Source organism: Taurulus bubalis, assembly GCF_910589615.1.
Source record: "Taurulus bubalis genome assembly, chromosome: 3".
NCBI classification, from domain to species: domain Eukaryota; kingdom Metazoa; phylum Chordata; class Actinopteri; order Perciformes; family Cottidae; genus Taurulus; species Taurulus bubalis.
The window spans coordinates 6,696,074-6,768,162 of NC_136591.1; the positions used below are offsets into that span (position 1 = coordinate 6,696,074).

Sequence of the window (72,089 nt, forward strand, 5' to 3'; positions counted from 1 at the left end):
GACTTATACATGTTGTATTACCATCACAAATCCTTAATCTATACATTATCTGACTAATAAGTGTTAGCAAAATATAATGTATGAACATTCAGTGTTTGCCAGAGGAGCATTTTGAGTCTCAAAGATGCATGCGATGGGAATTGTGGTCAATCAAATCAGTGAGATATTTTTCGACTGCCTTCTAACTACAACACAGCCTGAGAATCAAACAAAATGAAAGCTACATATTCATTCAGAATGTGTCAGTAATTCCTATAAGGCTATTTGCATGTCTTGCAGCAGGAACATTATATACACTGTGAGTATTATGTTATCATGACCTTTGACACTCATTTGAATTCCTGCAGGTTGCGTATAATTTAGATGCTTCATCTGTTCAGGCTCTTCAACCAGCGGATTGTGGAGCAGGGATGTGTGCAGACGAGGGAGAAAAGGAAATTAAACACACACACACACACAACATCATCTATCACCCCCATATGGTTAGCCGTGAGTTGAATTCATATTATCTGGTTGCCTCTTACAGCCATGTCATAATAAATCAAGTTGCTCTCTTCCACCATAATCATGTATCAAAAGAAATAAGCACTATTGTGCAGATTAGATTAGAATTTATTTTGTAAACATATAAAACAATAATTCAAAGCTATCTACCACTGTTCTCAACAAGTTTATTTGTTTTGTAAGTTGATTTATCTCATTTAGCCCATTTTATTTAACCTTAATTCACAAGTGAAGACTCAGACCCGAAAAAAGGAACACGCTTCAACTATACGCTTTTGTAGTTTAACTAAAAGACAGAAAGAGAACAAGAAAAACTGCAGATCCGTTTCAACCCCCCTGCTTTTTTCTTCTGTTTGGTGAAATACTACGGCCACCTGTACACGCATATAAAGCACACACAAAGAGTAATTGCAAGTGGGGCGGAGGGGCTGAGAAGCTCTGAAACGGATGAATGTTGAAGGCTTCCGTTGGCACATCCGTCACGCTAACAGGACAAACACATGGCGGAGATGCTGCAGATGTGCATCCCCAGATGTCTTTGATATGCCGTGCGTCGCAGTTTAAACACCTCACTTTCTTTCAACGACAACAAGTACAAAGATTCAGGAGAGACTTTGTTCTTTGGAGCACGAGCAATAATGGCCGTTTGAACTGGAAATCACATTTAATGACACTATCAGATGCTACATGCACCCAGAGGAAGTGTCCATAAAGAGCAGGATGGGGGGCTCGGATGGTGATGCAACCCATTTTAAAGCTGAACTAAAAATAGTCCTTTAAACCAACAACGGATTAAACTACAGTGTGTAATATGAAAGGGGTTTCCTGTAGCAACAAACCAGCAGAGAATTAACACATGTTTGGTTTTATGCCGCAAAATAAAAAATTTAACTATTTTGGTTTATGTTGTGTAGATAATCAATAGGAATTTCACTTTGTGTTGACCAGTAAATATTTCCGCTACATTGTGGCATTCCTGATGCTAAAGTTGTTTTTGATACTTTATGTCACAGTCAAAAAAGGTCGACCGGGAGACAGACTTTTCTTTCTAAAGTCATACTTCCAGCAGTTGACATGACTGATTATCACCAGACGGAGGGTCATATTTCCTGTCCTGACATCGTATTAATCCCACGGGACAAGAAAGGAGAATTAGTAGGCTACCTATCATCTTTAGATTAATGGGACAATAGGTTAGAGCCATGCTGCTGCCATAGTTCTGCTCTGTGTGGTATCCAGTCAACTGAATTAAGCCCGACCAAGGGCTGCAGACTGAATTATGATTCCCATAGTTCCTCCTCTCAAGTCCGACAAACTGTTTTCTCCGTCGGTGTTTTTGTCAGCAGGATGGCGGGAACATCAGGGGATCCGTTTCCACAAGATTAATTCTCTGAAATTATGAGCCATGTGACAGGAATGTGCTGAGTGAACATAACAGAAAAGTGTACAAGATACGGATCCTTCTATATTATGGATGATTTGTCTTTCCCCGTTTGAATTGTCACTTTCCATCTGTCCCTTTCTCTTTGTATAATTTAATCCCGGATCTAAATTACGCGTCCTTCTTTGGCAACGTCCTTTCATGCCTCTCGATCCTAAGGCCGGTTTGCAATGCATTGCTAGTGACTACATTTTCAGAAGCAAATACATGCAAGTCATAGCCCTTATTGAATATGACATGTTAAAGCAGCCTGCTGCTATTCAGCACATAATTCATGCAACATACAACAAACGTATTTTCACTTAGCTCTTGAGGGCTGCTTAAGAGGATGATGTGACAGGAAAGATGCAATTGCATACATACATTTCTATAGGTGGACAACAACGAAGCAAATACTGCTGCAAAGCGGGTTAATAAAAGGCAGAGCAGAGAGCTTTATTTTATTTTTATGCACTAGCAGATACGTGGCCATTACAGCCATCCCGACCCTTGGCAGCCTGACAGTTTAAATTGTGGAAAGAGAAACCGCTACGACGTTATACATTATTTATGCTACATTTCCTGGTAGTTGCCTCACACACTCTGATGCAGTGTTTAAGTCAGTTTGCCACTTCCTCGCTGGTTTTTGAACAAGAGCAGACACACAAACACACACCTGAGCTTTGTCAGACTGGCCGCGGGCCTGCGAAGCAGAAGAAGGGACGGCAGCCTGTCCACTCTGGGTAAAATCTTGGTAAAGTTTGATCTAATGAGGAAACAGAGTCGGAGCCGGCCTCCTCGTCTCTCCGTCTCTGTCACACTCTCGCAAACAAACAGCCTCAATCAACTCACTGGCTGTACAACCGAGAAGAAGAGAACCAGGCCCCAATTATTTCTGTTGTCATGGATCCCATGCAGTTTAAGCTCCGATGTAACGTCAACACTTTCTTCACTTCACTATGGCACACAAAGCCTCAATGCTGAAATATGCATCGCTCGAATGCCAAGTACTTGGTCTGTATCTGCACTGCAAGGCCGAGAGTGGTTGTCAGCGCCAAGGCCATCTCAGCAACATGCTTACGTTTCATCTTTATGTGCGTCTCTGAACACTGCAATTTTTTATCCTTCCATTTTCCGAAACACAAGTCCATTTACCAGCCTTGGGGATTGCAGTCATATACTTTGAAAAGAGAAAGTTTCCTTGACATGTGAGCACCAATTGCAGCAGTTACTGCACAACAGCGTACACTGTTTTAATTGGAAACACAGGATAGTACAGAGTGTACTGGTGCAAAGTCTTGGGAAAGATTTTTCAGAATAAAGACGGTATATTCATTCATTATATAATATAATATATATGTATTTCCCCCCCTTGTTGACTATGCCTCTAGTGAAAGACATCTCCAAATCTCATTTTTAAATGCATTTTACAAGTACATGCACATCTGCCATTACGTGTACTATCTTTCAGGGGCTTCAAGTTCGCACACATCAGCAACAGTGTTATCCAGATCAGGACTACTATGATATCAGCATGTTGAGTGGAAGTGGACCTTTGGCGATCAAATCATCCCACTTGTGAGTTGAGAGTTAACTGCAAAACGTGTTCCAGGAAGGTGACTTCAATTGTATTTTGAACCAACAAGCGTCAACTAAATTTGAAGTGTTGACTTTTATATGAATTGTCCACAGAGGTAAAAAAAACAAACATTAAATCGCCCACTTTACTCACTGTGGGTGTTCTCGTTTGTCCACATCCACCCACACACACGTCCACTCTTCCCATTTGTGTGTATTTGATGTGTGTGTGAGTGGATGTGTGCACACCGCCTGTGTGCGTGTGCTTGTTGTGCATGCGTACATGCACTACAAGCACACGCATGCTGGCCTGTGTGTTAGCGTGGCTAAGTCTGTATCGCAATCACTACGCACATCACTTTTCACCCGCTTGAAGAAGAAAAAAAACGAAACATGGATTCAAATCAATTACGCGCTAAAGGTCACAGCGGGACCACAAACACAACCGATTATTGGTGAGCGGTGAAAAGAGCGATGGGTGACGTGGCCATATATAGCTGCTGTCCTCACCTCGGCTTTGGTTTTGGCACAAAAGGAAATGCACAGATAGCTGCAATGCATTTCACACTGTGACAAAATATAACTGTGACTTGGCTGATGCTCGTTTTGGTGCCGGATTCACACTCTGAAGGGAAGTTAGCAAGAGGAGTAGGAGGAGATTTGTACATGTTGTGTACAAAGTCTGTTTGAATCTGGCCGGAATTCTGGAATTTTCCATATTTTGCGTTCAAAATTTTTGGCCGATAATCCTGTCAGAGTGACTTCAGATGAGTAAGTGTTAATGCGTACTAATTATTGGATGCCTAGTGTAGCTCCCAGGAGAATTCAGTTCAACAACTTCTCTCGTTCTCTAAATTTATTTATTAAGTGATCACAAGTGAAGCAATAGGCGCTGCAGTTGCAAAAGCAGTGAGTGGTACAGCCAACACGCAGGTTGGGCACAGAACTGCCCCACAGACGGAAGTGGGGCCTTTCATACACAGGTTACCGTCACAGGTTCGTCTCGCCTCGTCCTAACATCTGATTGGCTCTATCCTGTCAAGAGGAGGAGAATCCCGTGTTCTCATCTTTTCTCACAAGACTAGAACGTGCAACGATGCTTCCATAATGTCAATATACTGATGAACAGTTGTGGGTGTTGTGTCATAGACACAACCAACTCCAGCTGCATAGCTGTGTTATACTGACCTCGCTAAGCTGAACTTTTCTTATTTGACATAAGAATAATGAAATGAAGAGTATCTACAGAATATAAGGATTTATATTATCATTGTCTTTGTCAAGAGTGCATCAACGGCATACATTGAGACTCACTGTGTTTCAGTTGACAACCTTCAGAAGTCATGATTGATGTTTGTGACCCGGCCCGCCATGTTGAGAACAGTCGAGCAAACGCCTCCCATCGGCCAGAGCAAACTTTCTTATTTTACAACGAAAACAGCACTTGAAAATTGCTTTGAGGCTAGAAAATAGACAATGCAGATTCATATTTTATCAGCGCTGCCTAGTTTGACAGTATAAACAGAATTCTTGTGCTTCGCGAGCAGTGATGGACATCTGCGCTCGAGACTCCTCGGCTCTTATTGGTTGTTTTTCTTCGAGCGCAGGGAAATGTTGCAAATGTCACCACTAAAAGGGGGCAAAAAAAACATGTCCATGTATGTACGTTGCTTTATAACCAAGCACCTGCACAACTAATGACACGTTAGCATTCTGACATTAGCATTCTGACATTAGCATTCTGACGTCAGCATTCAGCTCAGAGCACTGCTGTTCCTGAGGACAAGCTCACGGAGGCTTATTTTGCAATGGATGAACACAAACGTACCCAAAAATAGAATTGTGAAACTATGTCCACACATATGCAATGTAAGTGATACTTTCCATACTGTCAGCTGACTGAATCAATATAATGAATTGCACTGTTATTTCTTTTCTCCACAAATATCGAGACATGGCGGTCCACTTGCTGGTGACTTCATGTTGTCGCTGACACCTGTTTTTAAAACCAGGTTTGTGTTTTCACTGATGCCGAATGGGAGATATGCCATGTTTTGAGAGAGAGAGAGAGAGAGAGAGAGAGAGAGAGAGAGAGAGAGAGAGAGAGTGGGAGAGGGACACTGTTGCTGTGGCGCTCTGATTGGAATCCTGTCTTGGCTAATAGCAGGATTATGTTTGAGTCCTCCTAAGCCTGCCTCGGCTGGGTTTTTATTCAGTTATAGCCGAGGTATCTCCTGGGTTTTGCGATGAGAGAAGAGCTACTGGATGTGTGAACGTAAACATTGTCTGGAAGGAAATGTGGAGGAGGACTAAGGCGTTCACGGGAAAATACCTAACGCTAAAAGTGACCGGATCCTTTTTTTTTCACACAACACAATCAAAGCGTTCTCGTTAATCGGTGTGTAGACTTTTCACTCATGAATAAACCCGGTGATTTGCAAGGTGCCAAAGTTAATCTGCTTTGCATAAATAAATTGGTAAGCAGCATCTGTTCCATATACTAAGCTCGAAGTGGAAGTCGGGAAATCAGAAATGTAGCTAAGTACTCATACACTACTGACAAACCAGAACATGTGAATGAAGTTAATAAAACAAAAAGGGCCCTTTTTTTAAAGCAAATAAGATGAGGATGTGAAGCGATAGTTGAGAGGGAAACTGTGGTTGCAGAGGCCAGCAGTGATGCTATCTCCAATACAAAAGAACCCAGTGCGATATGGAAATGAACACTGGAGGAAAGAAATGAAGTGGGGTCAGAGTGTACGGTCACACTCGAGCGATGTCCCTGGAGCGGGATGGGACTCAAGGATGTGCTGAAGAAAGATCAAAGGATCAAAGATATCTGTAATATAAGAGTTCTCTAAAATAATGATGTTTAAGCTATCTATTTTGAAGCACATTTAAGATGAAATGATATTTTGATAAGATTACATTCGCGCCTGAAAAGAATCCAGATCATTTCATGAGGAAACTCACTTCGGAATCAGTTCATTAAAGATATTAATTGGAGTAAAACTTAATTGAGTCACTCAAATATAATTCTGTACACCTGATATGGGAGCAGAACATATGCTGCATCTACCCTGCTGATGTTTGGATGTCTGTCCACCACTTTGGACTGAAATATCTCAACAACTATTGGATGGATTGCCATGATTCCTGGTCCCCAGAGGATGCAACCTAGTCATGTTGGCGATCCAGTGACTTTTGCTGTAGCGCCACCATCAGCTCAAACTTTCAAGTTGGCCATTAGTTTGGCCTCAGCTGTACTTTCTATTTAACAAAAACATGAATCACATTATTTGGACATTGCCCAAGTTTCCGATCAACATTTCCGACCAATGAAAAACGTAAAACTCATCACCCCGTGCCCTTGATCTCTGAGTCGGCTAACTAAACATATCCAGTTGAGAGTTGTCATATCGATTCAGGAGGTAATGTTGTGGTACCAATGGGTAGACATTCCCAACACGTCTCCCCTGACTCCCGGTCCCTGCATTCCTTTCCCAGCTGTTTGGCAGAAAAGAAACAAAAAACATCCGTCCCCAGCCATTTATGAAGTCGGTGCCTTTGCGTGCATACAATGTGTGCATGTGAACGCCCGCCAAGTAGACAAGCCCGTGTCTGTCCTTTGTGCCAGCGCGTCTCCCAGGTGACACATTGCATCTTGTCACCGCGGTGACTCACGCTCGCTTGGAGTGGTCCAGGGTTCGGGGCGACAGGAAAATGAGCACATGAAGCACGCCGATATTCCCAACGACTTTCAATCGCTACAATCGTCAACATACTCAAATGCACACACACACACACACACACACACACACACATGCTCAGACACTCACCCAAAGGTGTTTACTCACACCTTGGTGCACCAAACTGGAGAGAGAGATGCTAAATGATTTAAGGACCCCCCCTGGAACATGCCAGAGCTGATACACTTTTACTGTTTTAAGGGCCCCCTGAACACACACTTTTTTCGCCTGCCACGTCACATGATGCCAACAAGCTGTGCAAAGTGCATCCTTTGGTACGGCCGCGGTGCATTAATCCAGCGCAGGTGCACTCATGATTAACTGACTGGGGATTATGGGAGGGAGCGGAACAATCAAGGAAGGAAAGGTCACAACTCTGTTGGGAGCGAGGTCTGCTCGCTCTACTTGAGGTTTTCCGGAGTCTTGCATTTTGTTCTGGTGCGAGCGGTGGCCCTGCCGGCTGCCTTAAATGGGTCGGTATGAGCCCGCATGCAGAGCCCTAGAATCGTCCTCGAGACCTGCAGCACAACAGTAAGTCGTCTAGCACCTAATTACATGTTTTTTTGTTTTACGTAAATACTTTGCTAAATTTGGCATTTACAGTCATGGCAATGTTTCCTCCAGGTTAAAATATGCCAGGAATAATTCAGAAATTGTATATTTGCATGTTATTGCACATTAAGGTGCACTGTAGCTGCCCAAATGGTTCTGGATGTAATGTGAAATGGCAGCAAGAGCGATAGCTTCTTGCAATACTCGGTGGCCTTCATGGTGTTAATAGATTTAGGGCGATGAGAGGAAGTGTTGCTTACTTGCTCCCATTATTTTCTATCATTATTCATTCCATTGTATATAAAAAATGCTTTGGTTTTTAAAATAGAAGTTTGTCTTTAAATGTGTTCATTGTTTAAGATCATGTGGCTGTAGAAATAAAAAGTGATGAAGTGAAAGTGATGTCACAAAAGGTTCCATCATATTGCATGCTCAAAGTCTAGTGTGAAATGCAAACCAAGGACCTTTTTCTGTCTTTAGGCTCCGATCATAACTTAAGATCATTAGTGCAGAGGCTAAACTTCAGGTTCAGGCGACAGACTCACTCTTCATCAGTCAGAGAAATGCCTGCTGCTGCGCTCAATGCTGAGATGGAGAGGTGGGAGGGGGGGAATATATGGTTCAGCGTTTCCCCCTCACAAGAACAGCACAGTAATCAATTCCGTTTAGTACAAATCCAATGCACTTAAACTTCCAGCGCGAATAACTAGAGGCTGCAGAGCAGAGGTACATTTATCGATAAAGCAATTAATTTAAACTCCTCCCCCCACCTAATATAGCCCCGCCCCCTCCGGAATGCTGCCTCTCCCCCACCCGCGGTAAAAAGAAAAAGAAAAAAGGGCACTCAGGTAAACGCCAAACAGGAACAATAACATTAAGATAACAATGTATCATTTTTAGTCAGCTCAAGCTATCATGAGAGGAAAATGATAGTTTGGATAATGTTTGTTTGAGTGGAAAATAAACCCCAAAAGACGTACTATTTCACTTTCATGTGGATAACTTAGCTAAACTTTATTCGCGGGGATGGGGGGGCAACACCACGACGTCTTTGTACCGGTAACGTTTCCTTTTTGTAAAGTAACGTGCTGCAACGTCATTTATTGACGACACCACACTGACGCTGACTCCGCGGTCCGGTGCAAGATGTTAACAGGGGTGAGCACCAGTCTGTCCGCCACAGAGGAGAGAGACAGGGAGGAAGATACGAGGAGCATCCAGAGCTCCTCCGTCACCTCCGTCAAGTGCCACCGAAACAGGTACAGCACGACCGGAATTACATGGTCAGCCTTCAACGTAAAAGGGCGAATTCCGGGGATATAAAGCGAGGTGAGTATACGGAGCTATGAGCACTGTCATTGTTTTATGTTCAAAATAAGGCAAATAACGACAAGAATTTGTCGCTGTCGCTGTAATGCCGCAGGAGCATTTATAGTGAGGGGCGTGTAGCAAGCTGTGTGCTGGAAGCTGGGGTTTTATTTTGAAAATGCCAGTCGGCGGCCGCGCTTTTATTTTCTCTGGCTTCACGCGCTTTCTCCGGCTGTCAGAGCTCGGTCGGGCTCGTAGAGACAGCAGGATGCCAAGGGGAGCACTCCGACCCACGGCGTCCCTTTTACCGTCTCCCGGCGTCGTCTCTCGGCCACAGAAACTCTAATGGGCGTTTTTATCCTCCCTTTACCGTCCTCGACGCTTGGATATTTTCGGAAGCCGCGAAATGAAGCGAATGAATGTGAGCAACAAGAAGTGTCCTGTTGTTGTGCCTCCTCTCTCCCTCTCTCTGTGGATGCGGTGCCTCTGTGGTTTTTTTAGTTGTCTGTTTGCAGAGGATTTAATGTAGTGTTCTGTAGTGGAGTACCCAACTTTCCCCCCGCTTTTTGTTGTCTTTTTTCGAGGTTTCCCCGTCTTTGAAACACAGATTTCAGGATAGACCAACTCTGGGAAAACCAGCGACTTGACATCTGTTCCTGGCGGAATAACCAATCGTTGCGGTTATTCGCCTTTACAAGCATCTTATCTGGGGTGGGAATACGACTGATGCTTGCCTTGCTCGTCTATCCGAGTTGTGTGTCGTGTGGTGTCGTACTGTTTATCTGTTTGTCCCACAGTGGCATGAATATCCATGAATGCGTCCAAGGACATGTATACAAATTACGCATGCACCGTGACGGTAGTAGGCTGTGCGTAACATCCTAGTATTGTATCCCCGTCACACGAAGACAAGAAGAACCACGTTCAATGTCATGTCTTTGTTTTAGAGAAGAGGCATAGCCACCCAAACTTACTTGTGTGTGTGTGTGTGTGTGAGTGCGCGTGTGTGTCATGGGCGTTATGAGTATGGCAAGGTTTTGTCACGCTGAAACATGGAGTAAAATATTCAAAAAAAATGCTTGTACATTTCATGTGAGAGAAAAGATCAAACTGACACTTCTTACAAAGTGCACTATTAAACAAAATGACCAGTGGAGCATTTTTTTTTAACCAAATAACGAAATGCGTTTTTGAAAGTCTTAGAGGCGCATTTGTGCGCGCGGGAATTAAGTCAATGTCAGTAAATGTGTCCAAAGTTAGCAGCAAATTAAAAAGCTATTATATGCAGGGCCCACGCCTCTGCCATAATTAACGCGCCCCGTGCGTGCGTGTGCGTGTGTGTGTGTGGATTGTGCGCGTGAAGCATGCACGTCTGGTCTGGCCATGTGCGCCCCTGGCCGCCGCGCTAACGTGCCCCTTTCTGTGCGTGTGCGTGTTTGTGTTTGTGTGCGTGCGTGCAGCCACGCTGGAAGTCGCCCACCATGTGGCCGTCGGGAGTGGGGAGCAGGCAGCCCTGCCCGCGGGAGTCGGCGCTGCGCAAGGCGGCCATCAGCGGCAACATCAACGCCCTGCCGTACCACGTCCCCACCGGCCGCAGCGTCCGGGTCTTCATCTGTGCCAACCCCGACGGTAAGTCAGTGCTCCACCCCCACACACTCACACACACACACACACACACACACACACACACACACACACACACACACACACACACACACACACACACACACACCATCATACACGCTCTTCTTCAAGCCGGCAGACCCTCACATTCCACAAGACACCGTTTTTTTGTGTGGTGACTCATTTTAGAAATATGAAGAAAATAAGATTACCCATTGGGCTTTTTAGGATGTGTTTAATTCTTTGCAGTATATGTTCATATTTTTTAAGTATAGCGGTTTAGTAGCACACAGATCGTCTTACTTGTTTTGACAGATTTTGAGAAATAGTCCGAAAACAAATTGCAGCTATCGCCTATTAGGGCACAACATTACAAAAAAAAATAACTCAAGCAAGGAAAAGGTCAATGCATCAGGATATGAAACATTTTCCAAGCATGTGATCTTGTGAGCCGGTATTGATTCAGGCCCATTTTGATGGAAAAACCAGGGCTCTCCGATTAAGGTCTGACATACGATCCACTTAACCTTATGGAACAACTGGAAAATATCTAAAATTAGGTTACACTTGGCCATGTGACAACCTGACAAAAAAAATACATTGGCGCATGATTTATTCCAATATGCCAACAAAACAACATATTGCTCTCGACATAGAGTGCATGGTGTGAGCAGAGTGCAAGACAGTTGGGTCGTGAGGGAGACACCCAGTTGCAGCTCTGTATTTGAATATGCCCTGTGGGCAAGGGGGTAAAAATAGGCTCAGTAAAACTGGAGTAAACAAGGCAAGGGAAGTAGAGTAGGCTATGAGAAGGAAAGGGAGAGAGAAGGAGGGCACGTCAGAATCAAAAAGAGAGGTCGCTTTTGTCGATAGATCACCGCCATTGGCTTGCCCTCACCGAGCAAATACCTGTGAACCCAAAAAAGACTGAATTGGCCCCGGATCATTGCGCTGTTACGGCGAGACGTCTGGCACTGTTTATCCACCTGTAGCTGACTCAGTCTTTCAGACCTTCCCGCCGCAGCACAAATTTAACGCTCCATTCAACGCGTGGATGGAAAAAAGGATGAGGGAGGGGGGGGGGCTATTACAAGTAGTTCTTTTCACACCGGCGGCACAAGCGGAAAGACACACACCTCAGCCTGAGCTGTGAAAAGAGCTAATTTGGATGTGCTGTTTCCAGTGAAGCGAGTTGCTGGTATCCAGTGCCATATTTTGCTTCAGCAAAGGCGCAGATCATCGCTGATTCCCTTTGCTTTGATAAAATCACATTTGCATTAAGGTATTCTTTGCATCTATTTGTTTTATCTAGCTCTCGGGTGATTTTACTCCATTGCAGTATTCCAGTTTCAGCTGTAATCGGTTACTGAACACATTTAAATGGTTTCCTATAACGTTTGTTCGGCGCTACGAAGCTTACCTTAAAAGTAAGCGCTCATGAGGAAATACCGTTACTCACAGCTGTGACCCAGGTCTGCCCTCAGTCCTGCTGCAAAACCACGTTTCTCCATGTTCACTAGAGGGGGCTGTCCATGCACTTATTTAAGCATTCACCTTACTGTACATGCAGAATGTGGTCAAATCAGACAAGCGACCAATCACATGGCCGCAATGGATACAGTTCCAGTTCTGATGGCATCCAGTAACAACAAGAGAGCACCTCTCTGCTTCAGCGTCACCCTTTCAGTCCAACATTTGGATTTAGATTTCCCCAAAAGCATCCTACTAAGGCAACACACTCTCACTCCCAACTCGTCAAACACCGACGCTGTGATGTCACTTTCTATCAACCCCTCTAGCGTCAGTTTTGGAAGTGCAGGGATGGCAGTTTCATTTAAAATCATTCTATTTTTAAATAAACTTCCGTCTTCTCAGGAAGTTAGGTTTAGGCAAAACAAAATAAACACTCAACATGGTTGATGTGAACTTGACGGACCAACGACTCGCGTCACGTAACACGAACAGTAGCCTCCTTGATGAAAGTCCTGTTTTTGTTCGACTCGTTCTCAGGCGATCCTGCTACTCTGTGTCTGGGAGGGTTGGCAGTCAAAATTGGCCAAACATGAAATGCAAAACAAAGCTGCCGCTTTGAACTGAACTTTAGTCGGACACTCTGTTTGTATTTATTCTCTTCCATCATTATGGTTATTATTAAATGGGCTTGGAGGAAAAAAATAGACCAGACAGACGCCGGAACCGTCCGGTGCCCACGGAGCTCTGCAAAGGCAAGATGGCTAGGCCTGATGTGTGTGTGTGTGTGTGTGTGTGTGTGTGTGTGTGTGTGTGTGTGTGTGTGTGTGTCCAGCTGTGTTGCTCTCAGAACACACAAATGAATATTGAAAAAGTTTCAATTCGTCTGCGCCATCGGATCCGCTCTTCTGATCCGCCTTTTACAGAGACCTCAATTTAAACAATAATTTAGAAAAGCACATTGTCTTCCCCAGAAGGAAGTTGACAGAAGAGAGTAGTTTGAGTTATCAGCACCGCATGCAGATGCTGTACATTAGGAGGCTCACTCCACAATGCCGTGACATGGAATGCATAAGTATTCCAGAGTGTTTGCCAAAATGTAAGCTAAACAACTCATTTGAGTGGATTTACATCCTCCTTCCATAATGTTAATGAAACACTCAAGTTCTTGGCTCAGGTGGGTGAATCTGTGCATGTGTGTGTTTGTGCGTGTGTGTGTGTGTGTGTGTGTGTGTGTGAGCGTGGCCACAGATATCTGCTCTTGCCAGTAGCCAGACGGCAGCAACAAACCAGAGAAAAGCTTAACATGATTTATTTTTGTGTTTGTGTATACTGCACTCAGTGCATTATGCAGTCTCCTCTGTCAATATTGTGTGTGTGTGTGTGTGTGTGTGTGTTTAGTCGTAGAGATCCATATAAGCATATCTGGACTCCATTACCGTGCTGTAGTCACCTCAGGGGCTCTGGCATCGGTTGTGTGCAATAGGCCGCTACCTGTATGCAAGCTATCACTTAAGCTGTTTAAAGTTGATAAAAGCTCGAGGCCTTAGGGAAAATCCATCCGCCCGTCCAAAGCGCCATCATCAAGGCGAAAGCATGTCACCACGGATACCACTAATTATATCACAAATCACCCCGCAATTATTCCCACTCTTTCAATTGACTCTATTTATCTTTTTTAAGCTTGTGTTGTATAGGTTTGTAGCTCAGATTTCCGTAATTCAATGGTCTTTTTTACTTTAGGAACACCTCCCTTTCTCTCCGTAATCATCCACTTTTTTGAATTGAGTCTGGTGGAAGGAACAATGGAGAGAGTGGGATAGGTGGAAAGGCGGACAGAGGGAGAGCGGACGGGTGGAAAATACTGTGTCAAGGGTGGCTTTTGTTTAATAAATTGCTTTTCAGGGGCGAGTGAGTTCCCGATTTTTTTTTTGGGGTGAGCCCGGCCCCGTTCTGCGCAATGTGAAGTTTATGACGTGTTTGTTAGCTTATTTCGTCTCCCCTTGTGTCGTCCTGGCCTCCTGGCCCCCTCTCTTCTCCTGAAGGGAGGGAGAAATTTCACTCTGACTAGTTTGGCAGCAGTTTTTCGTGACCTCTCAGAGTGCTGGGGAACAATTCTGCACCCCCAGGACATCGTTTTGACAATTTCAGCAGTTGCCCTCACACTCGTCCAACTCCCTGGGTGTTTGGACCATTTCGTGGAACATACTGTAAAAAAATATCTCATCAGGGAATGATTGCAGCTGGTAGCAAGCAGCCCGCTGGATACACCTGAATAAAATTACACCGTGCTTATCCACTTATAACCAACACAATTAACCTCGAGAAAGCTAGCGTGGTCTGCAAGTGGTTTATAACTAATGGGGATTTTATGTGCACATCAAGGGCTCTGCTGGGGAGAGTTTGGAGACTTAATGCTGATCATTGAGATTGAAAATGAACAAAATCGTACCAGTAACTTATAATATATGTTTCGTTCAATGTCCTCCTGGAGGATATATTCATTTTTGTAATCTCTCACTATTTTTAACTACTTTTATAGTCTTGCCAAACCAAGTTTTCTTTAGTTTTGCGCATTAAAATGTTGCTCCATCGAAGGTGTTATCCAGATCACCATATGTTCTACTTCTAATTGTGCATATTCATGGGTTTCCAAACTCTAATTCCCAGATTTCTTTTTATGTAACAACTTCACACAATGAATATTTAACACATCTCTCACACTTTAATTCTGCTTGGAATATATTCTCCTCACTTCTCGAGATCCCGCCCTATCAAGGACACTGACAGAAAAGACTTAGTGCATGGAAAGATTTATCATCCCTAAAAAACACAGTTTTTCGAGATTAAAAAGTAATAATGAGGATTGGAAAATAAAATGTGATGATCTGTCTGCGAGGTTCCTAGTGAGGTAGTATACAATAAATGGGATAAACACTATACCCAAGCTCCTCATGTTCACCTTCATAAGCTTACCACCTACTACTAAACGCTTGATATATTTGCTTATGCTAATTTGCTGGAAACAGGGCTGGTATTATGTTGATCGCTGTAAAGCAATATTGAACGTTTAATTTTATTACTGTATATTTGACACGTGAATTAGTATGTAAAAAATAAATATACCGAGTTTCAGCTTATAACCAACAGAAACCTCAGCCGGATATAAGACCATGTCTGCCATATTTCTTTCAGTCTTCATTAAAACACATTTGGCAGGAAACAAACAGACCTGGCAACCCTGCATTGACCTCGTCGGTCAATGATTTGTCTGAGATTGTTGAACATATCTGTATTTATGCCCTGACATTGGTAAGAACATGTCAGTTCTAACGTCCATCCCCAAATATATGTATTTAGCCCTGATCCAAATGGTGACTAAAGATGCAGCAGATTTATAAAGTATATGTATAAGCGTGGCATCACACCTTGGCATCATTGTTCAACTACAAGAATAGAACCGGCACGATATTGTATTTTTGCCAATATGCAATACGTTGATATTTCCAAACCCATTTTGTCCGATGCCAATGCACTTGTATTCATTTCCACTGAACTGCAGAGACAATCAAATCTCTCCTGTAGAGCAATTAGCATTGTGGTATTGTTATGCCCCTGTTATCCTGATGGATGCAGACATGAAACACAATGTTTTCACAATGTACACAAATCACTGTGCAGAATAAGAAAACTACTTCCAGCTCATGTAAAACATGTCGTATTCATTCTGATGTAACGCGTCCTGAGCACACACAGAAATGTTTACAGCAGCAAAGGCCCCCATGTACACTCACTGGCAACACATCTCAAATGTCAAAAAAATAAAGGATAATACTGAGTGAAGTTTAGAGAGAATGAAGAAGACATCAGTCAATATCAGTCCTTCTTCCCGTCCTCTGTCCTTCCGCTGATGTGATTCACGGCCTGGAGGTACCGCTGGTACAGGGACGAGGGGCTGTTTTCTCTCAGCCAGCAGTTAAATGGATGGTTAACGGGCCTGTACTTGTATAGCGCCTTTCTACTCTTCCCACCACTCAAAGCGCTTTAACACTCCATGTCATCCGTCATCTGTTCCAACAATTCACTGCGAGCCAAGGCCAGCGCGCTGCGCTTGTTGCATGCACAGGTGCCACCTGCCCGTGAGGACTCACTCAGCGCCGGAAATACACAAGGGCAAAAGGGCAAAACTGACCCTAAGAAATATACGTTTGCCCCTGATATCACTAGGAGAGGGGAAAAAACATTTCCTCTAATAATTATGATAATTTAATGAACTCGTCAAAAACATCGTAGCCTATAAGACCCGGTCCAGTTGCCATAGAATGTTTTAGATTTTCGCCTTGACTGTTGCGTGTGCGGAGTTCGGCCTTTGGCAAAAAGCCAAGATTCAGCGATTCGCGCATGCGCAGGCAGCAGGCTCATTTTTGGGTACAAGACACAAGCACTTTGGCTCGTTTCTATTGAACCCGGAGCAGGAGAGCTACTCCGGTGCTCCTCGCAGGAGAGCGAGCGCTATAGGCTTCACCCTGGGAGCGTTTCAAAGACGCTTTGCTTTTCACGCCACACATTCTTCGACTCTCTCTGTCCGCTGGTGTGTGGGGCTCAGCGCTCACCTGTGCGCGCACACGCACGTGTCTGTGCGCATCGGGGCGGAACTCCGCCGTGCGCGATACCGAGAGCAGTGAAGAGTTGTAAACGTGCGACCAGAGAGAGACAGAAATGACAAGCCGTCGTGTAGATAAGATCAATAACATAAGGCCGTTTAGTTTGTTTAATAACAGAAAAAGGTTATTTGGGAAAGAGAACCTATAGATAATAATAATACGTATATTTATTATTTTGAACGAAGGTTAAATGTTATTTCACAACTTTCAAAAATGCCCCCATTTAAAAAAAAAAAAATGCCCCTGGATTTCAGACAGTGGGGGCAAAAATTGCCCCCTACAAAATATGTAAATTTCCTACCCTGGACTCACTAACGCATTCACACAGACATTCACACACAAGAGTCTTCCCCAAGGACACGTCCACACGGACTGGAGGGAGCCGGGGGATCGAACCGCCGATCCTCTGATTGGAGGACGACCCGCTGTGTGTGTGTGTGTGTCTGTGTGTGAGTTTGTCGAGGAGCTCAGAGAGCAGAGGAGATGCTGCAGCAAGATAATAAATTACACAATTTGTTTTTAGTACTGATAACTGCTAACGTTGTAGCTTATCAATAGCCTTCTACGAACTTTATAATTTAGCCCGAGTCGGATCTATAATAGCGGGTTTCGGTTCCTGTCTTTACAAGCCATTGAAAAGGAAATATTAATTTCTTGCCCATGCCGATATTTCATTTTAAAGCCCTTATCTGTCGATACCGATGACGAGCTGATATCATTGCGCATCCCGAGAATAAATTTGACATAAAATCTGCCGTGTTTGATATAATCATGGCTGATTGGACCATCTGAGATTATGTCAGGAGGCAAGAGATTTTAATCTTAAATCTACAAGATAACCCGAGGTGTCCATGGTTACAGACTCTTGACAATCAGTCATCGTGGCGGGCTGTAATTGGGCTGTAAAACGTGTAGTGTGTTCCCAGCAAAAAGACTGTTCCCAAGGCAACAGCTGCTAGCACAGATGTTACCCAATGAACTTGTTACAGTACATCTTTGTGTTGGGTAGAGTAACACCGGTTCTCCCTACAACCACTCTATGGTTATTTAATCATGCACAATTGAGGTTACTGGCGGAGAAACAGGGAAGTCCCCATCACGGTTGCATCAAGTCATCACCATGATTTACTGTGAAGGTTGTTTTTTCTTCCCCTCGATGCTTAACATCAAGTGTGGACGGTGGCGCAACAACCTCCAGTGGATTTCCCTCCCCATGATTCAGTGGTATTCTGCTCCAACACGAGGGTCTCCCTGTGCTCAGGAAATGCAGGAACATCTGGCCTTTACGGATGGCTGATTTACACAGCAACAATTTGCCTTTAGCATCTTCCAGGTCATTCGGTATCGATTTGCTCACTGACTGTGCGTTTGCATAATTGCGGTTCAGCCTCAGTTCTGCACATGAGAGAGTTCGTGAGCTGCACGGAGCGACACGAACTTCAAGTTATGGAGCAACGGCGCTGAATAAACTGAAATATGCAGCGATGAGATGCTGCGTTCGGCAAGACAAGTGAGAGGGAGAATGGCATGAATCTGAACTAAGGCTGCAACAAAAGATGAAAATTGATTGATCTGTTTTTACATTAATTGTTCAGTCTATAACATGTGTTGTAAAACCATAATGTGTCTATATGTGTGCATTTGACCAGTAAAATAATTGAATATACGAGACCAGCCTGTTTCAACATGGGGCCGATCTGAACTAATAACATCACTGATGCGTGAAAATATACTCTAGAGACCTTAAAATTATGATTGCCAATATCTTTCAAAAGGATGTTGCAGATATCCGTAATGAATATCCAGTCTAGCTAACAGGCTAAACGGTTTATCCAACGGTTTATCCAACAGGGACACCGTTTCTGGAGGCAGAAATTTCAGAGTAGCATATCTCTGAATCTGATGAACCCTTTAAGCACCTCTCTCACACACACACACACACAGTCACACACACTGTAGCATCCATGTCAATGTGGATGACCACCGTGTTACAGCTTCGGTCTATTTGCTGAGACACTTGTCTTGTTGACTTCTCCCTCTCTTTTAATCAGAGATCTCTAAGCTGCCGTGCATACCGAGAGCCTCTGGAGTGTCGTATCTCGAGGAGAGCAGAGTGATTGCTTTGTCAGAGGCTTGTTGATGAGATGATGACCGCTATCTAGAGGAATGAAGCACCAGCTGAAGCAATGTCAGCGTTTGGTTTAGCTGTTTGGCTTTGTTAACAATAGCTTCCGTAGTAATTAGGAGGAGTACTGAGGATTAAATCATGCAACAAATGCCAAACAATCTCTGGTTTCAGTTTTTCAAATGTGAGGATTTGAGGATTCATTGCACTGGGAATTGGATATATTTGGGTTTGGAATGTAGGTTAGAAGAAGCAGGCATTATGAAGATGTAATTCTAATAGGCATGTCTCACTTGAATCACCTTTTAAAGACTAAACAAACGATTGGAAAATGAAAAGGATTGATGGTAATTGGCCTTGTATTGAGTATAAAGGAAAGAAGGAAGCGTCGTGAACAAACATTTCACTTTATTTCGATTTATTTATTTACAGTCTGTGTTCTTTAGAGGAGGAGGACAGGAAAGAAAGGGAAGTGTGAAAGACAAAACAAAGGACTGACAGGATGAATCTGAAAGGAGAGATAGATCGGTCGGCACTATTGAAATATACAGATTGGAAAATTGGAGGGAGGGACACACACAGCGAGAAAGAGGGCGAATGCAACATCCAGTCTTTGTTCCTTTGCATGTGGGTGTGTACACAACAGACACACACGCACATACGTCAGGCTGCCATAACTCATCATCGTCCCACCAAAAGAGAGAGAGAGAAAGAGAGAGGGGGGAGGCGTCTTGCCGTTATCAGCACAACACAAACAACAACACAGTTTAGTCTGTCAGGTGGAGACACCGAGCAGCAGCATGCACGTTTGCGTCGCACGACCTTTCTGCGCCTCGCGTGCAAATAACATAAACTACAAGCTGCATCCCTGTTAGATGTAACGAGTTTACTGTAACGCATCAGATGGAATTAGATGAGCGCTCCACTGATGCCATTTATTCCATTTGCATACTATTACAGCCGTTGAGCTTTTGATTTGACATTTCGCTCGGGTGGCCGTGGGCGGATGTGTGTACGGTCAGGGCCTAAAACCGTGCTAAAGATAGACGAGGGGAAGATTCGTCAGACTAAATTTGTGGGCTCTTCTGCTCACGCTGCGTATGACACGGTTAGCGGCGGAGGGGAGCGTTTTTGCGCGGCGTCCACCATGTGTGCTTCTTGGTCACACAGGGCTCTCTCTCTCTCTCTCTCTCTCTCTCTCTCTATCTGTCGGGCATGTTCTGTTTTTAACTATACGTCCACACCCTTCAGAAAAAGAGAGGGAGGAAGAGACTGCGCCTGTCCAAATACATTACAGTAACCATTTGGAAGACAGTGAAAAAGAGACGACGGGAGGAAAGAAAGTGGGACACAACAAGAAGCCGTGGGCACTCACTCTGCGACTGTCCAATATGATCACTGCCTTTGTGATGCTGCATAATCCCACATTCTTCAACAGTGTGTGCCGGGCCTGCTGCTGTCTGCAGCTCTTCTAGTATTTGTTATGGGTGTAAAAAAAAAAGGATCGACATAAATGCTGTTGTGCTGCTGACGTTAATAGTGTTGTATTGGAGGTGAATAGTTGATAAGTCTATTTATTGATCAAAAAATGACTCTTTTTTTTTTTTTTGTCACCTGTTGTCCCAGCTGTCCTATTAAGATGCCTGTTGAATGTCAATCTGGAGTATTTTATTTCTGCTTTCAACCCAGACAAAGACCTACAAAGATCAGATCTGGTCTGAGGAGATTTTAACATTATATTCTGAGCAGAAATATAGCAGCATGTAAAGATTGAGTGGAGTAATGTCTACTTGAGCAGAGAATGACATCGCTCTCCCCCATGTGTTTTATTCCAAGCTTTGTTTACATGGTCGCGCCAGCCGTTTAAGGTTAACCATCAATTCAATTCAGTTTATTTTATACAGCCCAACATCACAAATACAAGTTTGCCTCGGAGGGCTTTACAATCTGTACATATGACATCCCTGTCCCGGGACCTCACATCGGATCAGGAAAAACTCCCCCAATAAAAGATAGAAAGATCAGGACGTTGGCATTGCATTGCTTTTTCTATTCCTCGATCTCCGATAATGTTAAATTGAAGCAACCAATCCATGTTGTAAAATTGACATGAGGAGCACAAAGGTTCTGTTCAGTTACATTATGATGCGTTCAGGCTCTGTCCAGTGAAAATGAGATAAATTATCGCGTTATCATAATGTATTTCAGTATAATCTCCTAAAATGTAGTTTTGGCGATTAACTTGAATAAACATAGCTGTTTGAAGATGTTTATCACCGTTAGCTGCGACCCGCCGGCTCGGCCGCTGCCATGTTGAGAGCCGTGTGGAGACAATAGATATGCTCTGAATTACGAATTCAGCACCTTTTAAGAGAGAGTCAAACAAGCTCTGCTTCTCGTCTCTATGTTATGCTTGTTTTTTCTGGTGCTTGTTTGTTAAACATGTCCTATTTCTTTGGTCTCCAGACACAGAGGCGGAGAGGAACGCACTGAAAGAGCACGTCTACCCCAAACTACGAGACTTCTGCAGGGAGAACTATGGAATTGAATTCCAGGTAACTGACTGCATTTCCCTTTTCCCACTGAGATTCCTTCCTTCGATTTATTTTCTCTTTTTCTCTAGTTTTCCAATACTGACTGTTAAGTGCCTCCAAATCTACTCCATGGCTTACAACAGTGCCTGGAGGGGCCCCAAAGCAGCGTGCCGAGATCTCTGTCCCTTCAAGCGGACAGAAGGCCAGCGAAGATAAGGCTTCCATCAGCGAAGGCTGGCACAAATCTAGCAGTGGATAAGGCGGCATGATGCGAGGGCCTTCCCTTTGTTGTTGCAGCATTCCCTCCCTGTGGTGTCCACTGATCAAGATCATTTGCATTGCAAATCAGCATCACTGTACACGGAGAGATTGCTATCAGAGGTTTGTTTGTTCAACAAATGCAGGGGAGCCCTCGAGTCAGGGAGAGATTTCTGCCATAGATTGTTCCTCGAAGGATTCGAGGAGATTTCCGTGCGATGAAGGGACCTCAGTGACCCCCTGAATTGTTTTGCGAAGCTGAAGTCAGCAGGGCGTCTGCGGCTAATTTTCATTTCATGCCAAGACTGTTTGGATTGTAAACAGCTGAAAGCACAAACCAAATCAAAAAGGTGTTGTAACAAGACTTCATACAATAGTGCTTAGATCACCTCCCACGCTTTGGCAGAGTTCTGGGTCTTTGCAATGGCAAAAACACAAATTGTACACACAAACAGTACCGGTTGTACAGGAAATAGCCATGTGCAAATATGTACTTATGTTTGAACACTAGGTCCTAATGGCAGTCAGACTGAATCAGTTTTTGAATATATTACTCTGTAGACCGAGAGGTCTTATAATGGCGGCCTGATTGGAAGACTTGAGATGAGAGGGAGTAGTGAAGGGTCCTGTGTGATGAGGTTTGTTTTATGTCTAAAGGTTAAATTAAGAAATTCATAAATATACCCTGGCTTGCTGCGCACAAGTTGAAAGCTCACTGTATTAGTCCGGTTTTTACTTGAGTTGGATGCACTATAGCAGTAGCAATAGGACTTCAACAGGAATTGCTTTGTCATGTTACACTTGAAATTGTTGTCTTGTTTTAAGCTTATCCATGATGGTTTGAATACAATTCAAACGCTCTTTTCTATTCCTAAATGGTTTGTCGAGGAGACCAGCCAGTCAGTGAATGGGTCATGAGTCATTTACCATTCAACGAATCGCTCCAACTGTATAAGGTCAAAGGATCAAAGACGCGGTAACCAGGCAGGACGATCTCACAACCAATGCCGAATCTCTCAAATGTCTGCGTGTGGCAGGGAAGTGCCAGATAATGCAAGAGGAGCCAGGAGGAGACGTTTTTGGCTCCGGTATCTGTGGCCACGTGTCTGTCTGGTGATTCAGCTCGCTGTGACGAAGCGTGAGCTGAAATGATTATGCAGAGGGCCTGGGAGTTTATACTATGACTCACTTACTCTCCCTCCTCCTCATCTTCCTCTATCCGACCCCCCCCCATCACACTCCTCATCACCACCCACGCTAAGTGAGTGAGTGAGAGTTGGCACCTTGGCTAAAACCACAGATTACTTTGGCTTGATAATATTTTATATATTTCCAAGTACGTGTGAGTTGACGTTTTGGTTACGTGTCACGTTACGCGCGAAGTCCCGCGTGTCGTTTATGTACGTTGCGTTGTAGCCCGAGTAGATCATTTTGCATTCATCTTTTGCTTTGATTTGTAATTTATGTGCGATTCCCGCCTCCCTTTTCACACACACACACTTCGTCTTTCACACACACATCCGCTGGCACACACTGACACACATATGCCAAGCTGATAAAAAACCCAATTCTCCCCGGTCCCTCATCACTTGGCTCAGTTTCCATCCAGAACGCTCCCTTAAGAGGATGGAGCGGGATCGCAGGAGAAGGAGTGAGGGATGGAAGAGGGCGCGGAAATCCAGCCCAGGGGCAGACGGCTGCGTCCTCATTCAGTCAGCGCACAGCAGCTGGGATCAGGCGAGATCCCCTTTTTAACATTTGTGTCTGCTAACTTTTTTTTATAACACAGTAAGCAAAACAGACACACATACAGATCCGGGTGAGACACAGAACACTGCTGGTGTGTGGACACTTGCTCTAATACAGCTTCATTCGGGGGAAACTCTCCGACCTTATAGTGATCTTTAAGACAGTCAGTCTCAGAACATTAGTCTGAAATTGGACCCAGCTAAGGGGTCCAGGTTGTATTTAATTGAATGAGGTATGTTGTATTGGCACTCATATGGGGTGTAACACCTGGACTGGACACGATAGAGAGACGCATGCTGCATTATAATCATTTTAAGAGAAAACTGTGTTTTTTTTTACACGAGGCAGAGTGCAATGATGAAATGAATTACTGCTCCGTCGACCATGGCTGCTTGCTAATTGGACTTCTCTTTTTTGGACCACATTTTGCATCGGATCTAATTATTCTCCGGTTTTCTTTGGATTGGTTTGGAATTCTTGCTTTGAATATTAATTGATTTGTTTACATCCAGGTTGAGATTGATTTTTCACTGTGTGTTTGTATGATAAATACATTGTATTATGTCTTTTTCTTTATTTGGTGGCTTGGAAGGCTCCTGAGCAACATTGGAATATGCATTTTGTCTTTCATATGTGGTCTGCTGCCACCTGTACGACGTATGTCTCTTTTGTTGTTGTTTCACTGTGTGCTGGAAACCAAACTAGTGTCCAATTTGTCAGATTGATAAAGTTATTCATCCATTCTCTAGTTTTTTTAACTGTGAAGAGAGTTTTCTTCTCGACGTAACGTGTTGTTTCCTTTCCAAATGTATTGGTAGAGTACCTGATATCGGCACAGCTCATTAAAGCTGGTTTTGGTGACGTGGAGCTAAAAATACATCCAAGTATTTAAACTTGTATATGTTGTAAAGTTACATTTCGTCTAAGTCACACATGGCCGAGGCGATATGTTCAAATCTTGCAACCCAACACCGTCAGTCCAACAACTGTTGATTGCCGATATCTCGGGTGATGTGTGTGTCCAAAAGCTCTCTTTACTTTACAAACACAACCCTACACCTTCTGAACTCAAGTTTATTTTGCATTCCACTTCCACAGAAACAAAATAAAACTCACAAAAAAACGTGTAGTTAGTTTTTTCCACTTTACTTCCACCGACGGCCCGGTTTATAGACTCAATCCCCAGTCCAGTTATTATTGCTGTGCACACGCTTGACTGTCACTTTCTCATCTCGCTTTTAAATCCCAGTTCCCCTTATCTTAACCCATCTTCCACTTCTTCATCAATCATCTTGTTACAGCGCAATCACCTCCGCCCACATGCAGGAGTTAAACCGAATCTCGGGGTTACTGGAAGCATCGCCGTAAATAATGTGGTCGGACCGCTGTTGCCAAACTCTCTGTCCGTCACACGCAGTGAGACAGTGCAATTATAATAAAAGTTTCCCAGCCACGGCTGTGAGATTCTGTTCATCGGCTGTCACTCCGACGTCTTTTACAAAAAGCAAGATGGGAGGAGAAATGAGGGGTGAGATGACATTTCACGACCATTTTTTGTAGCCCATAATGCTTGAACTTTTAAAAAGCGGGAACACGTCTGTCAATTTAGCTTCGTCAAAAAAAGACACAATGCTCTTAGAATATGTCACCCACTTAAAAAGGTAATAGCTCATACTTATATATATATATAAATATATAAATATATATATATATATATATATATATATATATATATATATATATATATATATATACTGAAAATATAAAGTAGAATGTGAATATACCTTTTACCGTATCGCTTTTTTTTTATTGAAGGGAAAGCTCAAGTCTATATATTTGTATCGTGTCTTCAGATGGATATTTCCAAGATGTACAGTAAAATGTCAGGAGAAACCGATCAAAGCATGACGTATTCAATGCCCTTTCATCGGTTCACCTGCTCAATGTGTCTCTCGTTCTTCTCTCAGTCTGCTCCCTTCACTCCTTGGCAGTCGGCCATCATCTCCATTCACTTTCCACCTCCGAGACTGCTGTTTTCTCCATTCAGTCTACGGAAAAACACGTCAACATGCCAACTGCCTCCGCAGCAAAGATAATCAAAAATCAAACATGAAATGCCTCAAAGGCTTCAGTTACACTTTATACTAGTAAAACCCATGGGAGAGATACTCATTCTTATTACTGTCACCATGATGATTACATTTTCACCCCTGCCAGTTTATCCATTGTCAGCAGGACCTCTCAGAAAATAGGAGCATGGTTAGTTATGTGACATTTGATGGGCAGATAGGCCTGGGAAGAATGTGTTTTTATCAAAAACATGGCGACTTCTTCATAATATTGTTAGTATATTGAGAGATGAGTGATCGTAAAATGCCGAATAGTTCTCATTTATTTCAAGTGGCCTCTAGCAACACCTCAACGTTTTCACCCACACTTCTCCATGAAGAGGAGCGTTCTTTATGAATGTTTTCAAGTTGCAACCCAAAAATAAGCTGATTCATGCATACCCGCATTGGTCAACAGTGCTGTGATTAGTTTGTCCTTGCCGGTGTAGTTATTGGTTTGTGGAGCTTCCAAGTCGTTTCTGCTCCCATTTAACTCTGAAGCATCTCCATCTGGCGTGGAGATCTCAGCTAACATTAAGGGCAACACCACCTAAATCTGGAGCTGCTCCATAGACAATGAATGGGAAGGAGTTTGTGGACCCACAGAATGTTGGCTTTCCTTTTATATCCAAATGAGCTTTATTCTACTGTAGTGTTCTCAGTCCTGAAACAGAAAAGACATCCATACGGACCTTTTTGGTGCCGACGTTATGATTACATCACAGTGTTAGCTGGAGGCAAAACAAAGGAAAGACTGGAGGCAAACCTCAGAGTAGTGGGCTAGAGTTAATTACACACAGAACATTTCCTCTTGCTGTGTTGTTGGGGGGGACAAAATCGTAGGAGTATGGCTCCAACAGACCTTTTGAGATGGCAAACTATGATTTGAGACTCTAGCGAGCTACAATATTGGCGAAGCGCTTCACAGATGGAGACAAAATGTTGCTAATAGTTTAGCTTAGGCTTTTGCTCACCTGCTTCAGCGTGGAGCTCACCTGCTCACGCAGAAAGCTAAACTATGAGAGAGATGGAAAGAAAATGTATTAAAAAAAGCTAGACACTATTAGCTTTAACGATTAGCACAGTTCCCCTTTAAGAATGCTGGTTTCTAAAGCTCCTTTCGTTGAAAAGGGCACTGTCAGCAGAAGAGTTAGGAATCTTCTGCCTTGGCAAATGCATCTCCCTGAGTAGTTTTATTAAAAAGGTCTGCTCCCTCCTCCGCTGGTGCCTCATTATAGCCACCTCAAGCCACGTGATCATATTAGTGTAGGCTACCTCGTGTCTTTGACCGGCTCTTAACCTTAACTTGCTGTGGTTGAGCTGCAATGCCTGAAACACCGCACTGTAATTACCACAGTGTGTCACACAGCGTGACAGATTTTCTCGAGGGCATGCATGGGAAATTTCCCCTCAGCACTCATCATTGGCAACCTCAATCAACTCCATTAGGTTCATGAAGTGAAAATTGACCTCTTATCAAAAGCAGGCAGACTATTGACATTTGCAAAGTAAAATATAGCTTTGAGAGATCTAACATTGAAGTCTCAGATCCCTGCTTAACCCCCCTTCCTGGGATCTGTCTGTGCCTTTTATGTACAAACTCAGTTTTCATATCACTGCAGAAATTTTATATTTGGCCATGGATTTGCTGCTAAACCCCGTATTTTCCTTGAGCACTATAAAGCTGTATTCATCAAACATTCTTCGAGATTTACTACATGTTCTTGATAAAAATGCCTCTAGTAGAAAGCTTAAGATATATTTATGTTGGCACTGCATCTATTTTTACTGTTGTTGTTTTTTTTTGCCTGAGTCTTTCTGTTGGTGGGTTTTTCCCCGCCTGAATTCATGCCCTTTCTTCCTCGGCATCTTGGGCATAATCCCAAAGTCTAATAGTCTAACATTCAATAAATAAAAAAGGTTTCTCCTGCACTTGACCCGCCACGGGCAGATGCCTTCCAAGGGCATTAGAAAGCTTCTTAGTAGAAGCTGCTTCGGCTTTTACATAAGCAACGCCGCCCCCACTACCATATAGTTTAGTGGAAGAGAGAGAGAAAGAGTGGGTGAGAGAGAACATAATCAGAGAGAGGAGGAGCAAAGACAAAGGAGAAGTTGGCATGCAAGAGAAAGCGAGGAGGAGGGAGGAAACTGTGAAGCAGTTCCAGCCAAAGCCAATCCCACAGGAGTCCTCATCTAACTGTGCTTCGTTTGAAAACCTGTCTATAACTTTCACTTAATCCATGTGTCCTTGCCCATTTAGGATATACCTTCTCTCCTTCATCCATACATCCATACTCCAGGGAAGCGCAGCGGGTGATGTGGCAAATTGAATCAGTGTATCCTCCCTGCTTGCGTGCACGCAGGTAATAGATGTTTTCATTTAGCTTTTAATTACTGCGCATCCTCCCAATCACCGACTGAAACCTAGTAGAAAGCGATGGTAATCGGGGGCGCTGGTCTCGTTTTATCCCCCTTCCCATCCGCTGATTGTCAACGCGGGGGGCGATCGCAGTCTCCCACACGTGTGCGTTGGAAGTTGGAAGTAGATTAGTGACACTGATTCGCGATGACTGATGTGCCGAGCAATGAGTTTTCCACATCAGTGAGGCATGCTTATCATGTGTGTGTGAGTGGGAGAGTTGTTTTCCAAAGTAAAAGCCTTTGGTGCTTCAGATAATAGAAAGGGCTTGTAACTATCAGCCCTATTATAAAGTTTTCATCCCACGTCCATTTATCCTTCTTTTAGTAGGACTGTCAAAACAATTGGTCGGTCTCTCTCCCACAACTTTGAAAATCTGTTCATCTTTTTAGTCATTAATTAAGCAAGAAATGCCAAATATTCTCTGGTTCTCGCCTCTCGAATGTGAGAATGTTTCTGTTTTATATCATCTGAATGATCATCTGAATAAATATTGATAACAGAAATAATACAACATGTAATATAGTTGGTCCATTTGGAACTTGCATTGGCTGTACAAACTTATTTAAATGAATCTTTCAAGATGTGGACTAAATGATCATAGAAATCCATCTCAGGCCATAAACTGTTTACAGATGTAATAGATTAAGTGAGAAGTAGGGTCATTTTCTCATAGACTTCCATACATGTACATATATTTTTGCAACTGGATGGCTGGAGAGAAAGCACGTATTAAGACACTTAACTCGGCTGAACTGGAGGTTGCCGCCTGGTTGCAACACAAATCCGAACAGAAATGCGATAAATATTTATTTTTGCGCTTTCTAATCATCTTTAATTGAAGTGCAATCACCCTTTCGTTAAGTGTATACATAACTGTGGTTTGAGGCTTTACAGGCAAAAAGATTGGTTGCCCCTGAAATAATTGCTAATGAAGAGATGTGTTAGTTGCAGCCTGAGGCAGCTAGTTGAAGTCTCCTTCCACGGCAACACAGCTGCTCACAGATGCACAACAACAATCCAGCAGATGAGCCGAGGTGTCGCTCCGGCGCTCCTGCTGCTCCGCCAATGATGGGAGAGGACAATACCTCCCCGACTGTCAAGTCCCCACACTCTCAGTTTCAGTGCCATCCGGGGATATAGGGCTGCCAGTCACTGCTGTTCTCTGCCACACTGCGGATGTGTCAGTCATTGTGCCAGGCTAAACTCATTTGAGCTAGCTAGTCTGGTGAGCAGCAGAGCATGAAGGAACAGGGCTGCTGAATAACTTCGGCTCCACCTCATCCCCCTGCTACGTTTTACTCCGCAAACACTGCCATCAGGGAGACGGACGAGCAGAATCGATAAGAAGAAGAGAAGATGCACATTATTTATGTTTAAAGCCTAATGCATCTCTTTGTAAGCCACATGTCGGTCCGCCGACCATCGGCGCCCCAGGAGGCTGCAGCAGCGCGGCGTGTTTCCTCACCTTTCTCTGTGTTGTTACACTTAGTATCGTCTGAGCTGTCAAACCTCGTGACACAATGTGTTGAGGGACACGCCTGTGTGTATGTGTGTCACTCCTCCCTGCTGGCCTCAAACGCTCAGAGTGGCGTGTGTGTGTGTGTGTGTGTGTGTGTGTGTGTGTGTGTGTGTGTGTGTAAGTCAGTGAAGAACGAGTAAAGGCATTAGTTCAACTAAGATTTACGTAAACCTACTGACCCCCATTTGCACTTTGATTTCATTATGCTATTGCACCCAGTGTTCCTCGAATTCCCTTAAATACGGCACTTCCTCTGCTTAACTGTTTTTGTTCTCTTATTTTTCAGAGTTGAGGATTGTGATTGTGTCATTTTAAATGAACCTTGTCTATAGTAGAATAGGAAAGCAAAAAAGCGAGACGATCTTTTCTATTCAGAAGTGTAGGAGGAAAATTCTGCAAGAATAAGTGCAACAATGAATACATACATTTGTTTGTGCACATATTAGAAAGTACAGTAACTCTTGGCCCATGTTTGTGTGTTGTCAGGTGGTGGACCTGTACTGGGGCGCGGACCCAGAGGAGTGGGACAGTCCAGAGCTACAGCGACTCAGGATGAAACTCCTGGAGGAATGTCTGAAGACCTCCTCGGGACCATGTTTTGTTGTAAGTATTGCAGCAGGTACACACAGGTTTCGGGTTGAAATGCATTTAATTGAACTGTTGGGATGTCATTGCGTCGCTGTGTGTCCGGAAAATCATCTGCTTTGGTCATCCCTCTCTATCGCACTACACGGCTCTGATGTGGCATTAAAGCTGAATTGTTCCCAGGCCGTTTGCTTTTGAGATCTAATAGCTGTGTGAAACTAGCTTATAAGAGTGAAATCAAAATTCTTCGTGCCGACTTGTCATTTTAGAAGTCGTTGCATGGTCGCAGTTGAAAACTAAAACTGGAAAGTCAGCAGCTTTTGAAGTCTCAATTCTGTTGACAGTGGACAAAGATATGATGTAGAATCCTGTTTGATCTCGTTTTTTGGATAAAAGTTGATTATGCTAACTTCATCACTTTAGTAAATCATTTTACCTGATGGGTTGGTGATAAAGAAAATGAAATCAGCAGCAATATTGAAACAACTTCACAAACGACATCATCTTCACTGGAGTGCAAACGAGAAGAAAGTGTCTTATCTTGAGCCGGCACATTGGAAGTGCTGAAAGTCCATTGCAAAGCTAAAATTACACTTGTATGAATGAGTTATGGGAAGACCTGTGCAAGAGGGGGGGAGGGGGGGGGGGGAAGAGTGGCATGACGCATAATTACGGCTGACATTTGAGAGATCTTTTTCAGATAATTTTAGGCCACGTAAAAAAAGGAAAAAAGTCAGACGCATGGAAAGATAAGGGCGAAGATAGGAGGGAAGAGGGGGGAAAAGACGGGAGGAGGAATTGATGGTGAATTATTCAAATGGAACAGATCAGTTTCCAGAGGTTGAAATTGAGGTGAGAGATCACAGGGAGACGTAATGCATTATGGGTAGGACAGGAGCAGTTCTCCAGGGAACCCAATCTCTTTCTCCCACCCTGCATGCACTGCTCCCTTCTTCCTCTCTCATTCACAAGTTGTTTCCTCTTACTCGCTCACTCAAACAAGCACACAAACACACTTTTCACTGCAAAAACACATGCAGTTCAGTGATTCATTCGAGCTTATTTTCCAGGACTTCAAAACATGTTTTGTTCTGTTTGACGTGAAACAAAGTGCATTCAAAGTTGATGTTCACCATCAGGGCTCCAAACGCATCACTCCTCACCTCAGTGCAGCAGAGTCCATGGACACTACTAAGTGCTGTATTGCAACATTAGCTTGTAATAGCTCCAGAAAAGGCTAATGTGTGGACATTGAGTTCATCTTGTGAAAGCTAGTATTTTTCCATGATATATATAAACAGCAGGAAACATCATAACGCACGCACGTTCCAAGCAACGTTCACAATTCACCGTAAGAAACTAATTCTCAATTAATACCAATGAAGACTCCACATGGTAGAGATTTTACCAGAAATTAGCTGCAAGCAAAGCTATTAATTACATCAGCAACAGCCAGATCTGCAGAAAAGTAATAAAGGAGCAAACTTCTGATGTCACCAAGCACACAAAACAACAGAGCCAACGTAAATGTAGGAACTTACATCGGTGAAGTAAAAGGCAGTTAGTTGCAGTTCCACGGAGCGACATCAAACGTGAAATAATCCCACATTTGGCTTGAAATGGAGTCTCTTCTGCGCCCGGAGCCGATAGAACAAAAAGCCAACCGTCAGGGGACACCGGTGGTAGCATGGGTAGCTTTCCCTCCATCTAATCTCCTGCACGTCCACGCTTTTCCCTTCCCAGAGGTGCGTTAATGTTGCAACATTATTGGAGGATTTCTTACAAATATTGCTCCCTGCACTTTGAAAAGTTGGTTACTGATAATGTTGGCAGTCTCGAAGATTTGCCTCAAGTACTTTTTCGTCCTTGTGTGCTCATTGAAATGTGATGTCATGGTCTCTAAAGCTCCTTGAGACATTGTGTGCGATATTAGGGCCGTACAATGTGAGCTCAATCACACTAAACTGCACTGAAATTACCGGATCCGAGCTGAAAAGAAGTGACGCACTCTCTGCTTTTGTGCGGCTGGCTCGGAGTTTACTGCGTTGTTGTAGTTGCCGCGCGGATTTCATTCATTCCTGTCGGCCTCCGTCCCCGCTGCAATTTCACCATCTTAACCCCGGGCCGACCCCAAGCAATACCACACAGCACACCGAGGGGAGGCACACACAAACTCAGGTATACGCACACACACACACACACACACACACACACACACAGCTCTTTGTTCTGTCCCCCTCTGATCCGTCTTTCTTCCTCTCACCTGCTTTCAAACACACGCATACAAACATACAAACAGAGCATCTCGACCCGAGGCATTTGCTCTGTCATGAGATTGAGCATCATTTGGGTTGTGACTCTCGGTGAAACAGACTCTTTACACCCCACACGCCCAAAGAGACACACATACACAAGCATCCGTGGTGCACGTCCTCCGCATCTGGCTTGTTAAATCTTTAATCGCATGTTCTACTCGTCCGTCTCGGTGGTAAATGAAGGGTTTTATGCAGAGGAGGCCACATTAGCTCCACAGAATGAAGTCCCATTCACACGAGCCAGCTGCCTTTAGTCTCTGCGGACACGCAGGCCCCCGTTTCCAGGACCGGGGAGCGCCGAGCGGCAGCCTCGGGTTCTTTGATCAGAGACTTGGATCCCCGTTTATGACAGTTCTGGGTTGTCTGGGCCGTCTCCGGAGAACCATTGTTTATTTTTACGAGGTGGTAGACCGAAATCTATATATGTGAGGACAGGGAAGACGTCGGCAGAATTTAGGGTCCTGTTATTCCTGCCAAAAACATACAGTAGGTCTCAAACCGTGCCTGCACTGAGCATTGTTCTCATCTGAGCTCTCCGTTCTCTCATTTAGCTCGCTTTCTTTTCATTTCCCCTTCCTGTTCTTTGTTTCTAACTCAGTGTGTTGACACTCACAGTTTCTACTCATCTACCATCATCAGCGTCTTGACTCCCAAATGCGGCTGCACAAGTGTCACCCCAAGGCTAACACACACACACACACACACACACACACACACATACCATTTTACAATCAGCCACACGGCCGTAGGAGGAGACTTCAAAAGGTCTGCAGCCCACAACAACTGTCACACAGCCCAGGATCAGAGTGGGGGAAAAGGGATGAACAGAAGAAAAGAGGAAGAAACCATTACACATGTATCGATTATTGGTGTAAAATACGAACAGAGGAGGAGGGGTGCGTTTCTATTGCAGAAAGAGACAGATAAAAGAGGGGGAGAGTAAAGGCTCATGGGAGCTTGAAGTCGGCATTACGTTACACAGGAAACAGGATTGGCATGCGTAGTGTAGGTGTGTTTCTTGCTGCCACAGAGGATCTGTGCAACAACTAGAAACCTCGTTATACTCTTTTTGGCACTCACATCTCTCCTCATTCACCTCAAATCAAAATAAGAGCGTCGGCGTCTCGTCTCACCTCCACATCTCCTTCCTGTATTGTAAATGTCCTTGTAACGGCAGACTAAACCAGACTTCTCATCCCACCCTGATCGCTGAGAATTATTGAGTTAAATATCATTATTTCAGATGAAAATCTATATATATTGTTAATCTCATTACATGACGTGGAAAAATGGTGCTTGAGGGGAAATGACTATAAAAAAAACAAAACAAGAAAGTTATGTTCTTTTAGTGGGCATGTGTGAACATCAATGTTTAGAGTTGTCTGAGTTCATAAGACAGAGCTGTCATATAAGCAGCTTTGGATATGTCGGCCTTTCTTTATGAGTAGGAATCAATTGCAGCAAGTGTTTTTCAAAGGGCACGGCTGAACACTAGACAGGTGGCAGTGCAGGGTTTTTAGATACAGATATATACACACACACACATACACACACACACACCTGGGTGAGGGGGGCTTTTCTCTAACATGTCGATGCAATAAATCCGGGTTTCCATGGCGATCACAAGGGTTGGCATGGTGACGGTGTCATTGACCCGGAGATTAAGCATGACAATGAGGCATGACTGTTTTTTTTTCTACCTCTTCCTCTTTCTTTTTCTTCTCCTCCTCCTCCTCCTCCTTTCCTTTCCGCTCCTCTGCTCTCCAACAGTCTCAAATTCCCTCGTGTAAAAAACACTAAAACTTGATAGATGCTTCAAGGACAGGTATCGGCAAACAGCAACGCCGCCGCTCATCCAGTAGAAGTGGATATTCACAGCAAATAGGCAGTGCCTAGAGGAACATGCAAGAATAAAAAAACTGGCTTATTTGACTGTGGAGATGTTCTATGCCTGTGTGCAGCATGATCATCTGAACAAATACAACAGAGGAGCTACTCACAGCTGTTGTGAAATGACAGAAAACCATCATCATCTTCATTCCTAATACTTGTTTGACCTCCTGCGGGGCCTTACAGCCCCAATCCCATTTGTTCCCACTGAAGATGTAAATCTTTTAGAGCATGGAGTTTCAATTATGTAAAAAGCTCCATTTATTCCCTAAAACAGCTGGGCACTATGGTGGTGGATTAATACACGTGTGCTGATTTCTAATTTCTTTTGGACAACGACATCAGATAGGTAGGTAGGTAGGTAGGTAGGTAGGTAGGTAGGTAGGTAGGTAGGTAGGTAGGTAGGTAGGTAGATTGTCATATGCACAGTTAACAGATACCATGAAAAGCTTATTTTGCTAGTTCCTCCTTCCACATAATTACAATAACTTAGGTAAGGTAAAAATTTGCATTACAATTAAAAATGAAGAATGCCAAAAAGGTACTATAATGCTAATAGTAAATATATAAAATAAACCACAGAAATATGAGAACAGTATTGCACAATCAGTTTCACTAAGTGTATAAAGTACACTATGCATTGTTGCAAATATTCAAGTACGGTCGTCACAGCAGTACTTGTTAGGAACTGTGTTTAATGCGAGTACAACCCTGCATTGATTTATTGTATACTAACTCCAAAAAGAGTATAAATTAAAGCAAAACTGTGTGATATAATATCAGTTTGTAGTCTGCGTTTGGCTCACTGCTCCGAGAGCAGTGTCACTGAAACTTAAATATTTCTCTGTTCGGATCATCGGTTTCTTTTTTCCGAGTCATTTCTCGCTCTGCACTGCCAGAGCTTACGCAGCAAATATCAGAACAGTCGACTGTGTGGTTCCTTGATTGATCGACCCTGTGAGCGTTTGATTTGTTGATTCATACTGTAGCTGTGTACAATATCTTAGACGCCTCCCTCAACTGGCTCATCAGATAAAGTGCACTTAGCCAGAGTATAAAACCCCTTCCACGGATGAAAAACCAGAGGGGGAGGGAGGCAGAGGAGGGCGGATAAAACTGGAATAGCGTTTGGAGGCCGTCTGCTTTGCTATTGTCACTGTAGCCTCCTGTTTGTTGCACCTGTGGCTGATTAAGTGTAATAAGAACTACTACACCGTGGTCCCCTCTCAAAAGCGGGACGTGAACACACACACATACACACACACACACAGGAGTTTGTCTGCTGCCGTGCTGTAATCCCCCTTTAGATGGCCTCATTCCAGGTCGGCTGTCTGGCGAACACGAAATGTTAAAACCACGCGGCAAATATTTGGACATCTTTTACAGTTTGGCCTTGGTAAATTGGGCGGATGGCAGAAGTGACAGTGGATTACATGGGAAAGTGGAGTGCTGTGTGTGTGTGTGTGTGTGTGTGTGTGTGTGTGTGTGTGTGTGTGTGTGTGTGTTCGCTCACATTTGAACACCTTATTTTGTCATTTTGATAGGAAACACCAGTTGGCTTTATCCTAATCTCTTTCTACACTCATTCATCCTGCTGTATCACCGCGAGGCAACCTGACAGGGACTTTGTCAGCAACTCGGAGAGTGTCTGCTGTTTCTCTCTCTCTCTCTCTCTCTCTCTCTCTCTCTCTCTCTCTCTCTCTCTCTCTCTCTCTGCATTGCTGTAGTGCCTCCATCCTCTACTGACACATCACTGCAGCACCGTGAGTCATATATGGGCATCTAAACAGGTCGGATAAGGTGACCGGCGGGACGGCACGGGGGTTCAAGTGCCTGTCTCGTCATTTAGTCAAGTCCTGCCTATATTATGCTCATTGCACATATCACACATTAAATACAAGCCTAGCTAGCTTCCTACTAAACGTAGTAACCTCACCAAAGAGGCTCTATATATGACAAAGATGACGCTTTTCAAGCGCTCTGTTTGCAATGGTATAACCTTCCTGTAGGTGGCGTGGTCATGGTCTATTTGCCTGTCATATGCTGCATATATTTCTGGTGAGGAGAGCTGAAAGGAAACTTCTCTTTGTATCAAAAGTATGCAGTAAAGTGTGTCCCTTTCTTTCTGAGCTAAGTGGTGCACCTGTCACTTGAAACAATTTCGGTTTGAATGTAACTCATGACCGTTCCTGTCAATCACGGCTGAAGATAGTGAGCTGCTTGCCCTAATTATATATTAAGCTCTTTGTTTTGGCAGGAAGAGAACGCAGAGAATGACACACAAGAGGGAATCCCTTTCTTTCTTCGTCTATTTTGTACTTTTCTGTCTGACAGATAGCTTGGCTCATGTTCTGCACTTAAATTAGCACTATTTTCTTTCTTTGTTGCATGCACCTGAATACTCCAGTCATGGGGGTAGGGGGGTTATCTATCATCAGCTACCACCATTTTCTCTTGAACCCTCTGTTTTTTTTTGCAAATACTTTCATTTTCAGCTGATTTGATGAAAAAAAAATCTTTTCTATCATAGTTTTCCGCCCTTCGGTCAGGATACATATATTTAATGTGTTGCTCCACTGGATAAGTGGCTCAGCTACATGTTTATATAACGCAAATGATGGGTATTGGATACAAAATGCACTAGCCAACCTTGAAAATGACACCTCCTCCTCCAAAACAACTGATACACCGCACATGAAAAACTATCTTCCAAATCCCCAAATAGCTGCAAAATGAATCTTTGGTATCAAACGTGTGCAACATGGCCACAAAACTGCATGTAAAACGACTCCGCCGCGGGCGTTGGTGGGTTTTGAGAGCAGAGGCTCTCCTACAGACCGTGCCACATGCCATCCTCCGATTCTGCTTGTTCTCTGCATCTGTTCCCACTGCGAATGCCAAGGGAGCGAGGAGTCCAACACGGAATGGCTTTGAAGCGTCATTGCCCTGAGCGTACCAACGTAGTTTTCCTGCTCATCGGAGCTCACAGTCATTCGGCTTGTCCCTCTCTCGCTCTGCGTCTTCGCCCCGAGACTTCGGCTGCATGTGAATTACGACACATGGAGTAAAGATCAGCTGGTCATGGAGCGGAGGATTTCCAGTGTTTTTTTTCTGTGTGTGTTTGTTTTTGCTCTCATTCTCTTCCAATGTGACTGATATAGCACATCAGGGATCGAGCCAGGAAATGGCCCCCGATCATATCCTACGGTATTGAATCGGCTGTCACTCAAAAGCATGTGCGTAGCATGCCAGAGGGAGAAGAATGGAGACTCATTGGAGCTTACAGCAGATATGCCATGTGGAGTGAGGAGATAAAAGTGGGATGAAAAGGCCACTATTTAATTTGATGATGTCTAATCATGCAGCTACTGTGTTGAGTGTTGGAGAGCGATATGGAGAGCGATTGTCGGTATTAGCTTTGGTGAATAAGACGGATGATGACGATGTCACTGGTCGTGACAAAAATAACATTAACTTTGAGCACAAAAGCACAATTAAATCAAATTTCACGGTCTTTGATTCTCACAAATCTACATTCCTGCCTTTTAATTAATGCATTCATTTCCTTTTCATTTAAAACAGCCCCATCTGTTCTATATATAAAGCAAATCTGCTCATTCCCTTAATACTACTTGATTACTGAGCATTAGGAAATTTGGCCGAGGCTGTGTATTTTATGTAACAGCGTGTCATCCAAACATTTGCCGAGCAGCAGCAGAACAAATCTGCTTTTTCTTACTGGAAAACAATTAATTATCAGCAGCGATTGCTATTGAACCTCCACGCTTTAGAGGTCATTCTTAATTCAGGTGGCATTTTCTCTGAACAACGACAGTCTTTATCTCGCTTGAGCATGATGGTTATTTTTAACACTTGAACATGAACGTCTCTATGTGGGAAGAGGGGTGCACTATCTTCATATTTAAATTGCACACTGTACATATGTGGCCATGGTTTTTTAAAGCAATTTCCATCCAAGAGAGAGCTGCCAGTAGTCACCATAGTGCACACAGAGTGGGGCATTGTGGTGGCAGCCTGTGGCTCTGAAATTGCCTTAAATAAGTCTCACTGTCTGCATCATTGACTCTGGTATTCACCCTGCGCCACTGGGTCCTACAAAAAAAAGAGCCCTAAAACAGTGGGCAGGAACATGATTATACACATTTGCTGTCTCCCTCTTTCTCACCTTCCCTGCCCTCTACCTTCCTCCCCCCTCCTCCTCCTTCAGGGTCTAGTGGGAGAAAAGTACGGCAGCATCCGAGTGCCCGGGGAGGTGGAGTCAGCGGAGTTTGAGATGATCTTGGATGCAGCAGTGGAGGCGGGCCTGGACACACACATCTTGGAAGAGTGGTACTGCAGGGATGAAAACTCTGTGCCACCCGCATACTACCTCAAACCCAAAGCCCAAATGCTGAAGAACTACCAGAACTCTGTGAGTCCGGCGAACACGATAACCACACGGATGTTAATAAATAGAGCTTTTTACAGGGTTGATTATGGATTCTTGTCCTTGAGAACTGTGCTTCATGAATAAAATTATCCTTGAGCCACGTATTTTATATGCACTTACAGAAAGGAAAAGTAACTTTGTGTTCATCTTGTGAGCAAAGTAGTTTCTCAAGCAGCTCTTGAGCCCTTATGAAGTCCTGTGCTTTACTGATTGACAAAAACTTTTCAATCTTTATAGAGGTAATAGAATATGTCGATGAGTTTTGTCATGATTATGTTGCCTTGAGTTTTACTTTAGTCTTACAAAGTGACAGTGTGGCACTTAGACACACTTTAGGAAGGTATCAGAATCACTCAAAAAATCAATTACACCAGTTGAGATTTTCTCAAGCAATCCAGCCCACATTACACACTCATTTTAAATGAGAGCCTCTCACATGAAGCACAGGACAATATTCCCTTTGTTGCAGTGTGCTTCGGCACAGTCCTTTAAGAAAACATGAATAACCGCATTCCCTCGGTTCATATCCAAACTGTGAAGTCAGACTGTCCTCTCCCTGCTCTCCGTCCGGCCCAGATGGAGTCAAGCAGCGCAGCCAAGACCAAGAATGACAAGGCCTGGAGGAATGTGTCGGAGGAGATCAAGAGGATCTTCCGAACAGCGGTGCTGCAGCTTCAGGAGAAGGGGACCATGAAGAGCGCTCAGGCCAAGAAATTCCTTTGCTCCGGTTAGTTTCAGGTCGACGTCTTCTTTTCTTTTTCATCTTCATATGTCACATCTTTGGGTAACGTCTTTTCAAGTTGGAACAAGCCTCACTGTCCGATGGGAAGCTTACTTCTATCTGGCTTGTGAAATCATTTATTTATTTTCACAGAACACGTGGCACAAATGTCAAACTCTGAATGAAAATTATATATTTGTAAAACGACAACTTTTATAGAGCCATCTGCTGCTTTTGTCTATCATTTTGAAACAATTCAATCTAAACTTTAAAAAATGAAATGGTTTATTTGATAAGGGGACAGTGCACATTCATTTAAAAAAATCTGTTAATTTGCCATAGTTAGCCAAGAGGCTATTTTTCATCTGTAGTCCAGACAATCGGTTACTTTAAGTAATGATTTTCGTCGGTTGTAGCTTTTCAAAATGTAAATATTTTCGGGGCATTTTAGCGTTATATGAAATTGAACTGAATATCTTACAAGCAATTTAAAATGTTCATCCAAGGTTCGAAATGATCATGGAAAATGTATTCATAATATTCACATTTTTCTGACATTTTTAGAGGACAAACACTTAATCAATTAATCTGGTAAATAATAAGTAGATCACAGATAATGAAAGCGGATAAAATAAGTGAAATTGATTTACAGTGAGTTATATTTCGTTCAAAACCTTTTGACTAATCACGAGGCAAACCCATATCACTGGAAATAAAGAAAGCCTCTGCTTAGAAAAACAATTATGATTTTGTAAAAGTATAACATTAATTTCACGAGGTAACAAATCACACGGCAAAGGTCATATATTTACTGAGTGAGGCCGCTGTGTAGATTGTCATCTTGTCACTAAATTGGTAACAAGAGATGAAACGCAATCAGGGTCTGTCAGACTCAGCGCAGCAGATGACAGTGATTGATCGATCGATCTGATTTCATGTTCACCTCTCGGTAATTGATCCAAACAGTGTTTTGCAAAAAAACAGGAAAATGCTTTTTCAAGATCACGTTTTTCTGTTTTTATTCATGTTTTTAATGTTATTCTACAATAATCAGGCTGATTATTGAGGAACTCTACTGTATTTTGTGTTGCATTCACAATGTGCCATTCATTGTGGTTCTTGAAAATGCAAATTATGTTCTACCAAAAGGGCTAATATGAGCACTAATATTCAGATCAAACATCAAAACAGAGAATCGAGAAAGAAAACAAAACAGTTATTCTCAGATTGTCAAACTTCTGCTGGTGTAAAAGGAAACACAAAAGCTAAAAACTGTTTTTTTTCACTCTGAGGTTGGATTGCTCCATATTAGCTCCTGTCAGTAACAGGCTGCATATAGGAATCACCCAATTATTACTGAATTATTTGGACAGCATTGAATTATGTTTCAAAACATCTCTTTCTCTCAGACTGTCACTGTGGTAGATGATCTCAGCAACATGTCCTCCGAGTCTGATGACAAGTCTCTGTTCTTTAGCTCTGATAGAGCAGTCGCAGCATGTAGCCTTTTTCATGGGGGAAATAAAGAGTAAGCTCATTAAGGAAATGCAAGATTTGTAATTTCACATGAAAAAGGAAGCCCGTCCTTTGTGTCAGGAAACTGCACTTTGTATACACTGTAATTGGGCTTTAAGCAGTGCTTGAGGAAGTTGTGCCGCCTCTTGGAACTTTCTTTTTGCACTTTTCTCGCTCCCACCTAATTAGTGAGCTACCATGTGAGCTGTACTACACACGCTGGCAGAATTTGAGTCAGCCGACTTTTTGTTGTTGTTGGGGAGCATGTGATACAGTAGAGCTGGCTTCTGGGATTTTATCAACTTTGTTTCCTCTAAAATAAGGCTCAAGAGAAATCTATATATTTGGAGGCTAAAGGCTTCCCAGATCTGTTCAGATTTGCTCCTGAAAGAAATCTAGATCTTACATCTGTAAGTTGTTTATCTTTCAAAGTTGTCCATAATAATCCAGAGGTGGTCTTTTGTCGGCCATTAAGTCTTTTTAAAGTCACAAAACACAATGCTGAGTTTTCAAAAGTGACTACAGTGGAGGAAGACTTCTAAGTTGTATTTTCCTCTCATTTCAGCCTTGGAGGATGAATTGGACTTTGCCCTTGGGAAACAAACTCCTGCCTTTCTCAAGAAATGTGTCTGCTACATCCGCAAGATCGCCAACTTCGACCGCTTCGCCAAAATCCCCGAGATGACCAAATACATGGACATCGTGGTCAGCGCCGATCGCGTCATGCGCAACCAGGAATCCTACGAGCGCCTTCTGAAGGTCCGGGACGAGTTCATCCCCACGATTGTCGCTGCCTCCAACCTCCGTGTCTATTCTTCAGTCACCCACTGCGACATGAAGTTAGGCTACTCCCAAGAAGTGGAGAGCCACTATGTCGAGGGTCTGTGTAAACAGTTCTACGAGGACATGGTGGATATCATTCAGGCCACGGTCCAGCAGAACTTAAGCACGGAGACAGACCCGTTGTACGATGAGATCCTGCAGCACCTGTCGCTCTGCAAAAGCTACGCAGACCTCTACCAGTTCAAGACCGAGTCGTTGGATTACGTACAAGAGTATCTTCTGCCCTCCAAGGGGAGCCGAATGAGCCCTCTGGTGGTGTACGGGGGACCGTGCACTGGGAAGACATTACTGCTGTCTGAGGTGGCTAAACAGGTGAGACGTGAGAGACAGAATATTTAGAAATGAGGGTGTTATCTTTCCCCCCGTCGGCTTTCTTTCCGTTCACGCTTGCGCTCGTCTGTCTGTCTGATTTGAGCATGTGTCCATTAGGATCACACCGTGAACAAGATCACACGACACACACACACACCCGCAGATTTACCGCTCGTGTCCGACCTTTGTGATGAACGTCACATTGATACGTTCATTGTAAGCTCCATTTATATCTTCCAAGTTCAATAAACGTTACAAGGTACAATGAGAGCAATACAATGATTAAAGCCTTCAGCGTTAAAGATTACCACGGGTCGTATGATTGAAAGTAAAAGCAACACACAATGTACAGACACACTCTCATAAAGCCGAGCTCAGTGATGGAGGAGGCGTGTTGGAGAAAATGGACAAGGATTAAGTAACAGGACCATTTGTTTAGTTTCTATTTATTTGGGGTTAAACCCTGTCCTAAATTTCCGTGCCTTTAAACTTCTTTGTCCTTTACAGTTTTCAACACCAGGTGGATCTTTCAAAAGCGTCATTTTACCTTTTGGCAGTCGCACTGTTTGCTCAAGTGTAAACGAGTCTTTGTAAACAAAAAAGTGGAAACTGATTCCTTATACATCAGAAAAGATTTTAGAAATGCACAAAAAGCAGGATATCAATTTTGTCTGTCATTTGTTTCTCACAATTCAAAATAAATACAATTATTTGTACGATTGTCTCACATTATATACTACTACATATATTACTGCCCACACAGATTTGTTTACTAATTAATCATACAACCGTATCACACTATGTGACTGAGATGTCCAATTTTACATGTGAAACTGCACTGACTCTGTCAAAAAGAAAGAAAAAGGACCGAGCTCATAAAATACTTGCTTCCAGAACCAGAAGATGTAGTTTGACCTAGATGTTAAATGTTGATCACACAGCTTTAGTATGATAGTTGTCGTTTTCTGCTGAAGTTTCTCACCGTCCTGTGTATTAATCCCCAGTCCGTTAATACATCTAGCAAGTTCAGACAAAAACAATAATAGTTTGAAATCCTATGTGGCCTTGGTGTTTGAAGGAGAGAGGGATGTTATTAGATTTAGGCGAGACTAAAAGAGGTGCCGCGCTGTCCAAACAATTCAAAGGGTGAAGTGGTCGGGCCGCTGTGCCACAGCTCTGTGCTTCAGTCCACAGAGTGTAATTCACACCTGACCTGTTTGGTTTGATTATTCAGAAACCTGGAGCATTTATGTTCTACACCATCTTCTTCTGTGCCAACCACAGCTTATGTGAAGCAGATATGTGTAAACTCAGAAGCAAATACACAGAGTCATCCTTAATCTTTTGTTATGTAATAGTACAGGTAATATTATGTCCTGTTTGTGTTACTAGTTAGTTTATATAAAGCCAGTTGTAATATAAACATATCGTGGGATAGGGCAGAAAAATGTGTGTTCAAATATTGATAACTTTAATTTGTGCACATAACCTTTGACCTTTAATCTACTTTACTTCCCACAAATAATATAAAGTGACATACTAAATGTTTATCTTGTGTTTGATATAATATAAAATCAATAAAAATCATACTCTGTTGCAAAATTAGAATAATACATATGATATGCTAAATTAAACTAGTTATTAACTGAACTATTAAAGTATAATATACAGCTGTACTGTAATGTGTTCCTAACAGTTAACAGTTAAATAATATTGCCAAAGCAGGAATGAGTCTTCCGGGACTCTGCAGAATTTCGGACCAATGATAATGGCTTGCATTTATTGCACACAATAATCAAGTTAATTAATCATTAATCCTTTTTGTCTGTTTGCAATTGTGTTTTAGGTGACGATAACTTTCTATAATCGGTTTATATTCATAAATTGTAACAATTTATGAAAGTCAGGCAGGCTGACTAATTGTATTCGAGTTTTATAAATTCAGTCATACCACAGACATCTGTAAAATATATATAATTGTAAATAATCTATTTACAGATTCTGTGTCGCTCTCTTTTCCCCGTCTCTCACACATACACACAGCTAAATGTGGAGCAGGCATCACTATTGCCCTAAATGTGTCAAATAGCATCTTAATGTCTCTCGAAATCTCAGCTGGGCCATTTAATAAATTCATGAATGGAATTATAATATCATTGAAGCCTCCAAAAATTGGAGTAGTGCTCATTCATAGAATGTTTCTCATGATTAAAGAAATTACAAATTTATGAATTAAATCTATGTAACAAATACTTTGAGAACATCTGAGGCCATTCAATACGAACATTACTGAGATTTGCACATTTTTAAACGTCTAATAACAGTTAGAAATGTTGTTCAGCACACACACACAGTCATAAGGTAAAATGTATGAAACCTCTCGTCCTTGCTGCGCTAATCAGCCCTGCTTCGTAATGTTAAATAACAATTACTTAAGTCCCTCTAGCTTCACTGTAGAGCTTTGATGTAGAGCTTTGATTATTCTCATTGTTTGACCAAACCAAGCAGAATTTAAGTACAGTTTACTCACAGTAAATATTATTAAATGTCTGAGAATCCATTTCTCCATTTTAATATTTGTATTTTACAGATTTGTTAGGATATTGTATTTAATTCCCAGTTTATAGCCTTATGTACCTATCATATGTGCCCAAACATATTCTAAAAATAATGTCTCAATGCTTTTTTTTCAGGCCTACACATGGCTGCAGAAAGAGATGGGCCCTGAAACCGACCCAGTGGTTATTGTCCGTTTTATTGGCTCTAGCCTGCTCTCTACGGACCTACGCACTCTCCTGCAGAGCATTTGTGAACAGATTGCAATAAACTACCGCTGCCTGATTCACTTTTTGCCTAACAAGATCCAGGAGATGAAGGAGCTTCTGATCAACCTTCTAGGGGAATCTTCATTCCACCGGCCTTTGGTCATTGTCCTGGATGCCCTGGAGCAGCTCTCAGATGCGGACGAAGTTCGCAAGCTGTGGTGGCTTCCCATACATCTGCCTCGGACAGTGCGCATTGTAGTCTCAACATTGCCCAATAAACATGGCATCCTGCAGAAGCTTCGACAGCTCATCCATGATGAGGGGTATTATGTGGAATTAATCCAGAGGGACCGCAAGGTCTGCAGCCAAACATTAAAGCAGCAGTTGCTGGAGGTGAAGAGAAAGGTCACCTCAGGCCAACAGATCTATGTCAATGAGGCACTTGCCAAGTGTACATTGCCAATGTTTGTCAACCTTATCTACAGAGAAGTAGTTCATTGGAGGTCTCACAAAGATGTGGATGACAGGTCCCTGTGCTCCACAGTGCACGAAAGCATAGAACAGCTCTTCTACTCAGTGGAGAACAAGTTGGGCCAACGATTTGTCTTCCGAGCATTAGGGTACATCACCATGGCCAAAGCTGGGCTAACTGAGGTCGAGCTGGAAGATATTCTGTCCCTTGATAATATAGTTCTTGGTGATGTAATTGTGGCAACTTACCTCAAAAACCCCTTGAGGATCTCTTATGATTTGGTTGCACGGCTCAAAGAGGAGCTGGGGGGTTATCTGGTGGAACGTCAGGTACGTAACGTCACCTTGATGGTTTGGGCCAACAGACACCTGCATCTCATTGCCCAGAAGTTGTATCTTAGCAACGAGGAGGACGTCCATCAAATGCACAGCCTCCTAGCTGAGTACTTCCTCGGGGCATGGGCGGGAGGCAGGAAGAAGATCTTCACGTACGATAACAACCATTTCACTTCCCTGAATATATCTCATCACAAAAACCCCCATCAGCAGCAGTCCCATGAAAAAACGTCCTCTGACAAGTACTCCTATGACAGACAGGTTCCAGAGCAGCCTTGGGTGTTTCAGTGCAATCTTTTGGAGCCTGACATTTTCTTTGTCAACCATAGGAAGATGACAGAGCTGGTGTACCATCTTACCAGGAGTGGGCGCACTGATGACCTCATGTATGGCGTTATCATGAACTTCAGCTGGCTGTACACAATGATCAAGATTGGCCAATTTGAAAAGGCTTTAACAGACATTGACCTAGCTTACAGCTACACCCAAGAGAAAGAACTGAAGTTCCTGGCCACCACTCTCCGTTGCATCAAGGTAAAAGTGCTGAAGAACCCGGCATCACTGTCTGCAGAACTGCAGCAAAGGCTTCTGCCAGTTGTCACCTCCCTCCCCAAGCTCAGACACCTCCTCCTGGAGTGTGACAAAGACGGGCCAAAGTACTGCTCCATTGTGCCTCTCCACTCCTCTATGGACGTCACCTACAGTCCAGAGAGGCTTCCTCTGTGCTCTAGCTACATGCAAATTGTAGAGATCTTGCCCACTCTAGCCCCAAACATAGTCCTTGTAGCCCTCGAAGATGGGTCTGTCAGCACCTGGGACGTAGAGAGTAGACAACTTCAAAGACAAATCGACACAGCCAAATCCGTTGTGCTTGGAATCAGGCTAACCACTGATGAAAAGTATCTGGTCGTAGCCACAACCAAAAATACGTTGCTCATCTATGATAATCACAAGTCCTGCCTTTTATCTGAGGTTGAAATCAAGGGGTCCAAGCAAGGCGGTGTCACTGGTGGGGTGGCCTTCATTAATGGTTTTACTTTGTCCACCCACCATGCTTTGGCTTGGCTTGAGGCAAGTAAAGAAGTCAACGTTATTGACCTACTCTACGGTTGGCCTCTCTACCAGTTTCATTGCTGGTACGAGGTGACTTGTGTCCAGTGCTCTCCAGATGGAATGTACGCTTTCTGTGGCCAGTACCTCAACACTGCAACCATCTTTAATCTGGGAAACGGGGACAAGTTGTCCACTGTGACCTCTGAGTTTTCTGGGGGATTTGTAAAGTCCATTCTAGTTCTGGACACCCTTAACCAAATGGTGATGGTTGACAATGAAGGCAGTTTGTCCGTATGGAACACCAAAGAGATCATCAATCCACGCCTGATGGAGGATTACGATTGTAGAGGGGATGACAGTGAAGTGGTCGGCATTGAGTTATCTGAAGACCAGCGGTCCATTCTCATTTGCAAGGCCAGAAGTATCGAGGTTCTGGACACAAAAGTATGGAAAATGGTGGAGAAGTTCAAAGCCAAACGCACTGAACGCTTTGTGGCTGCTGTTCTCTCCAAGAATGGACAAAGCATTGTGGCCTCCATGGAGAACACCTCCTCCATCTTTGTCTGGAGAAGGGACAGTGGACAGTGCATGGCTAGCCTGATTGAAATCTCAGGGGCTATCGTCAAACTCATTAAATCAACCCACCACAACCTACTCCTTTCTGTTGCCAGCAGTGGTGTGCTGTCTGTTTGGGACATTGATATCATCACCGCAATGTCTAATATTGACAAAACAGGCAAGAAGATCCAGACCTTGCAGCTGTCCGGCAGAGAGGATTATGTGTTTACTATGGACGGTTCAGAAGCTGTCCACAAATGGAACTTCAGCACTGGCTTTATTGAGACAGTCTTTAAGCACGAGGGCATAGTGGAGAACTGTGTCTTAACCTCCTCAGGGGATCTAATGGTGACATCAGATGACAAGTCCAGTCAGTACATCTGGCAAACCACTACTGGAGAAAACATCTTTCGCATCAATGGACAGAAAATATCACAGCTGCTAATCACCCACAACGATCAATTTGTGGTGTCCCTCTGCGAGCAGAACGCCTCCAGAGTCTGGAGGCTCGGGACTGGGCACAAAGTGTGCAACATTTTGGTCACCCTCCAGAATGCACTGGTCACCACAGCAAACACTTTCCTTGTGGGAAGCTCCAAAAACAAGCTCCTCGCTGTCAGCCTGTGGTCAGGCAGCGTATCCAAGAAGTTTGTCTGTGACGATGGCATTACTATTGTCAACTTCAAGCTCATTCCTGACTGCCCTGACTGTGTGGTGTTCATCACATCCACAGAGACCGTCATCATCTGGAGTGTGGCAGATGAGTCCGTTTGCAGGCGAGTCCAGCTGCCAACCAATTTCCTCAAAAATCTAGAGGACTTCCAGATCTCGCCCAATGGGAAAGTAGGAATTGTCTCCAAAGGTGATGAGAACATCAACGTCCTGGATCTTCACAGCGGGAAGTTGAGGCTTGTCCATGCTGCTGGTATAATTTGGCGTCAGAAATTATCAAGAGATGGACGTTATCTAGTGTACGTCTGTTTCCGGAACTGTGAAGAAGACGATGACGCTGGTGTGGTGTCCAACCTGATCGTGATGCGCCTTGCTGACGGTAAGAGCATCGGCACATGCTCCCTATACAAGACGCCCACTTTCCTGTCTCTCTCTCAGCGAGCACTAAACATCATCATTGGCTTTGAGGATGGCAGCATCGGCACATACACAGTAGTGGACCGTGTGGATGCTGCCCTCAAGATAAAGATAGCCACCTCCAACAGCCGACAGATTGTCAACAATGCCTCGCAAAAGGTGCGGCCCAAATGTGGCAACCATTCCTTTAAGACCGTTGCCGACTGCGTTTGGAGGGAGTCAACCGAGGTCTTCTCCAGGGACAGCCCTATCAACGTGTCTGACTCCGGTGAGGGTGAGTCGACCACGCCTACGAAAAAGACTGAATTGCTGCAGTGATAGGGGGAGATCAGAGTAGCAGGTGGAGTTAGGACAGGCAGGTGGAGAGAGGTGACGAAGTTTTGAATCTCTGGGGTTGCAGTTGATTCTTGTTTACAGCCACGTGATTCAGCTGCAGATGTCAGCCCTCTGGGTAGTTAATGGGCCGACCGTTTAAACGCTGCACTCAAATTATGTATTACTTACTTCCAACTTATGATACAGTTGCTCTTTGTTTTACACACGAAGACTGTTAGAAAAATACTGTTTTTGAAAAGAAGAGAAATGTAAATGATGTGAGTATTAGTTTGCCATTATGTGTCCTTTTGCATTTGAAGAACAAAGTTATTATTCAAATGTCTTGGTCAAACATTTTCAAAGCCATTCCAGTGATCTTAGCCACTTTCATTGTACACTATCTTTATTTACATTGTGCACATTAAGCCATAATGTCAAAGAGTAGATTTATGTTTGTATCCACATCAGTCGGTACTGTAGAAAAAAGGAAGAACTATGAACATATGTACATATCCCTTTATGGCTGCTGCAATTTGTGCAACTCCTTAAAAATGTTATGTTGTGCTTAATGCAATCAAAGTGAGTGCCTGGAATTTAAATGTTCTTTATGTGCAGATTACAAGATTTATGAAAATGCAGGGAATTTGTAAACACAGTATACACACAGTTACACAATACTAGCATTGATGTTAAATCTAAACAATCAGTGTACTGAAATCCAGTCAACAACACGAGAGATAGATGGCATTGCTCTTTGTAATGGTAGTTGTAGACATTTTTTGGAACAGTTTACGGAAATTTGGTGTGAATTTACCTGCAGTTCCATCAGTCTGTGTGCTGTTTGTTTTACGGGAAACACCACTATTTAGCATACAGTGTAGCATAGCACCATACACATTCACGCCTTAACCAGTGTAATTGCTTTAGGTTTTGTGGAGTTTGTTCAATTGTGTCAGTAGAAAAGGACAGAGTGATTAGCCCAAAGTTTCACTGAAACAACTTGGTCTTGTGAATATATGTAGAGGTTTAGACAGTAGATGGAAGCACTTTATCAGTGGTTTGTGAGAAATTATTAGATTTATTTATATGAAACGTTGTGTAAATTGTTAAAAGTGATCTAGAGTTGTCTTAAAATAGGTACTGGATATGCCTTCAAAAATACACAAGGCCATCCTGGTACTGCGGTCTACGGTTAACTCACTTGAAATGCTACAGTCTCTCTCTCTCTCTCTTTCTCTCTCTCTCTCTCTCTCTCTATATATATATATATATATATATATATATATATATATATATATATATATATATATATATATATATATATATATATATATATATATATGGTATCTTACCACCTGACAGCAAATACAGGATATTTGGAAATATATGGGATCAAATAAAGGCCAATAAGATTTTGTGCTTGTGAAATGATGTTTAGAAATTATTTCAAAACCTTTGGTTGTGTATCAGCTTTTGTAAGCCTGTGAAAAAAAAACGTTGCATGGAAAATTTAAGATTGTGAATGTGTAGGGAAAAAAGTAGTTCGAGAAAATAATTTGAGACTGTCAAATTAAAACAAATAGATATATAGTAATATAATTATTAGAAGCAAAATAACATGAGTATAAAACCTTTACAGACAAAATCATGACCAACATTTACACTTTATATCGATTTTTTGTCTGCTTAAAATCTGTACCCAGATCACACACAAGCTGTTCAATTTGAGTCTTGGAGTTACCTCACTGTTGATTATTATTTTTGCACAAATTTTATTTAAACATTATTATTATATCTGCAAATATACATGTTTTCCTTACATATTCACAGTGGTTACAAGGGTGATATATCTCTTAATCGTTTTGACCCTTATGTGAGCCCATAGAAATGTGACTGTGGTGACATCATGACAGGCTGAAATAAAAGCTGTTCAGACAATCTGCTGACAAAGAGTTCATCTAATGAAGTGATTGCTTTGAAGCATGTCTGTAATAACCCAAAACGCAGTTTTGAGCTCCGATGAGTCCAATCATCGGCCAGGCATGATTAAAAACCACACACTTACACTTTGACATATACTTTTTAAGGGCTATTCCATCTTATTGTATGTTTACTAGTTTTGAACTGTTGAGATAATGGCCCTTGGATAATTTCAAACCGGGTAGCAGCATCAAGCTTTATAATTTGATTTCCCTACAACTTAAAGAGTTTTTAAATAAATAAAAAAAAGATATTATGTAATTGCCAAAGTCCCGATTAAAGTTTGTGTTTCATTTCTTTTGTTTTTTTGAGGCTTATCCTGTAATTATATTGTTAACAAATTGTTTCAGTGTTCAACTGTGATTATGTTTATGATAGAGACAATGTGCTATCTTTGCTAAAAAAAACGTTTAAAAATATATTGGAATGCCAGTTTAAGAGTATATTTGAATGTGTCCATATGGAAGCCAGTTAACGGTATTATTGTATGTTAAGTAACTTGAATGACTTTTAATAACTTACATGTTTGCAACTCATAGTTGACATACTGGTATAATGAATGTTTCTATTGTATTCTTTGTATTGTCAGGACTGACTTACCTGTTTAGAGATTTATATTTTCATAAATGTTGTACTTACATTTTGTTACAGAGTTGTTTAACTGGAGTTCAAACAGAAAAGAAACTTATGTCTGAAGCAATATGAAACTAGTGTGTATGCATCGTTTGTATGAAACATTTTAATGTAATAAAATGGTTCACTTTTTGCCTCCACTCCACCGCCTCAGGCTTTCCACTGTAATAAGGGACTGCGACGAGACGCTGCCATTATGTCTCTGCTTTTAGACACAGAAGCATTTTATTTACCGCCTTTGAGTTCAAAGACGGATGAGAACAAACTGCTCTAATTGGCTGTAATTAGCCCAGTTCTGATGTACAGGTAAAGCTTGACATTAAGTTGCAGAGCATGCTGGGGGAAGAGGGTGGGGGGTTGTTTCCCAGAATCAGAAAACACTGACAGTGCTGACAGCCTCGCCTACACGCACGCACACACACACACACACACACACACACACACACACACACACACACAAACAGAGCTGTAAAGTGGTTTGATAGGCCAGTAATTGCTCTTTTGCGCTTGATGCTGCATGCCAGACAGGCATGGTGAATATTTCTCCAACACTGGCTGACATTGTCATTATAATTAGGTGATGCATGTGCAGTGCACCTGTACAGTGCCCTGTGCCAAACTCACACACACACACACACGCAAACACACAACCTTGCAAGGCAAACACATCCAGGATCAAGCTGTGATTGGCCAATAAAATCCTGTTGCTTTGGGCTACCATTTTAATTTCCCAGTGGTGTCACTCTCAGCCAATCTGTGTGTGCGCAAGTGTGCTCGTGTATGTCCTGTCTCCACGGCAACATCAGGTCCATAGCGGTGACGGGGCTTGGTCACGCCTCTCATTGTAATGATGGTGAGCTCATGTCTGTTGGCTATTGGGGCTGCTTCCAGTCCTTATGACAACAAGGGCTCGACTATCGCTAGCACATTCCACCTGCAGCGCCACACAGGCATATAATTACACCACTTGTTTGTTGAACAGGAGGTCTCCACAGGTCATAGTGTGTGTGCGCGTGTGTGCGTGTGCGCGTGTGTGTGCGTGTGTGTGCGTGTGCGTGTGTGTGTGTGTGTCCGTCCTTCAGTGGTTCAGTATGACATTGCCTCATATTTACTCAGTCCTAATATAGCCTCTTCATTGCCAGCTGCATTTACTCCATAAGCCATGCAGGGCCTTCCTTTTGTCATCCTTGCATTATATCTATTGTAAGGTGTATTTCCAGCATTGGGGAAGCCTGTGAGTCACCCATATTTCTCCCCCTCCTACTCTCTGGCAGGCCAGATGAAACAGCCTCAACGTCACAGTTTTACCTTAAAGGCAGTTGAAATTGAAGTAGATGCTAAAAGCTCCAGAAATGACTCCAAATCCTTTGGTTGTTGGAGTACTCGCGGCGTGTGTTTGACAAACTGGAAGCCTTTCACTTAATATGGGGTGTTTGCACGGGGGGAAACACACCAATTTTAGGCTGCTCAAAGACAAAGCTTACATTTGACAAAGTACCATTCCTCATATGTGAGGTGAGTTACAGCAAATCCAATCCCTGAGGATGTATCCCTTTTTATCTTGTATTCTTTCCCCACATTTCTTCCATTGCCTCGACACTCGACCCCAGTTTGGAAAGATAACTCCCAACAAGCCTTGACCTAATTCTTCTGAATCATGCTGGGAGGAGAGACGCCGGTATGCGAAGGCTTCTTTGCTCTATTTTGATTCCAGGTGAACAGCAGGAGCTGCTTGTCGGCGATAGAAGAGATCATAGCGTCCACTCTGCGCTGCTGAATCTTGGTTTTTCATGTGAACGCTCAAGCCAGAGGAGGACATTAATAAACATTGTGAGGGCAACAGACAATGGAGACTAAAAGCTCTAGCGCAAAGGTTTAGTCCACTGTGTTGTTCTTTACTGATCACTCTTTTTGTTGGAATGATTCACTACAGCAAAGTGCTTTTCTTTCTCTTTAGATTTTAGACAGTGAGACTATTTTAAAAGGCACAAGTCGAGGGATGACTCAGTACGTGATAAAGTCCATTTATGTTTCTGCCCACGGACACGAAGCCCAACAATAAGGACATTCAGCAGCGTTTGACGACGATTCAAAGTTATTGCCTTTTGGTCGACGGATCCTTAAAATGACAAAGATGACGAGCATTAAGATTCAGTCTGAGGTCACTCAACCTAATATAAAGATTCAAATGACTTCCTGTTCTTTTAGTTGGAGAAAAGGTCAAAACAACAAAGTTAACCTTTCTCTGAAGCCCTTTCGCTGTTATGGGAATGATTGTTTAGCCACACCAAAGTACTGTATGTTCTCCAAGAACTGGGAAACAGCAGTTGACAAAGCCGTCTATTTAGGAGCTCTTTGGTTGTGATCATCAGCAGATGGAGGAAAACTTTCAGCCTCCACATTCAAGCCAACAAGAGCCTCCTTAGGATAAAAAAAATAGTTTTTCGCTTTCTTGCCAAGAGTTAGATTGATATCGCTCTCATGCACGGAGAATTTGAAGCTGCAGGCGGGAAGCAGTTAGCATAGCTTAGCATAACAATTTGGAAGCGGAGGGAAACCACTAGCCTGGCTCAAGGGCGCTCACGGTATCAGATCTTCACTGCAAGGTTTTTATGGCCAAAAGTATTAATGAAAACAATGTGATCACAGTTCCTTAATGAGTGATATTCATGCTATAAGGCAAATTATTCTTTTACTTTTATTTTTTTTATTTATATTTCTTACTTTTGTTTATTTATGTTTATTGTGCGTTTTCTCTCTATTTTGGGGGGGAATGAATCAAACTCAAAATGCTTGTGTAGGGAGGTGGAGAAAGGCTCTGTGACCATAACTGTAAAATTATTTAAGAGGCGCCAGATTACTTCCACAATATTATCATATGTGTATTGTTAACATGTTAATGTTTGCCGTCATTGTATCGCCAGTAGCGTTATGTCGTGACACCTCTGGTCCAAATGGGTTTTAAAATCTGGCCACCATTACTGTTTAAGCTCTTTAATTGACAGGAAAGAGTAGTATCTTCTTATCTCCCTCTGCAACAAAGTGAGTAAGTGCATTTCCTAAAATATTAAACTATTCAATTAGTCTGTATGTGTTTTTTTGTATTGTTAGAACTTTCGGCAGCAATCTTTCCTCTGTGTTGTATTCATTCACAGGAGCGTTGTTGCGAGTGAAAACAGTATTTATGCAGCACCGCTGGCCGTATCTTTGAAAATATCTAGAAGAGCTCTATTTTGCATCTGACGTGTCACATTGTTGTCATGTTTTGTGTCTCCGCCAGAATGTTCTCCGCCATCCTGTCAAGCGCAGCCAGAGTGGGAAAACATCGCCTGTGTTTTTCAATGATATTCAGACTATTTTCCTTTTCCAAAAGACTCTGTCTGAAAAAATGTTGCATACCCTCAAACTGTTATCATGGAAAAATGTTTATACATAAAAACAAGGTGACACACACACACAAACACAGACACACAGATGCTCACATTTACACCTGTTGCAGTCAGTAATTTCCAATGGAAAGCATGACCCAAAGCAAGATGGCGCCAACAGTGATAGTCCTCTTTAACCCATATACTGCATCTATGTTATCATTAGCAACATCGTCATGAGGCAGCACCAAATACAACTTTATGTCTTTGCATCTGTCAACACTCAAACCGGTTTTCCAGTTTTGTGTCATTCTCCGGGAAGCAATTGTCTATGAAGTCATAAAAAAACGTTTTATAATAATATTGCATTGTTCAGGAACCCTTTTGGTGGATAAATCAGCTTTAAAGTGTAATTGCATTACATTATAATATAATGGTTCATAGAGTAGAGTTATTTCCTTTAACATGCCAGTCACAGAGACTTTTCTTTTTTCTTTTTTTTTTCTTTTTTCTTTTCCTTTTCTGGCCTGAAGCCAAGTTGTGTTAAGAGGTAACAAGTGTTAAGGGGTGATTCCACTCTAATCGCATCCAAGTCATATGATCAACTGTGAAGAGGTTGGTCAGGTTAAGCTGAGTCAAGCTGGCTTCAGTTTGACACGTCATGACAGGAAGTCAAGTATATTAAAGGCCCACACGATATTTTGCTGGTGTACTCTAAATATCCATGTGGGTAAAGTATGACCCCCAGATGGTTATTAACATAATTATTAGACATGAATTTAAAACGTAAAGTCAATTAAGGCTGTGCTTGTTTAGAAACCTTATTGTTATCAAACCTTCATTAAGCCGATACTTCGTCATGTTTACAGAGTGGTTCCTAACTTTGTTCACAACTCCTCTTCTCAGGGTTTCTGTATTTGTGTGTACCTGATGTAGGAGTAAAACTAAACTATTTCAAAATGACTGAAAATTATATTCTTATAAATGTTTATCAGATTTCCGAAAATGAACTTCTTTCATCTTTTTTGGTTCTTGTTAAGCAGCTGGTAAAGTGGGTTTATTTCAATTGATTTCTGGGTATTTTACAGCAATGTATGCAATGCATAATGATATATTAGTCTATTATATTCTGTTATAATAACCTAAATCTGCAAGGTAACTAGTAACTCAAGCTATCAAATAAATGTATCGGAGTAAAGTTAAATAATATCTTGGAAGTACAATGTATTCTGAAAATGGAAATACTCCAGTAAAGTAGTAGTACCTCAAAATTGTACTTGAGTAATGTATAATTCCTCGAGTGAAACTAAGCATAACACAGTTTAATAAACTCTAATCGATACATATTTTGAATAAAGTATGCTACTTTTTGTCAGTTTTATTTTGAAAGTTCCAACAGGAACCAGTTGTCGCCCAGCGCGTGCAGCTTGACTGGTCCACCCGCGTCCCAGTCTCAACTAACCATTAGACGCTGTTCAAGCAGGAGACATGGGACTGTGGAGTCACCGAGGTGGGGAAGCTCTACCCCACAACAACTCAACCCAAAGCGAGGGAACCATATCGAGCTGAAGATGTTCCTCGGAGTCTCCACTTTCTCACCTGCGTTTTTACTCTACTCAGTATCGAACCGGAAGAGAGACTTGAACTTAAATGACAGCTGAAGTTATCCGTGCATTTGTGATACCTGGGGCAGAGTGCCACACCTTCGCTTAGCGCAACAGGTAGGAACAACAGTTTATCTTCTTCCTGGCTTGTTTACACGAAACGTGATGCTCTTAATTCACTTTAAAGACTGTCAAAAAAAACTGTGTTGATGCTTTTATTAAATTATTTTAACACAGGTTCGACTGTTCACAGCAACAGGTGGATGTTGAATAGTGATGTCAACCATATGGTGTTTGAAAAACACCATATTTTACTAATACAGGTAGTTATTATAAGGACTTTAAGTGGGTTTAAGGTGCCATGAAAATAAACACACACAGTATTGTAGGTATTCAGCCTAATATGGCTACCTGTAGGTACTAACAATGGAGATGTGTCTGTACGCCTGTTGTACACCTGTTGCACGTAAAGACATATTAACACAAACACTTTAATAAATACATGTGTGGAGTGAGTCTTGTGAGATGTGGAAATAACAATTCACAGAAATTGACCTGTGAAATACCCACCATGTGCAAGTAATTAATTCTGATTAATTTATTCACAAATCAAAGATATTTAATTTACAATAATATCAACTCAAAACAATTCCTCACATTTATGAAGCTGGTAGCAGCAAATGTTTGTCATTTTTATTATACTCAAACGAATAACCCATCACCAGGATGGTTGTGTGTGGCTCCTATAATGTGATGTGCCCGTCTGTGTGAAAACAAGCTGCTGAAAGTTTCCACCGCACTGCACACGCTCTGCAGGTGAAGTTAATGAGTGAATGGAGGCTGTTTCAGGGGACATTTGTTCTTTGTTGGGATGGAGTGGAGAGGTGGAGGAGTGGTCTCGAATCAGTTACCCAGAGCTCCTGCACACGGCCTTGGGCTTTGTTTGCACATCCAACACTGAACTGTGGGTCACTCAAACAGGCATACAAACCAGACGCCGGAGCCCAAACCGGTCCCGTCTGTCGTTTACCACACACGACACTTAAATATACGTTAACAGCCGAGTACGAGCAGCTGCTATACATCAAGTGGCTCTTTTAAAATGGGTTCTCACCTGTTTTTTTTAAGCTTCAGACAGGTTGGAGTTACAACTTCCTGTTGATTTATACAATATACCGAGCTGCGGTTTGCTCCAATCCATTTGCTGGCCTTTCGTGGTCAACATCACCCATGTGACAACCTGTTAGACAAAACATGTCATTAAAAGCGTACGCAAATCATATTTGCCCAAGGTCTAGTTTGCTCGGCTCGCTGCAGGTTGACTTGAAACAGGATGTGAACACCAGGATAGAGCTCAGTGCTGTTTTTGTGGGAATAATCCAAAGCACACAGTAAAATGAAGAAATTAACTTTAATATAGCAACTGTATTGAGCCAAGGCGCACTCTGTGTTTCATCTTTTTAATTCAAAGTTTATTTGCATAGCACATTTCAACAACAAGGCGATTCAAAGTGCTTCACATAAAAGCATCAGCAACATAATGCAGAAGAAAACAAGATTTAAAAACAATTAAGAACATTCATTAAAAAAAATTTTTTAAACAGTAAAAAGGCCAAAAAAATAGAATCAAAGTTGCAGTTTAAGAAATAAAATGCAGTAGTGAGATGCAGAAATTGATGAAAATCCTTGAAACTGGTTCAATTAAAGACAACAGCGAACAGACAAGTATCAAACCTGGATAAGACAAAACAAACTAAACGTTTTGTTGACATAATAATTGTTTTGAATGTCAAAGAATCAACTTGAAGATGTTATTTGGCCTCTTTTATTTACCACTGCATCACTGGCTGTCTGTCATTTAAAAGGTTGGCTCTCAGTGGGCTTGTTTACTTGCTTCAAGTACAGTTCAGAGCTCCTGGGTACGGGAGATGGGGGGAGGTCTGTTTGCAGTGTGAGCGCGGAGGGGAGTGCTATTGATAAGTGTGGGCTGCTGGGTAATAGAGAGAGGAGATCGGACTTGTTTTCATCAAACTGCTGCCTAAGGAGTGTGTCCGGACCAACAATGCTACACCCACAGACACGAGACATAGACACACACACACACACACACGTTGCCTCGTTATATCATCTGGAATCAGAGGAGGTGTTTTGACATGTCAGGCCAAATATTGGCCCAGCTGATCAATATCGTGTCACTTGATTGTACCTCGACTAGTTTGAATATAAGATATGACACAGAAACTTGAAATCCAAAACAAAACCAAAAAAAGCCGCGGATCGATCGTTAATGAGGGCCGACTTCATATAAATCGGTCACCATGGATACACTTGCCTAGTCACGCCGGGCTTACTCAAATCAGACGGCTCAAGGTCAGCTCAAGGTCAGCTCGTCATGCGCTCGTGTCCACTCACATCAAGAGTCCGATTCTGACTTGATTTCAGTTTGTTTCCTTCTGTTTAAAGTCGGATATTTGACAGAGTTTCTTTTGACAAAGTTCACAATAACGTCACCGGCATGAATAGGCCGAGCTCTTTCATGGGAAGCGTTATCGGGTGTGGAAGGTTATCTCATCTACTGTACATGCAGGTTATTAAAAGCGGGATAAAGTGGTAGGTGAGACAGTGGCTTTTTTTTTTTTGCACAGACTTTGAAATGGTGTATTGACATTTCAGCTGCATTTTAAAAGCCTTCGCAGCTGATAAGAGGCCTAAATTGACCACCTTATCGAATGCTGCAGTTCTCTTTCAGCAGGAAAATCTCCCACGGATGAGATAAGAGCCTGTTTGCAGCTCGGCCAGATGGAATTCGGTTGTAGTTCGGGTTTAATTTCGCACCAAGAAAGGTAAATCATGAAAGGCTGAGTGCTGAGAACACATGAATAACTATAACATTTGTAATTCAGATGACATTAATTATGAATTCATGCGTCTCAGTAAACAAAGATCTTATTAACTAAGTAAGTGCATTTGAAGTATTGAAAAAACGTATTGTTGGAGGAAGAAGCACCAGTCTATTGGTCACTGGGAGGTAGTTCATCATACAGATTTTTATCAATATAGAAAAGCCACAATCAGGGCTTTAGAGGCAGATATTGATTACTAATAACCTGTCATTAGAATTGGTTGATACTAGTCGTTTCTTGTATTTAAACATCTTATAATTTTCAAAGTTAGACTCACTGCTCCAAAATGTTTTTTTGTTAGTTTCTTTCCTCCGTTTAATGTGCTTTTCGAAGCTTGTCATTATGGCTGCAACTAAAGATTGTTCTCATTATCTGTTAATATGTTGATTATTGTTTTGATTAAACAATTTGTTTAATAACATTATTTGTCACTGAGCACAAGGAAAACTACCATATATTCACAATTTAGAAGCAAAAAACTTCTTTTTTTAAATACCCTTTTTGCATAACAAGTCTTTTTATAATATGTTAAAATCATTAACTGCCAGAAGTATTTTCCTCCTGTCTGAGCAGCTTAGATGTTGGCCTCACACCTCCTAAAACTGTCAGTAAAACAGACCCACACTCATTGCATCCTGAGACCCGTAATGCTGTGAACTGGATTACGGGTAAAAGCTGCGTTCAGGTACACTACTTGTTACCTCCGTTTTGTCAGCACCGGAGGCCAAAACTCATCAGGAAATAGAAATAAAGTAGAAAGCCATGAAGCAGCCTGTGGGTAGACAACTGTATTGATTGAAACGTGTTCTGTCCAGCGTGCACGAGACCAACACAGTGCAGCGCACACAGCCGGTGAGTCGTGACGCGTCGCCTTGTAGTGTAGACAACATACCAAAACCCAATGCTTAAAGAAGCCTGTTTCGGCCTAGAAAATCTGATTTTCAGTCTGGAGCTGCAAATAGGGATTATTTTTCACTATTTATTAACCTGATGAATTACTCCGTTAATCATTGTGATAAAATGTTCTTTAAATGGCTTGTTTTCTCCAACCAGTTGTCCAAAACCCAAAATATATACATTTTACAGTGATATAAAGACCAGGAAAGCCGCAAATTGTCATATTTGAGGAACTGTGAAACCTGTAATTATTTGGCACGTTTGCCTGAAATTTAAACCGTTAAATTTAATATAAAAATTGTTTCAGATTAAATTTCTTTTGAACGAATAATCAATAATTTTTTCCAGATCTCCACTTGACGAGACTCGAGGGTGGACAATAAGAACTCGCTATAAAGTAACGTTTTCTAAACTGTCACGAACTGAAAACCGGGTCCAACGTGCCGCCATAGCTCCCCTTTTGAAAATTCCCGCCATATTTCTGTCTTCAGGCTGTGACAAAACACATTGACGATAACGGAAAAAAAAGATAAAGGACAATACACACAACAACAACAACAGACAGTCAGATGGATGTCAGACCGGTTAGCCCACTTTTCCATCGCCTCACCCCTCCCATGTCCCCCACATGAACACGATCTCCCTTCTCACTGTCCCCTCACACACACACACACACACACACACACACACACACACACACACACACACACTGCGGGCCAGTGTGTCAAGATGTATATTAGGGCTTTAATGTAACACACAGCTTACGTAGGCAGGAGAGCGCTATCAGGTGACCGAGCGATGTAATACCAGCGGGCTCATGTTTGTGAAAGACTCGCCTTCTTTGTGGAAAGGTTCAGCAGAAATATTCATATCTCCACCTCAGGCCACAACTCCAAAAGGGATCTGTTAGCAGGACTCTAACGGTACTTCATGTACTTATTCTGTTTTTGTCCCTCGTCAGATTGTCGTAGTTTAATAGTGTTGGTATGTGCAGTGTTTAGACCAGCAGCTGAAGCCCGCACTCATACACACATGGTTGTGGATGGATTTCAGTCGTCCAAGGGCACAACAAAAACAACTCGTGTCAGATATGCGACACTTGAAGCTGTGTTTTGAGGTTTGTTTGAGAGGCTGGAGATCACAAACCTCTTGAAGTGTATTTTCTCCATATTGAAGGGTTTTCTCTGGCTTGCTGCATTCAGTGTGTCGTTTTGTTTCCATCCATGTTCACTCGTAAGGGCTTTCCCTCTAGAGGCATGTCCGTATGCACCTCATATGTGGAGATGCAATACAAAAACCTAAGCCTTATCTTTCCGGATGAAATTGTCCACCTGCAGCCATCGTTAAAAAAATGTCCCTGGCTGCCAGTTCCACGGGTATCCCCGGGATTTCAATCCAGCCCACTTTTAGGGGACACTCTACAGCAATCTTGCTTTTATTGCACCTGTTCCTCCAAGACGAAATGTTTCAATTTACTCTGGACCAAAAAAAATCCGAAAGCGAAAAAATGGGAGTCGGGCCAAGCTGCCAGGGCTGAAATATCTCCCCCCTTCAGTGATCGTCCTCTGATCTTTCCTCTCATAAAAAACAGGAGCAATATATAATGTATTGAATGGCACAGAGAGCAGATAATGCACTGTTATTGCCGGCCAACAATGGCCAATATCTGAATGATTGATAGTCATTTGATGCACAGATTGAATCCTTGATCTCATCATGACTTTGGAAAGTCTCCAGGGGAACCACACGATTGGTCATTTGGATGTTCTGGGTGCTGGAGGGTTACCGTAGAGCATTGTGGGGGACAAAATTACTGACGTGAGAACATGTTGCTTTTCTTTGTCCTGTGTGATAACACGCTGAATGTGTTTAGATCAGTGTTTTTCAACCTTTTTTGAGCCGCGGCACATTTTCTACAATAAATAAATCCTGCGGCACACCAACAACCAAAAAAGTAAACCAGTTTACTGTGAGCTAAACTCCTTGGTGTAGTTTACTCTGAGCTAAACTCCTTGGTATAGTTTACTGTGAGCTAAACTCCTTGGTGTAGTTTACTGTGAGCTAAACTCCTTGGTATAGTTTACTTGGAGCTAAACTCCTGGGTATAGTTTACATTGAGCTAAACTCCTTGGTATAGTTTACTTGGAGCTAAACTCCTTGGTATAGTTTATGTTGAGCTAAACTCCTTGGTATAGTTTATGTTGAGCTAAACTCCTTGGTATAGTTTATGTTGAGCTAAACTCCTTGGTATAGTTTACTTGGAGCTAAACTCATGGGTATAGTTTACTTGGAGCTAAACTCCTTGGTATAGTTTATGTTGAGCTAAACTCCTTGGTATAGTTTACTTGGAGCTAAACTCCTTGGTGTAGTTTCCTTGGAGCTAAACTCCTGGGTATAGTTTCCTTGGAACTAAACTCCTGGGTATAGTCCTGCTGTGGTTGATGAGAGACGTTACTTGGCAGTGAGAAAGCCAGCGCAGCAGCCTCCCCAAGATATTAGTGCCCTATGGTTAAGTATGATGATCGGCTATTGGATTGTAATTTGAAGGGGGAGAAAACAAACAAACCAGAACACACGCACATATGTAGCATGCCCGCCTAAAAGAGGCCTCATGACGCCCCTGGTTCTATCAATGATGTGTCATGCTATTCAACATTTTATATGAATTTATCCCTTTAAGGATGTAAGAAACATGATGAATCAGCTGATGTTTGGCCAGTGACTGACATGAGAAGAGTTTAACAAAACATCCAGCAGGTGGTGGATACACTCACATGGAAATTACGTAGCTTTTATTGCATAGTTTGGAGTTGTTGAAGCGTGATGTCTTATTGTGAAGGACAGAACTACGGTCCTGGCTGTGTTGACAGCATTGATGGTCATTTTGGTGACCTGGATAGAAGCTAGTCAGCAGCGCACGGCTAATGTACCGGCGTTAGCGTCTTTTTACCGGCTCTAGTAAAGGCAAAGCTAACTCTAATAATTAAAACGATATTAGCTTGAAAGGTAATGAGTTAAGGTTTAGCTAAACGCCATTAAATTTGCTGAAAACGGACGCTAACCGAAGTGCTAACGCCGGATTTGGACGTGCATCATCTGCGCGTCTCCGAGTCAGAACGGCGGCTTGGTCACGTGACACGAGGATGACGCGTCACGTCGCTCTGCGTTTCGACGTGCTGGTTGCGCAATATTTACGTTGTTTATTTCTGAATAGACACAGATAAATATAGTTCCACGTTCTATGCTATCGGGCCGCACGGTGGCTGAGTGGTTAAACACAACAGCGTGGCATACATGAGGTCTCGGGTTCGACGACTCCCTCTGGTGAGTCGGTTGATTGGACTCCAACTCGGTTGAGAGTTGTGAGTTGGCGACCCCCCCCCCCCCCCTCCCTTGTGTATGTGTGAGTTGCATTGATCTCCCCGTGTGAGCGTGGGTTTCCTCCCACACTCCAAAACAATGAATGGTGCCTATGGTTGCTAGCATCTAGGCTGGTTAGTGTGCATCCATAGGTAAAAGGTATGTATAGGAAGGTATAGGTAGAGAGTATAGGCTAGAGGGTATAGGTCACATATATGCCATACTGCATAGAATATAGCATATATCCCCCGTTAAAAACCAGGGGATATATGCTATTGTTGTTTTTTTTTTGTTTGTTTTTTTTTCAATTTAAATACAGTCAACCAAAGTTCAGAGAGAAAAAAAAGACAGAAAGCACAAAATATAAATAAAAAGCGCAACATATAAATAAAAAAGAGAACACTACGGCACACACTCTGATTGTGTAATTACAAACCTATATCAATGGCAACGCATGCCGTTACTGTTGTGATGGCCTTTTTGTTAGAACAGCCTTTCAGAGTTTATTTCAAACTCTTTGTAAAAAAAAAACCTATATCAAAGACACAGGTAAATATAACTAAATGTATGCTTTAGAATCCAACGCAGATTAAAGGTTTAAACTTTAGATGATGACAGCCGGCTATTTAAAGAGGTCATCTTGGGCTTTTCTTACTGGCAGTTTATACGAAACCATGAATTGGTTAATTAGGGAAATAATCAGCAGATTAATCGTTAACAAAGATAATTATTACTGAAATCTCTGGGGTCAGGTTAAAGGCTCAGATTGGGCAGAAGTTGCTGCGTTCAGGTTGAAGGGTTTTAAAGGTACGGGGCGAGTTCCTTTTAATCCTTAATACCAAGAGTGTCTTAAAACACACCACACTGCTCTTTCTGTGTGTTTACAGCTATTTACTCTGCAAACACAGCGTGGCGACGATGACACACTGGAACCAGAGCATCGGCCTGTTAGTCACGTTGTCATTTTCTTTAAACAGAGTTCTTTGGAGCTGTCTTTGCCTTTTTTTAAATGCTAATGCGACTTAGTGACTAGCTAGTTACTCATGGGCCCCTTGTTGCCCCCGGAGGTCGTTGAGCTACGATGGCGCCGCGTCATCTCGGGCCCCGCAGGACGAGTTCTCCTCTGCAGCAGGACGTTTGGCCCAAGGCGGGTCACCGGCAGCACAGAGGCAACCCGCAGGCCGATTATTTGCATTTTGCAAATGTGCAACTCAACTCCATGCAGATGCAAACCTGCTTATTTTTTCCGTCCCAACCGGCCGACCTGTTCGTCAGCCTGTCTGACGGCGTGTTTCGTTTTGAACTTTTCAATTTAACCCATCCAAGTTCAACCTTGTTTTCGGGGCGTTCAGCCTGAACAAAGCGTGTAATATTCCCATGATTTGACACATGAGAGGGAAAGTCATGAGTTTGACTGCAGTGGTGAATATTCATGGGAAGATCATCTTGTACCATTTTCTCTTTTACTCCCGTCGGTTCACAGGGTAATAAATAAACATGTGTTTATGTTATCAGACAGGTATGGCCAAAGAATATAAAATTTGCTCCAAAATCTCACCTTGCTAGAAAAAATAACACGTAAATACTTGTGTGTATTTAGATTTCTGCAGATTTCATGTTTTTGAGAAATGAATTATTATAGATGGCAGATCTTAGTGCTACTGTTTTTTGTTTTGTATTTTTTTTTTCTCTGTTTGTATTATAAAACGTTCAGCCTCCCTACCTGCAGCCCAAAAATAATAATAATTGGACAGCAACCAGGCAGGCGGGAGGATCTGTCTAACTTTCATGTGACCACATTTGATCATTTTATTAAGAAATACGAGGCGTGAGGCGTTTAACATGAAGTAAGTTATTGCTTCATTTAATTGCTCAGCTCCCTGTCACAACACATAATCCCTGGGCTGTCACAGTGTTTTTATATCTGTCGTGAAAATATGGTGCCAGGGAGGAAGTAAACTTATTCATACTCGTAATTAATTCAAAACAATTTAGTCAGAGGTAGTTATGTCACACGGTTAAGGACCATTTACTTCAACAAATAGATATGCAGTCGTACTCGGCAGAGCGAGCTCTGAGCTTGAGGATGCTCCTCAAAGAAATCCAAAGCATTCTGCAAGCACATTAAAACACCCCCGAGAGAATAGAGAGCAGAAAGCAGCAGAGGCATATCACTGAGATATGGAATATACATAATGCACAAGGCAGGAAATGCCACCGCTCAACAAGAATCCAGCAGAGGAAGAGGAGGAGGGAGAAATCAGCGTGAGCAATCGGAGGATTGAGAGATGGAGCCTGTCAGAGGATTATTGGCCTGCTTGAATGTGACTAGTAATAGTGAAAGTCAGCATATAGTGACTGCTTCCGGGGCTAATGCAACGCTCCATTAATGTTATAGTTCCCGGCACCCGCTGGGAAATTACCTCCTCTTGTGCCGGCGTCCTGGAAGACAAGGGACACTTCAGCTGGGTGGGTGCTCGCCAGTGCAATGGAGTGTAAAACAGGGTCCTCTATTTAAAGCACAGCTCTGTCTGAACTGCACTCGCCACAATAGGCCCTCTCGTCTTTTCTTTCGGGAGTAGCTGTGAATGTGTTGGAGGTCCCAGTGAAAGTGCAGAAGGGACGATTGTTTCAGCTCGGTTACAGTCGAGTTCATCTCAAATCACGAGAGATAGCTTCTGTGAAGGAGAACGAGGGAATAGAGGACACTCAAAGATGAGAGGATTGTGCTCTTGAAGTTGTTCTGTGACTTTGCTGCATTACAGCCACCTCCGGCTATACGGTCGTTCTCAGGTCACAGTATTGCTGGTAATATTATATAACGCAGCAGGCGCTTCCTTATATCTTTTTTTGTTGTTGTTTTTTTATCCTAACATGTGTGCATCATGTGCATTTCTTGGTCTCACATGCATTTTTCATAGCAGTCCCCAGGCAGAGCCCACCCGGACCTCTCAGCTATATAGATATATGAAGTCCCACTGCATAACTAAAGCTTGTTACATCATAGTTGCCCGGCCTTACTAAGGGCTAATGGATACAAATGCAGTAGATTACTAATGATTACAGGCGCTGTGGCACATTCCCTTTGGCTGGAGATGATTAATACTTTTCTTATTGTCAACAAATCCCACGAAAGCACTGCTCGATGTATCTTAATCAGAAATGAAGACAAAAACAGAGCTGTAAGCGGAGCGTTTAGGGAGAAAGATGGTCTCTGTTCTTTAAACCCGGAGAGAAAAATCAGAGGATCAATGAGGGTTGGTTATGATTCCCAGATACTTTTAAGAGGAATTTTTTTTTTCAAATTTACAGATAATCTGATAATTGTGCAAGAATCGTAGAGTTAGGATGAACGTCATTTTATGATTAATGATACACGGTTCTATTAAAACATCTCATTTATTTAGTGTGTGGTGAAAATAGCCATTTAATACCAGGAAGTAATCATGTCTTGGTCCAGAATGAAACAACGACCTTGTGAAAAGTTGTTCTTAGTTTGCAAACCCTGCCTTGCCCTTTTATCATCAATGACACAAAGTTCAGGGGCTTTACCGTCAACCAGACTTATCCATTTCATGACATCTACTTTCTTCTTCGCTTCTACTTTGAGCGTCCTTTGTAATGAGATGAAGCTGCACCCCAAACTTATTGCACTTATCCCGCTCTTTTCAAAGGTCCAACTAAAAGGTAAAGGAAAGGCCTGCGGGGTCAGGGAGTTACGGTTAAGAATAGAAAGCGTTTTGTCTTGTGGGCACACATCCTTGCTTTTATTCCCGCGAAGAGATACTGTGTCCTCTATCTTTGTCGCGCTCTCTTTCTCCTTCCCCTCGCAGACGAACCCATTCAAGACTCCGTGATTAATTATTTACCCAGGCAATGAAATGCCAAAGCCGAGAGAAACACACCACCAGGAGAGAAAAGGTCACTCCCATCCTGCGCATAGATACACACCCTACGACACACACTCTCTCACACACACAACAGTGATGGATGGCAATAACATCTTTATCGGTGCTGCAGGCAGACAGAGTTTTCATCCTCGTGTCCAAATACCGTCAAGACCAAGGGCAAAGCAAAAAGTTGACTGATGAGGAGAAATCTTTGAGTGAGAGCGCACATTTAAAAAACACTCCCGTGTCAGAGGTGGTGAACTGTCCGATCAATAGCAGTCTCGAAATCTGTCAAAGCGCGTGTGTGTACGTGTGTGTGTGATTGTACCAGTGGCTGTGGATCTAATCGTGACCTTTTACTTGATGAGCTTGACTCGGACATTGATGGGGAAATGACACCCGCTGAAAACAGCATGTGTGCATGCGTGCATGGATTTGTGGCTCTTGATTTTGCACCGTGCGGTTCAGTGGAAGGGTGTCAGCGTGATTAAAGTTTAATGTCTTTGTTAATGTTCCTCCACAGCTCCACGACACAGCTGGCCAAATGGGGTGCCAATGCTGCAGGATGATAAAAAGGTGAGTCATTACCTCTCCTTGTTTTGTTTTTTTCAGGGTCCTTCCCGTGAATACTGACCGGACACCATCATTCAATGACTGCTTTACAGGGATTTAAAGAATTGGTTCGCCCAAATTGCATCTTTTTGTATGTATGTTGCTCTCACAATATTTAAATCATATACATAAAGCAAACTTAAAGATCCAACAGCAACATCAATTTCACTAAACACTGTCCCTGTCACTCTGAATGACGCACAGACCTGACTGTCAACAGTTCTTATTGATTTCTTTCTTCTGAAGAAATATTTCGTCACTAATATGTCCTTCGCAACCCTAAACCACAGCATCGATCATTAAGTACATGCTATTTGCTGCATGAAACAGCTCCCCTGCTCTTTTTCTTGAAGGTCAGTTTTTGATTTTGTAGAAAGGTATTCATTTCTGTGATGTCTGTATTTCAGGCGATGTGGTTTAAGACATGGCAGGAAACCCTTACATGAGTGAATGCCTTAAATGTCGACTGAAGAAGACATACAGTTCAGCAGAGAGAAAGAAACACACTTTCATACTTTAGTTCTTTGTTTTTTTTTTTTTTTCTATTTGTCCAATACTTTGGTTTATGGCGAAATACCTGAAAAAACTGTGGCTGCACCAATCTGACTTTTTCAGTCCCAATATCGGCCGATACGGAGTACTGACCCTGCATCAGCTTTTACTTAATAAGCTGTATTACTGAGCTCATTCTTTTATGTGTAAAGCAACACATCATGCCTAACTTTACTAACTCTGTAAAACAAAATGTAAGAAATAGATACATCGATTTAATGAATTGTTATTTATTATTAAAGTAATAAATCATGGACCGTGAAGCAAATTTCGAAACTGGCCCACTTCTTCGGCGCGATGCTTCTGGAGGTGCCTGATTACGTTGGTGTTGCTATATTTCGCGGTGCTACTGCCGCCATTGAAACATCGGCTTCCCAGATATTGCAAGTGGCCGTGGAAGTTGTTCCATCGCCGGCAAAAAACTACATTCATCCTCATTCCCATCAGCCTCAGTCCTAACACGCTAAACTAAAAAGATGAACATGGTAAACGTTACTGCTGCTTATCCGCATGTTAGCATGCTGACGTTAGCATTTAGCTAAGATTCATTCAGATTAATCCACTAATATTTTAGGCACTAATTCATCGTTCGCCGCTCGGGTTGGGAGCACAGTCCTCCTCCTCGGTATAATAGCCCCTCGCTGTAGATTTCCAGGGTACCGATTCAAGACACATAATGATTTCTTGTCTTGTTTCATGCAGATAGCGAGCTCCATTTCTAATACGTATGTACTCCCAGCCTCTCGTGGGCTCTTTGTACAAACTGTGAGTCAATATGCCAATAGCCATCACCCTTGGTTACTGTATTTCCTCGCGGGCCTGTCTTTTCATTCAAGCCTGCGAGACATCGTAGCCAGGGCTCGACATCTTTGTGCTTCTTGAGGTGAGCGAGGAAGACGGAACGGGGCCGCGAAACGAGATTTTGATTGCAGATTAATGAAAGGGCGCGCTGTAATACGCATACCAAAGTCGTAATCCCCCTCCGAGCTTTTTTCTTTTTTTCTTTCCCATGTCAAAGACACACATGTGAATGCTTATGACACACACTCACGCACACACACATACCTCCCTAATTGTCTGCAGTGTCACATTTCTGGGCTTAGTTGTATTTGGGGTTTGGCAGGGTGGGCCCGCAGGTTACTGGGTCAGCAGAGCGGCCTCCGACACTCACACATTCCAAACAACTTCATGCTCATTTTGTGTGTGTTTATGTTGAAAACTGGTAAATATTATTTATTATCATTTACAAGGACTCATGGTCGGAGGTTCATTTTAGCTTCCTCGGAAATCTGCTTTCCAAGTATTGAATTGAAAATCCGTAAAATAACAAAAACAGTGACATTTAAGGGTTCAGAATGCTTAAAATGATGGGTGGCTAATCGTTGTATTAGCTTGTTGAATCTTCTCTTATAACTTAATCACTATTTTACCTAACCTGCAATAAACAGCATCTTGTCAGAGATAAAACATTTGCAAATAATGCATTCTTCCTGGGTGGCGGTGCATCCTAAAGAAACTCTTTCAACATAAACAAAACGCCACAGAAGGGGAATCCCTTGGCGTCGACTGCATTGATGCAAAACTGGTCTTGGTATTAAAATTTGAGCCGAGCGCTGCAGAGCTGCTGCTTTTCTCCAGCGCGGACTGATTTGATTTGGGTCTGACAACACTCACACACATTTCGGCTGCTTTATTTGTGTGTCTGTTTTGTGTCAATCCACACAGAAAATTAAGAAACAAGTTTGAGTCTGTTCTTTGAAAAATAGCTTGGGGGGGAAAGAAAGCACGAGCTCCTGGCGTTGATGAAAATACAGTTTCATGTTCTCTCTTTTGTCCAGCTTTTTATATCAGTGGTCTTATTTTTGTAAAACGCCTTGTGTGTGTGCATGTCTGTGAGTGTTCGTCTGTGTGTGTGCGTGTGCGTGTGTGTGTGTGTGTGTCTGGCTTTTCAGAAAGCGAACCTCAAATTTCACCTTGGCACAGTGGCGGCGCTGCCCAGGAGCGAGAGAAATGAAAAACATTCATTTTCTCAGCTTTCCACTGTGAAGGGAGACAGAGAGAAAGCGTGTGTGTGTGTGTGTGTGTGTGTGTGTGTGTGCGCTTGAGACTATAAATGTGTAGGCGGGGGCTGTTTTTGTGTCTGCTTGCCAGAGGTGAAGGGAAAAAAACAAACTATTATTGAATAAATCAATTTATCTGAAAGTTTTAAATCTCTGGACTACTTGTTAAGTTCATGAATATCAGAACAGTGTGAAGTAAGGGTCAAAAGGGGGGCGCGAAAAAAAGTAAAGAAGAGCGAACTTGAAGAAGGAGGCGGCGGTGAGTGAGGCGATAGATGGAAGAAGCTCGAGGGACGGTGCTCAAATCAAGGAGAAGTCAAGTGCAAAAGGGATCGTAGATTAGTGAGCTGCAACTACATTACAGTGACGCTCAGTGTGTGTGTGTGTGTGTGTGTGTGTGTGTGTGTGTGTGTGTGTGTGTGTGTGTGTGGAGGGCAGCTGGTGAGGTGGGAGATGGAGAGAGCTCTGCTGGTGTTGGGAGACGCGGAGGAGAAAAACAAATGAAAGGACGTCGAGATGGGCGAGAAAAGCATGAGGCTCTCGCAGTAGGTGATGTCTGACACTTTACACAAAATAAAGCCCACATGCCAACACTCCTATTAGCTGTGTTGTGTGTGTGTGAGATCTTGTGCTTTTATATCCTTGCAAGAAAATCCTCCAAAATGGAGTTTCAGGCGGTCATTACATGGCTACAAGGGGCTATTTAAGGTGTCGGGCTTAAATGAGCATTCATTAGTCTCAGACCTTTATCGACCTCGACCATCCTACGAGGAACGGGACAACATCGACAGATCTCTGGCGGGGCGAACGGCGGTCTGTAATTTACACGACAGAGGACTCAGCCGAGAAGTGAGCCGATCTAACGCGCCAAATAGCACGTCAGCGCCGCTTTTCCTTCTTCTGATTGAGGAGGAACTGTTTCTGTGCCGGCTGCAGGTCAAAATGCCCCTTTTCGCATTCAGTGTCTGTCACTCATCCTAATGAGCTGAACTGTGTGGCATCCAGAGTGTTAATTATTTTTCGAAATGGACAAAATGTGAATTATTTTGTGTTTGTTTGCATTTATTGTTTTTCTTACTTGACACATAATCAGCTCCCCGTTTCGTTTTTGTCCCTTCAGTTTCCACGAGAAGACCTTGTTACTGGAATGTATGTTGATGAGTGTCTTCTCACAGCGAGGACATAAAAACCCAGGTCAAAATCTACAAGCCTCAGGAATGATCCAGTGTCATTAGCTTCCTCACCAGAAACTATAGCGTTATTATTATTATTATGCTGAATAATATAGCATCCAAGAGTAGTCTCCTTTTAAAGCAGTTCATTGTAGAAAATGAGCTTGTCTGTTCTGTTAGAGTTGGCTAGATCAGAAGATTAATACCACTCCCATTTGTTAATACACACACATACGTGGAATATGCTTCAACAAAAC

The 72,089-nt window shown here is 42.6% G+C and overlaps 1 protein-coding gene across 1 annotated transcript; it reads left to right on the forward strand.

The window, feature by feature from the left end:
- Positions 1-9,517: 9,517 nt before the first annotated feature.
- Positions 9,518-48,804, forward strand: LOC306734047 (NACHT and WD repeat domain-containing protein 2-like; the record flags this gene model as incomplete). The annotated part of the gene is made up of 8 exons (XM_079215376.1): positions 9,518-9,532; positions 10,572-10,740; positions 21,460-21,548; positions 30,070-30,186; positions 38,602-38,805; positions 39,400-39,550; positions 41,625-42,214; positions 44,908-48,804. 8 exons carry the CDS (start codon positions 9,518-9,520, stop codon positions 48,802-48,804), a joined length of 5,232 nt encoding a protein of 1,743 aa, XP_079071502.1.
- Positions 48,805-72,089: the final 23,285 nt, after the last annotated feature.